This window comes from Chelon labrosus (assembly GCF_963514085.1).
Source record: "Chelon labrosus genome assembly, chromosome: 18".
NCBI lineage: Eukaryota > Metazoa > Chordata > Actinopteri > Mugiliformes > Mugilidae > Chelon > Chelon labrosus.
The window spans coordinates 23,238,496-23,308,887 of record NC_140351.1 but is presented as its reverse complement, the minus strand read 5'-3'; the positions used below and the strand labels follow the sequence as shown (position 1 = coordinate 23,308,887).

Genomic DNA, 70,392 nt, shown 5'->3' with positions numbered 1-70,392 from the left:
GAAGACAAATGAGCAGAAAAATCTGTCTGTGTGTGTGTCAGCCTCGCTCTAACCGCAGAAAAGTTTTAGCAGAAAAGGCTTTAATCTACTTCTTTGATGACTTTGTTCAGATCAAACAGAACAAGACCTCTATGGTGTGAATCACACTTTTACTAAGTGTGTGTGTGTTTACTGGTCTTAATGTAGATGTGAGGACTGATCCTTGACAGAACACCCACGCTGTGAGGACATTCTCATGTTTTTGGGTTCCGGCTTAGTTTTAGGGTAAAGGTTACAGTTAGTTTATCATTAGGCTTAGGGGCCATGGTCATGTATCTTGACCCACCAGTTGTGATCAAAGTACAGTTTCTCACTGGATCACTACTACTATCAACTACTGTTGTTTCAAAACCATGAACAGCTGTTTGTTGTGTGTGCATCATGACTTGGGGAGATGATACAAATTATGGAACATAATGGTAAATGGTAAATGGCGTTGTTTTTATATAGCACCTTTCTACCTATTGGTACTCAAATTGCTTTACAGTCACAGACGCATCTACCCACTCACTCACACAAGCACACACCAGTGGTTCAGTGTCTTGCTCAAGGACACTTCAGCATGTGGCACATTCTGCGGAGCTAACCCTCTGGTTCGTGGACAACCCGCTCTACCTACTGAGCCACAGCCGCCAGAGATCTCTCTTTGCCTCCAGTGTTTTGTTTGAGTCAGATACTTTGTCCTTCTGAGACAGTAAACACAGCAGCTAGTTATTTCTTAATCCTTTTTGTCTCTCTTCCATTTATTTATATATGACTAATTTTTTACTTATTTTTTCTCCCCATCTCTCCTTTTCCTCCTTTACATACGCACCCCAACACTATGCATGTTGTTTAAAAAAAGAAAGACTGAAGAAAGGAAGGATGGAAAATACAGGAAGAAAGAAGGAAAAAAGAAAAAGGGGAAAAACTGAAAGATGGAAGGAAGGAATAAAGAACATAAGAATGACAGAAAGAAAGAAAGAAAGAAAGAAAGAAAGAAAGAAAGAAAGAAAGAAAGGATAATTTGAAAGATGGAAAAAACGATAAAGAAGAGGGATGGCTGTAGAGTAGGTAGAGCGGGTTGTTCACGAACCAGAGGGCATATGGACCACATGCCAAAGTGTCCTTGAACAAGGCAAGGCAAGGCAAGTTTATTTATATAGCCCATTTCGTACACAGAAGGTAACCCAATGTGCTTAACAAATCATATAAAATCAACAAATATTAAAATATCAAAATAACTAAAACAATTAAAACAATCAAGGCAATAATAAAAAGATTAAAAAAAAAAGAATAATTTAAAAAGAATAAAAACAAACAAGAAAGAAGCATAGAGGTGAAGATTCTGGAGCACGCGTGCAAAATAGGTTAGTGAAAGGCATCAGCGAATAGTTTGGTTTTTAATCTAGATTTAAAAATGGAGATGGTGGGAGAGGTCTTAATGTCTAGTGGAAGGCGGTTCCATAGACGGACCGCATAGCAGCTGAAAGCAGCTTCCCCATGCTTTGTGCGAGCAGTGGGTTGAACAAGTTGGTGCTGTTCAGCCGATCTAAGAGCTCTAGCGGGGCTGTGCCTTTTGAGCATGTTAGCTAAATAGAGAGGTCCTTGACCATTTAGTGATTTAAAAACCAGTAAAAGAGCTTTGAAATCAATTCTGTGGGTCGCAGGAAGCCAGTGTAGTGATTTTAAAACTGGGGTAATATGATCTCTTTTCTTGGTTCTAGTCAACAACCTTGCAGCTGCATTTTGAATAATTTGAAGAGTTTTAACTGTTTTTTTAGAGAGACCCGTAAATAGACCATTACAATAGTCTACCCTGCTAGAAATGAATGCGTGAATGAGTTTTTCTTGGTCTCCTGGTGAAATAAAATTTTTGAGCTTTGCAATATTCTTTAAATGATAAAATGCAGATTTTGTAATTGACTTCATATGGCTATTAAAAGTTAGATCACTGTCAAAGATGACCCCAAGATTTTTCACTGTGTCTACTGCCTTAAAACCTTTTGTGTCCAATAGGGCAGCAATCTTTAGTCTTTGCTCCTTTTTTCCAAAAACTATTACTTCAGTCTTGTCTGTGTTTAATTTGAGGAGTTTCTGTGACATCCAGTTTGTAACATGACTAAGACATTGATAGAGAGATTCTAGGGGGGCAACGTCATTTGGAGACAGAGCTAAGTATATCTGCGTGTCGTCAGCATAGTTATGATAGCAGATAGAGTGGTTCTTTATGATTTGGCCAAGGGGGAGCATATACAGATTGAATAGGAGTGATCCAAGGATTGATCCTTGGGGGACACCGCAGGTTAGTGACATTGGTGTTGAGTTAAAATGGCCAATTGACACATAAAAGCTTCTATGCTCCAAGTAGGACCTCAGCCAGTCGATGACAGTGCCAGAGAGACCCACCCAGTGTTCAAGTCTATGTAGTAATATGCTATGGTCGACAGTGTCAAAGGCTGCGCTGAGATCCAAAAGCATCAGGACTGTAGTTTTTCCAGAGTCAGTGTTTAGCCGAATATCATTTACTACCTTTATAAGAGCTGTTTCGGTGCTATGATATTCTCTAAAACCTGATTGATAGAAGTCAAGGCAGCAAGTTGAGGTTAAAAAAGCAGAAATTTGATTAAAAACAATTCTTTCAATAATTTTTCCAATAAAAGGTAAATTAGAAATGGGCCTATAGTTGTTGAGGACTGATGCATCCAAGTTGTTCTTTTTGAGTAAAGGCTTTACAACAGCCACTTTTAGGGACTTGGGAAATATGCCGGTCTGCAGTGAGGTATTGATTATCTTAAGCACATCAGTTGTTAAAAGGTGGAAGACAGATTTGAAAAAGTTGGTGGGCAGAATGTCTAGTTCAGACGTAGAAGAGCTGAGGTGTCGTACAGTTTTTCCAAGAGTTTCAGAGTTGATGGAACTGAATTTGGACATACTGCGGAACTCATTGCTCCCAGTAATTGGTGGTTCAATGTGTATAGTCTGATGTGTTATTGAGGATATTTGTTGTCTAATATTCTCTACTTTGTTTATATAGAAAGATGCAAATTCATTGCATTTACTAACTGAGTGTGGCTCAGGTACCAGTTGAGGGGGGGGATTTGTTAGTTTCTCAATGGTGGAGAATAACACACGAGTATTGTTTGCTTTTCTATTGATGATATTGGAGAAATAAGATTGTCTTGCTTCACAGATTACTGAGTTATATTTGTGAAGTGTCTCTTTATGGATTAGATGGTCTGCGTTGAGTTTTGATTTGCGCCATTTTCTTTCTGTTCTTCTGTTCTGAACCACAAGTTGCTCCCGGCGCATGACACTGATGTGTGAATGTGTGCGTGCTTGTGTGAAAGAATGGGTAAATATGATATTATGACTATAAAGTGCATTGAGTACCAACAGAAAAATTGCTATAACAATACAAGCCATTCGCATCAAGTCATTAAAATACATTAGTAAGGATAAAAGAAATAAATTCTGGTCTGGCATCAACCTTCCCTGTGATGTTTCTTCACTTCTTTCACTTCCATTTTTCTTTCTGTCAGAGAAAACTATTAACATAAAACGACTACAAAACCAGAGGCATGGTGACGCACAACTTCAACAAGCTCTTCAGCCTAACACCTGGATTTACATCAGCCTAAAACCACAACAAGGCTTTACTCACTTTCTATAATGACTCTGCCGACATCAAACGCTCACACATCTGATGACACAAACACAGCGCTGACATCATTTCCTGTCTAGCTTCTGTAACTCAACACAACCTCTCATGAAAGGCTTTTTCCATTTCTGACAAAGAGAAGAGGTCAGGGGCCTTTTCAACTCTCCTCACGCACAAAATATCCATGGCTGTAAAAGACTTGTTCAGATTCTTTTGATCTATGAGGAAAACGTTTCAGTTAACATCACTGGAAAATGAAAAAAGGACCGTGTAGGAGGGGTTTCGTGTTTCATAAGCCATCAGTGTTTCAGGTTAGGTTTAGGGGATGAGGGTCCTAAAGGAGATGAATCAGCAGACACACACTCAGAATTGATGCACTCAGATAAACGTCACACACCCACACATGAAAACACACCTCAACGCACAAACACACACCTGTCCAGTCTATATGAGACTTTTTTTAAACAGAAATCCTGCTGCTGTGGGGACAGCTCGCTGCTGTAGCACTGAAGCACTCACAGCTGGTGGAGAGTAACCAGTCTGAAACTCCCTGTTTCCCCTAACCCAGCTGACTGCTGCGTGACTAAAACACACATTTTTCTTGACTGGTGTTGTGTCTGAGTAAGCAACACACCTGCTGTGAAATAGTTGATTCACCCAGCAAAACTGAGACCCAACTTCACTCAGACCCTCCTAACCATAATAACACTGCCTTAAAGAGAAGATCTCTCATTTTGATTTGTCCAGAGACCGAAAGAACCTTGTAAATTATCTATCTACCTATCTATCTATCTATCTATCTATGTAAAGTACTGTTTGTAATTCCTTACCAGTCATTTGTGACAGACCAGTTAAATTATCCCTAGCTTATTCTAACTAGTGACTGACCTCTAAACCTCACATAAACCTCTAATGGACTCCTAAACATCCCTTGAACCACCACAGTGACAATTATGCTCAACATAAGGGATACCTTATTCACCTCATTGACCAAAGAACCCATAAAAGTGTGCATGGCTGTGCATGTGTGTCGCTGAACTGAGGACATATTGCAAAAAAAAATTAAAAAACAAAAAAAAAGATAAATGTTTGTCTTGCTGTTTGTTTTGGAGGTGCATCTAAAACATCTAAAACATTTTTTTTTTCAAAGCCACGCAATCTAACTGCACTTTATTATGTACCCCTGCCTTAGAGAACTCTTGATACATTTGAACTTTTCCGTGAGCGAATACGTACGGAACGTTTTTGTACTCATGCAACCTTCGTACATGAGGCCCCTGGTCACTAGAACCTCCTATTCAAACATTAGGGGGGAGCTGTGGTTTAGTGGTTAGAGAAGTCTGGGACCAAATGGTCAAAGGTTTGGATAACCTTGTGTCCATGATGGAGATGCCTTGAATCAATTTGGAAATGAGAATTTCCTCATAAGTGATCAATAAAGGAATAGTTCTATTCTATAAGAACCTTAATGATACTTAATGAACTGGTTATGATCCCATAAAACCGTTGGAACACCCTTCATGGTTGACTAGAAACCATTAACTACTTCAAGAACCTTTCAAATGAACGGCACTTAAAAACCAGTAGAAGCCCCCTAAAATGAATGTAGAACCTCAACAGCCACTAAAACGTCCTTAATGACCACTAGAACCATTATAAAGACAACTGGACTCATTGAAGCCTCTAAACGGCTCTAGATCTGACAAATATACAACAAATGCCACGGAAAGGTGTACTAGAACCTTCTTCAAGACCAACAGAACCACACAAAGGACTTTTTGGACCTCTCCAAATTTTTAAAATCTTCTACACACAGTGGTATTTGTACATTAACAAATAAACTAATAAGAAAAATAGGCAGAAACTATGTTTATTTCGGTAACTATTGGTTGGCATCAAATCGCTGCAAGCGGTTTCTGGTTTTAGAAAGGCTGGATGGTTCGAAGGGCTGAGATCCTGCAGAGCAAAACCACAACACAGAAAGGGAGAGCGTGAGCAGGAAACTAATGAAGCTAATCAACTACCCCAAACCAGAACCCACACAATCAGGCCGTGTTTCCAGAACCAGACTGAAACCACACACTGAGGAAACATCAGGGAGAGTTTAACCGCAGGCTTGTGTATTTACTGTGGGAAGTCACTGCAGGTAACAAAAACACGTTCAGCATCACAGTCAGAAACTATTTAACCATTAACAGCCACAAAGTCTTCAGTTCACCAGGTTTGCCCTCGTTCCGCTCATAAATGCACCACAGTCTCTCAGAACACTTAAAGCTGAGGATGGTTAACTACCAGGTTATAAAGTCCACCACAAATATAAACGCCTGCTTTGCCTTGCGGTAAATACAATAAAGAAAAAAGAAAAGGAAAAGGACACAACTGTTTCATCCAACTTCATATCATCTCATCTCAACAAAATCTAATCTAACCTAATCAAAAAGCCACAAATGTCAACAAAAATAGAGAAAAACAACTGGAAATCACCAAAGTCATTAGGATGCACCCTCTCTGGGACATGAAACTTTAAACTAAAATTTATATTGTTGTATCGTATAGCTGATGAGATATTTTACAGGATAAAGTAAAACTTTGGCCTTTGACCAAAGTAAGTAGGCCTCATCTTCTGGACACCATGAATAACTCAAACTACTGGACCAATTTAGTGGTTGCGTACCATAAATAGTCTAAAGTAGAAAAAACAGAGAATCACCAAAGCCATTAAGATACATTATCTGGGGAATATGAATATCCAACATGTTATGATGTCATGTCATCTCATAGAGTATATGCTGCTGATAAATGAACCTCTGACCGGCTCATGATTAAATACGAAAAGATATGATGGAGCTTGGTTGTGAAGGACCTTGAAGGTAAGTAGCAGCATTCATTGTGGGATTTTATTGGAAGCCAGTGAAGCTGCTGAAGAACTGGGGTGATGTGGACCATGGAGGTAGTTCGTGTGATGATATGGGCTGCAGCATTTTGGACCAGGTGAAGTTTATAGAGACATTTGGAGGGTAGACCAAAAAGAAGAGAGTTGCAGTAGTAACAGTGAAGTGACGAGGACTAAGTAGATGGTTAACCATCTCTGTCTTCTTACATGACAACAGCAGAAACTTCATCTAGACCGAGACTTTTGTTCTGGTTCGACAGAGCTGATCCGTGGACAGTGAGTGGCTAGAGGCAGCGGGAGCTTCTGAGGACTCACAACAAGGATCTCTAGGGATAAGAGCAAATGTTCTGCTTCATAACTGGGAGCGCTGCCACAGCGGAAACAGCTCAACTGGATTTAAAACCTCAAACATTTTATGAGCCCACAAAGTTGGTCTCTATTTCACGCTCTGTGGTGGAGTTCAGAGTTTCAGCGTCTTCGTAAGGTCTCAACCTGGACAAAACCGCAAGCTCTCATTGGTACAGGAAGCGAACATGACCATTGTCACCTAGAGCCAGGGTTTGTTCTGCTTTTCAGGGTTTTATTCGAATGTTTCCATGTTGATGAGCTCTGCTGCCAAATACAAGGCCTCATAAAAACACCCAGTACCACGTCTCAGAGGCAGATTTTACAGCAGCAGCATCTGGAGGAAGTCTGACAACAGGAGCTGGGAGGATCTGAAACCAGCTGAAAGAACTATAAATAAAGAAGACAACTTCACACCCTCTCATGCAAACATGGAGATAGTTCATGCAGGGACAGTAATGTCCCCCACGTATCCATGTAGGGACAATGAAGTCTCTCAGGTGTCCATGCTGGGACAGTAAAGTCTCTGAGGTGTCCTTGAAGGGACAGAAATGTCTCTCAGGTGTCAATGGAGGGACAGTAAGGAGTCCATGTAGGGACAGTGACGTCTCCGAGGTGTCCTTGAAGGGACAGTAATGTCTCTCAGGTGTCAATGGAGGGACAGTAAGGAGTCCATGCAGGGACAGTAACATCTCCCAGGTGTCCATGGAAGAACAGTAACGTTTATCAAATGTCCATGTGAGGACAGTAATGTCTTCCAGGTGTCCATGTAGGGACAGTAACTTCTCTCAGGTGTCCAGGGAGGGCTAGTAATGTCTCCCAGGTGTCCATGCTGGAACAGTGATGTCTCTCAGGTGTCCTTGTAAGAACAGTTACATGTCTCAGCTGTCCATTTAAGGACAATAATGCTGCCCCGGTGTCCTTGTAAGGACAGTAACATCTCTGAAGTGATGCAGAACCCAAGCTGCTTGTTGTCTTTTTCCAGCCTGTCTGTCTTACTGGAGACCTTGGGTAAGGTAGGAATTTATCCAGGAAAAATCAGGTCAGGCCATCTTTTCAAAATTAAAAGCCATAATACCAGAAAATCTGAGGAAATATTTATGCACCGTCTCACATGTCTAATGAGAGAGCATGGAGATTTAGCTGGACAGGAGAGAGTTTGTCCTCGGCTGGAGTTCACTTTAGTTCATGGACGAATTTTATACAACTCAGTGTCTTCATATGGTTGACAAACGTCCTGCACCCATGTTCAGCCTGTATCACCTTGTCTTTTCATTACATGTCATTCTTCATATTTGTCTGTCCTCCATCCTCCCCTGCAGTCTCTTTGTTTCTAGGTCAAATAGCTGTATAATGTGAACATTACTCATGCATAGCAGAGCAGGGACTGAATGAGAAATGAAATGAAACACCTCCAGCCTCTTCAAATGTTCACCGGAGTCCATTGGTGTCCTCGAGTGACCCTGCTAGGGCTGCTGCCGCTGTTCACATGAACTCAAGGCAGTGATTCATCGGCTTTAATGATTAAGTGAGGGAGTGGGAGGACACCCGGGCTGGGTCACTCAGGTACGCTTAGACACAGGTGTGACAGCAGGAAAATGAAACAGCTGCAGCAAGAGACCAGGACGGGCTACAGAGTCTGATCATTAAAATACATTATTAGTCAATTAGTGTGTCCAATGTCCAGTTCGTGAGGTTTTTATTCTGAAGAAGAAGAACACAGAAAGCAGCTTTGCCTGACAGTAATGTCTCACAGGTGACCACCAAAAACAAAACATACAGCACAGAAACAAATTCAAGATGCCGGTGTCCAAACACCAGGGTGTGCTGCGTAGAAGATGTTAAGACCCAAAAATCGACATTAAAAAACGACTATCAACAAAGGCCGACTGTGACATCTCCTGTCTCTGGACAAAAAAGCTGCACTTGAATGCACCACAGAGATTACAGCCAATGACCAGCTTGTATTTTCTTACCTAAATAACTCTTTGCTAACTACTATTAACTAGGAGGCTAGGAAGAGCTACTATTAGCTTGGAGACCAGGAAACTAGGACAAGCTACTATTAGAGGGGAGGATTGGAAACTAGGAAGAGCTACTCGTAGCTAGGAGTCTAGGAAGCAAGGAGGAGCGTCTATTGGCAGTGAGGCTAGGAAGCAAGGAGGGGCTACTGTTAGCTAGGAGGCAATGATACTAGGAAGAGCTACTATTAGCTAGAAGGCTAGGAAGCTGTGAGGAGCTACTATTAGCTGGTAGGGTAGAAAGCTATTAGGAGCTACTGTGAGCTGGGAGGCTAGGAGGCAAGAAAGAGCTACTATTATGTGGGAGGGTAGGAAGCTAGGAGAAGCTAGTATTAGCTGGGAGGCTAGGAAGCTAGAAAAACCTACAAACCGTACTGAGCTGGCCTCGTCTGAATCATCCTGATCAGGTGGTCTGCTACACTTTATACATTCTAGATCATTATGTTGTTGTGGACATATTTGTGGTTCTGGCTGTGGTTCTCTGAACCAATCACACGGTACAGGAAACACACGAGAAATGCCACCAGAGTCACAGATGCTGACCTGAAGGGTTTCAGATGTAATTATTCATTGATTCAACACATACACTCGTGGAGCCTTGCTTACTCCAGGCGTAGCACATAGATTCATTCAAGACGTCACAAGCGACGCTGGTTTATTTTCAGTGCAAAACATTTGAAACCACTGACTCAAGTAAAATACACACTTTATGCAAACCAACTGAAAAGTGAGGCTGCCTGTAAAGGCAGCATGTTGCAGCAGCCAAGATGGAGTCTGCTTTCGTAGCTGAAAAGTAAAATTAGGACGCATTATGTGGAACCTGGACGAATCCAAAGAGTCTTTCGCATTAATAACTCATTAATCAGTCGGTTAAAATGACAGATGCATCAAACAATTAATATAATTACTTCTACATGAATCAGCTTAGAAATGATTAAATAATAACATCCCACATTAACCTGCCGCTTTCTGAACATGTGATATTTTAACCAGGGATCAACCTTATACCTTAAAATAACATCAGAATCAAATGAACTGAACAACCTCCAGCTCTAAGGAGCGGAAATGGTTAACGGGTTCATTACTATTTAAATACATACTAGTCATCTGAACAGCCTTCAGACTCCTCCAGTCTCAGGGTAACAGCAGAATTTCAATGATGTGTTTAACCTGAGGGTCAGAAACACCTCACTGATCTAACGACCAGACGAGCATCACACTTTTTTACTGTTTCATGTCCATCAAAGTGACAACAGGTGCATTTAAGGACAGCAATGTCTTTCTTGTGTCTATTTGGTTATTTGTTATGCTATGTGCCTCTTTACGGTGGTTTTGTGTCTCTTTGTGTTTCTTTATGTCTTGCAGTGTCTCTTTGTGGTTCCTTTGTTTTGTGTCTCTTCGTGATTCCTTTGTTTTACTTAACATCTTTGTGGTTATTTTGTGTCTTTGAGGATGTTCTGTGTCTCTTTGTGGTAGTTTTGAGTCTCTTTGTGGTCATTTTGTGTCTCCTTTTGGTTGTTTTTGTCAGAAGAGGCTGCCTCTTTTGTCTTTTTGAGGTTGTTTTGTGTGTCTTTGGTGTCTCTTTGAGGTTGTTGGTGGTTGTGGTGTTTGGTGTCTCTTTGTGGTGGTTTTGTGTTTCTTTTTGTCACTTTTGTTGTTTGGGGTCCTTTTTAGGTCGTTTGTGTCTCTTTATGGTTGTTTTGTGGTCATTTTATGCCTCCTTTTGGTCGTTTTGTGTCTCTATGGGTGTTGGGTGTCTCCTTGAGGTTGGTTTGGGTCTCTCTGGTGCTGTATTGTGTCTCTTTTTTTCTTCTACCTGTTTTTGAGTCCCGCCTTCATAGAAGATCAATTTGCTTCATTGAATCAGTGGTTGTGATCAGTCCCAGCTCTCTGTTGTGTAGCGACAGTTTCAAACAAAGCTTTTTCTGGCCTCGGGAAACAAACTGTGCACCTGCAGAAGAACTTCTCAGCTCCACTGACTATAACGTGAAGTTTAAAGGCCTGAAAATGAACTTGTCTCTGATTAAATCCTGAAGATTGGGATCTCATAAATGTCATGTGAGGACAGGTGTGATATTATCTTCGTCTTTCCCTTTAATCTGCTCCAGTCCCCAGCTGATCTCTGAATAAATTTACATTCCAGCGGCCAAGCAGGCTCAGTGCAGTCATCTGAATGTAAATTCTGAGCTGATTGCAAAGAGAGGCAGGTCTCGGGCGGCGTGTCCTCAGCGAGGTCACGAAAATCTGCCTTACACCGGCATCGCAATCACATCCTCGCAGGAATCATAAAGGGAAGGCGAATAATTAGAAAGAGGGTTTTATTTGATCAATGATGGGCTTGCATATATCTTTATAAACTTCAATACTTAACATTTTTATTATTGATTTGTGTATATCATTTTATGACTATACAAAGTAAATTCACAGATTATATTATCTAGATAGATGTGTCTTATTATATGTGTTATTCAAAGGGAATATATAATTTTATTTTTTGGGTCTAATTCTTTCTCTGTTTTATTTATATATATATATCTTTCATATCTAACATGTTGGATTTGTGTGTGTTTGGATGTTCAACCAAAGTGCTTCTATATTTATATAGGACACATGTCATATTTGACACATGTCAAAACATTTAAACCAATGATCTATATTTAACTGTTGTTCTTCTCCTCTTCATCTCATTGTGACTTCTTCCCTCCAGCAAAAGCTTTCCTGCGTTCTTCTCTCATTTCCTCAGTGAATCAATGACTTTCTGCCTGCCTTTTATTTCCTCCTCCTCCTCCTCCACCTCCTCTTCCTCTTCCTCGTGTCCTGATTTGATTTTCAGAGGCCGTTTCAGGTGAATCCAGCTGTTTTCTTTGTTTTCCTGCGGTGAAATTTCATCTGCCGTCTCCTTTAAACTTCGGAGGAACTCAACCTAGAAAGGAATCGATCTGATTGGTTCAGTGGCCAAGCCACCCTGATGCTCATCTCACAGAGTGCGAGGAAAACATTTCTGCCTGAGATAACCTCCATCCTCCAAGATTCAGCCGAGCTGGGAGTCACTTGAGGACAGACATGTGGAAAGTCGCCTTAAATCACCACAAACTTGAAGGCTTCCATTAACAGAAAGTTTATTTTCGTTTATTTCTGTTTTTCTCATTTAACTAACTACCACAAAATGACTCAAATAATCAAGAAGATGCTGGAACAAGCCTGATCCACAGAGACTCCTCCCCTCAACCCATAGGACCCAAAGGCCCCCACTATCAACATTCTGTTGCCAGACACCACAGAACACCCTCAGAAGGCCCATGTCCATTCTCTGATGAGTCACAACTGTGTTGGAAGCACAAGGGAGATCTACACAATATTAGGAAGGTGGTCATAATGTTACGCCTGATCGGTGTACATCAACATGATCACATCAGTAATTAACCTTTGTTATTTTTTGATTAGATTTACTTATTACTTAGTTGGTTATCAGTTACAAGCACATAATATTTTAAAAGGCTCTCAAAACTAATGAACAAACACCACTTACGGTGCTTTTTCCTTTTTAGGTGATCATTTTTAGGTGACTCTTCGCTGACGCAGGAGCACACCTGTTTCGTATAGGAGGTCTGTAATGTGACACAGGACACATCACATTCACACTGCCAAAGGAATGTGGACACATGCGAGTCACACCTGCGTAAAAGCTGGTCACTTGCGATCGGATTCCCCAGATCAGATCTTAATGCAAGGTCTGAACATAACCCAACATAACCTTAACCCATAGAATTTAATACAGGTTCAATTAATGACCATAGGTTTTTATGGGATGCCATAAAAGGCTCATTAAGCATGTTTTCATCCTATCTGAATAAAATGATGCTTAGCAAAAAAAAAAAAAAAACTAAGCTAGAAAATACTCTGTTTAGGCTTGGGGCTCGAAAACAAGTTAAATTTTCTGAGGTTTTACAAATGAAAACCGAAAATACACAGAACCAAATGAACAAATTACTTCAGTGGAGCTAGGCAAAGTAATCTCTTAGCTTTACGATTTAAGGCCCTCGGGATATCAATACATAATTTCTAACTTTCTATTCTAATCTTCACTTAATCTTCACTTAATACCCCTATTTCCCAAGAAGAATTAAAAAAGGCTCTCGTTAACATAAAGAAGTAAGTCCCCAGGCTGGAGTTCTACCAGAGCTGTATGTTTTCTGGGATGAATTGGGGCCACAATTGTTGAATTTGATAAATAAGGCTAATGACAATGATGCATTCAACCGAAGTGCACTGCCAAATTACATTACTACCCAAACAAAGATGCAACTTAATGTGACAATTCCAGACCTCTCTCAACAAATGAATACATAATGATCAAACTGGTTTAGCTTCTGATAATGTGCACCTGTTGCACATAACACATGCGTCAGGTAGTATTGACTCTCCCTGTTCCATTCTATCATTAGATGCTAGAATGGGAATATCTCTGGACTTTTTTGGCCAAATTTGGACTAGGGACACAACTCATTACCCTATAATGAATTAATACAAATCCCTCTGCAATGGTCTGTACAAGCAATTCTCTACCTGATTTTCTATGTTTAGGTGAACCCGTCAAGGCTGCTCCCATTCACCGCTACTATCTGTTCTATCCCTTGAACAATTAGCCCCGAAAATCAGACAACCTCCACCAGTAACCCCAATTACTTTGTGTAATACAAATCATTGGATATCATAATATGCTGATGATATTCTTCATTACGTAGATGAGGCTGCCTCTTCTGTCTACCTTTGAGCCATTTAGTTCATTATCCAGACATAAAATAAATTGGAATAAGCCAACGTTAATGCACTTAAACTCAGCTACATGTCACTGTCACTTGTCCTCCTGTATGTCAATCAAGTATCTTGGTATTGATTTCTTTCTATCTACCTCTGGCATAGGGATAAATGAGAATAGTCTTGAGAGCTGGATGAACCTTACACTATTGTTCCAAGTTTGTACATCAACAATAAAAATGGATGTTCTACCTCTGGGGAACTATTATTCTTTTATGATACCTCTTACCCCAACTATTGGCTTCTGGAAAAAATTGTACAAGCTAATTTCTAAGTTTGTATGGATAGGAAAAAGGCCTCGTTGAAAAGTCTTGCCTTGCCATATTTCACAATGTATTTCTGGTCATTTGCACTGCATCTTCTTCCACATGGCTTAATCCTAGCTCTTCTGTCACTTGTCACCAATTTGCAACACTTTTTCACTTCTTCTTCATGTTGGAGCCTATGGTGTTCCATAGGATGTACCTAACCCCTAGAAGGTGCTATTCTATGACAATGATTTCGTCGCCCAACTGTAAACTGTTCAGTAGGTGTCCTGAGGTCCTTTATGCATAGGTACTGGGAATGCCTCAGCGTTTTGTGTGTGTGCCTGTGTCAAGCTGCATCCTATTGGGTATATATAAAAGGTATAATATTGTGCATTGCACCTTCTCTGTCATTCCATGTTAATTTAAAAAAACAAAAATAAACCAACCTCAAACATGCCAAATAACCATAAGGAGACACTAAACAACCACAAAGAAATATAGAAAAAAAAAAAAAAAGACACTAAACAACCACAAAGAGACACAAAAACAACCACAAAGATTGGAGCTCAAATTGGATGTGTTGTACCTTTTTTTTAAAGAGGTACTTAGAAACTTAGAAATCAGCTTGGTTCATATCTGATCAGGCACCTGAAAGGAATCAGCAATTACACTGCGTTGTCTTCAACCAGATTTTAGCAGTTTAAGTTCTACATGTTAAATATTGGTGTGGGTTTGGCTGAAAACGCTGATGCTTACTGAATCTTGTTCTGCCAGGTTTTGATAAAACTAACAGAAATATCATCAGCAATTGCTTCTTTAGTAGAAGACACAAGGCAGGAAACCACTGGTGGCTAAGCAGGTTCACCGAGAGATAATTACAGCATGAAGGGAAATCTCCAGTCAAACGCTTCAAACAAGTTCAAACTTAAACACTCAACTCTCTTCTGACAGATATTCCCAGGGGACGTGAACGCAGCATTATCTCCATCTCAGTTGCTTTGCTTTAAACCTGTTCACCGTGTGCTCTCGCAGCAGCATCCCGCCTCTCCGAGGATCGCTCCAAGCCGATCTGAGAGGTCATGCGTGGACATTAAAGGGGAAGTTGTCCCGACAGCAAAACCACATCTCTCCTGTAAGCTCTCCTACATAAAGTCACTGACGAACTTCATCTGAACTCTGCTGGCGGGGAATGTTGAATGTTTACTTACCAGCAAAACCTACAAACTAGCAGAAAGAAGGCCCATGCTTATGCTCCAGTTTTGTTGTAAACAAACTCAACTCCACGGTGCTCAGATGGTGTGTAAGACCATGTCGCTGTTACTCTTCTGTCCAACACCACTTAAAGCCCACTCAAACGAGGTAATTGGCCTGTCAGTTCTTTGATGGAGGATAATCACTTCCCAATATAGAGACTCCACAGCAACATTGTTGGCGGGGAAGCTGATCGGGCTATTAGTTTAGTCAAAAACTCTATCATGACTAGGCAAAATCTGAAATATATCTGAAGGAACCAAATCGATTCAGGAGATCAGTAGCAAACAGTCAGCCCTATTCCAGACCATCTTTCCACTGCAAACATTTTGTGGGTGGAAGAAGTCAGGCTGGCGTCCAGGCTAACTAATGAAACCAGATGTTCCCAGAATCCCTCAGTGACAGCTGTCATCCTGTCGGTCGTCCTGTTTTTGTCCCAATCTCTTTTCAAATACAAAAAATTACAACGTCATCAGAATATTTCGTCTTGTGTGCATCAGCAACTCAGTGCTGTTGGATAAATAAAGGCTGCAGGAGAAGAAGAAAAGAAGAAGATGGAGGTGGAAGGAAAGACAGAAAAGATTTTTTTATACCATGGTGACCTCTGACCTCTGGAGGCCGCTGTCTTGCCTGGTGACAATCCATCAGCTGCTAATGTAGATCTCAGCTAATGGAGGATGAAGATGAATGATGCTCTTCCACTTACTCCTCTCTCCTTCACTGCTTTTTTCCTGGATTTTCTTTGTTTTTCTTTTCTTTCCTGTCTTTATCCATGTATGTTCTTCTCTCTCATCTCTCCATTATCCATTCTTCATAGTTCTCTTCGTCATTTGATTTATTTTTTCTTGTTAACAAATTAAATGCAGAAAATGATCACAGAAGAAGAATGAAAAGTAAAGGGAGGACTGCTTCACATCCTCCCTCCTCCCTCCCTCCTCTCTCTCTCTCTCTCTCTCTCTCTCTCTCTCTCTCTCTCTCTCTTTCTCGGACAGATGGCGGGTCATTGGGTCAATGTCATGGCGACTGATTGATGATTGGTCTCTTCAGGGAGCGGCTGTCATCTGACTTGTTTGATTGGCTCTCCGACAGTTTGAAGGAAACACCTCACCCCCATTCACCCATCTACAGTTACAAACCACGAGAGAGAGAGAGAGAGAGAGAGAGAGAGAGAGAGAGAGAGAGAGAGAGAGAGAGGGGATTATTGTATTTTTTTCCTGGTATATCTTCATCTGACATTGTCTTCTTCTTCGAATTTTTCTCCTTTTTCTGCTTCTTCTTCTCATTCTTCTTCTCCTCTTCCTTTGCTTTTTCAGTCCTATTCTTCTTCTTCATCGCCTTCTTTGTCTTCATTTCCATCTTCTTCATTGTCGTCTTCTTCTTCTCCTTCTACTTCGTTTGCTTCTTCTTCTTCATCTCCTTCTCCTTCTTGTCGGTTCCTTTGCAGCAGTTTGATTCCCTCAGTCTCCTCCAACAGTTGGACTCAGCTCTCTGATCTTGTTGGTTTCTAATGAACTTCTCCTCTTGGCCTTCCTTTCCTGGAACGATCCTCGTCATAGACATAGTAGAAGCTTTCTGGACATGTTCAGGATTGAGTTCAGACTCAGGACTCAGCTATCCGCCTAAACCTGAAGGCCAAAGGACATTGGACAACAATTTCTTCCAGAGAAGAAAGATGGTTTGAAAGAGATGTAAAGAAAGCCATCACTGTGGAAAACAGCTCTCTGAACAGGGCAGGTGGACTGACTGAGATATAACTGCCATCAATTTACATGCAGTTTCATTCAGTCCGTGAGGCTTTCTGTCCATTAAAGTCATCTTCATATGTTCACAGGGAGACTCCATATGAACGGTGACCGTTAGTGATGTTCACAGCCTCGCAATTGGATGCTATCATTGTCTAGACACAGAAGACAGGATAACCTGAGACAAGAACACCACCCGACTCCCACACCCGTTCTAATTGAGTATCTGGTCATTTCAGACCCCAGTCATGCGGGTTTCAGGTGGACTCCATCCAGAGAACTGAAGATTTGGATGAAATGTCTTCAAGAAACCCAACAAGTCCAGATGTCTTTGTTTTAGAGACACTGGAGAAGTCCTAATATTTGACTCCTGCTGGAGCCACAAACCTGAAAGATCCACATAGTTCCACATCTATTTTTATGCATTTGTGGTCGTTTTGTGCTTTGACAGTAGAAGATGGATTAAAGTCAAAGTGATTGACAGAGAAACCAGAGGGAAAAGTCTTCTGTTCATAGGCAGAGGGAGCCGAGAACAAGAGGAAGAGGAGGAAGAGGAGAGTGAAAGTGCAGACTCGGCAGCTTTATTCTTTCCAGACACCTGTCTAGTGTTTCATGTGACAGGCCACACACTGACTGACAGCACACATCCACATAGCTGTTCTTTCCATGTTTAGAGAAGCTGAAGGCGTACGAGATCAGATTCTGACTGATTATTCCCCAAACTGTCATCTCACCTATTGAGCAGGAACGTATCACTTTTCCTCCTCGGAGTCACTCTTGATCTGAGCGCATGGCTTTGATCCAGACTTCAGTAACGACATAAAGTGTAATTAATCACTTTGATTGCTCTTTTAGCAGTTTTAGACCTGTTTTCAAAATAAAATCCTCTGTCGGGGACCATAGAGGAGCTTTTGGGAGCTAAAGAGACTGTGGTGGAAACCAAACACAGAGCTAAAAGAAAATTGGACATTTTGGAAATGTGTTTATTGCTTTAGCATTGGTAAATGTATCATCCTGCTCTTTTGTGCAGCATTTCAATTTAATCTCATAATCAGTAATTAAAAATTTTAATTAGACTCATATTGTGTTTATTTATGAGCTGTTGTGGAGCATATCTTTGCAGGCTAGGGGTTCGTTCTTTTGAAACACTCAAGAAGAGCTGACTTTAACGTCATCTTTGTGGAATTCATTACCGATTTAATTACAAATGTTTATCTGATGATAGATCCAGGTCAGTGGTTTCCCGATAACCTCTGAGGAAATTTAATCACAGCTGCTGTGGACATTTATCTTTTCATTACATCCTTATGTAAAGGTTCCCTGGGTCTGTGCAGGTGAGCGTTTAGAAGTCTCCTTCTACAACACAAGCTCCACCTTCTAGAAGCCTCCATCCTGTTCCTGTTGGCCTGTTACACCACTAGCTTGGTGTTGTTTGTCAAAGCAGCGACAGGTACATTAACTGCCGCCTGCCTCTTATTTCCACATCCAGTCCAGCTCCAGGTGAAGGGAGTGTGCAGCTGAGATTTATACGTCAGGTGTTTGAGCTCCATGCTCCGGGGGAGGCTGCCGACTACGACATGCATCAGAGCGAAGAGAAAGAAAAGAGAAGCTCAGTGACATCCCTCATAAATAAATGAGAGGCTGAAGGCCTCTACAGAGTCTGCAGGATGTCCCAGAGCTCGGGGCGGCATTGTTGAAACTGACAACCTGACAAACCTGGCCCAACAAAAATGGAATTTAAGTGCATAGAGAAAGAGCGTTACACTTCCTGTTCAGGCTTCAAAGCAAAGCAGAGCCTGAGCCCAGATGTTACAAACAGCATCAGATCTCAATGAAACCCCTAAAATCTGGATTATAAAATACTTGAAATGTACTTTTCCTTCTTGTCTACAAGTGCCATAATTTGCGTGGATTATAGATCATTCAAAGCTGTAACAACCAAGCTTCTATGTGGTTTTATTGGAAGACAGTTCATCTTGCTTAACAATGTAAAACCCAGTAAAGAGTCAGTAGAAAACACGGTAGAGTCCAGTCCTGTATATCTGGGTTCCTGTAGGTCTGGGATCTTGTAAGTCTGGTTCCTGTAGGTCTTGGTTCCAGTAGGTCTGGGTTTCTGTAGGCCAGGTTACTGTAGGTCTGGTCCCATTAGGTATGGTTTCTGTAGATCAGGGTTCCTGTAGGTTTGGTTCCTGTAGGTCTTGGTTCTTGAAGGTCTCAGTTCCTATAGATCACCTGATCTACTTTTGGCCTCTATGGATCGCTCTTGTTCTCATCACTAGACCAGAGTGAAATTTGAAAAAAAAAAATAAATAATCCAAATTACATTTTAAAATCTAAGCAGAACTGTGAATTAAGTAAGTAAGTAATGATATTTCATGTAACAGAATCTGAGTTGGTGAAGTGACCTCCATGATGGAAAGAGTTCAAATCTGAACTGAATCCCTGTTCAGTTTAGCCGTTCAATAAGGGAGTGATGCCTCTAAATATGTTTTTGATGAAGTTTGTATCGAGAGGCAAATGTGCTATGTAAAATGATGCTGCTTAAGTACCATGAAAACACCATGGAGAAAGTCGGCCATCTTGTCTGCAGCAGGATCCTCATTTCCTGCACCCTGAAAACCTTTTCTGCACCTCTGTCAGACACTCATTCCAAATACCTTAGTATCTGGGGCCCTTTCATGTATCATATTAACGGCAAGAGTGAATAATGTCAACATATGAACTGTTTGTAACTGTAGCTATGTGGGGTTTGCATGTTGCCTTTACACTCATCTCAGGGACTTCGTCGTTGTAAGCTTCGTCTGGATACTTTCACTAATAACATGGTCTGGCATGTTAACGTACATGTAATCATTACTATTAACAATTTCTTTTTTCCCTTTCTTTTTTTTCTAGAGTTTTGTTTTATGTTTGTTGTGAAAAGATTTTTGTCAAAACTTTTTCTCTGCGTCTTCTTCAAAATGACAACGGAGGCCTCCATTCACTGAAGAATTCACAAGTTTTAGCATAGCCACAGAGCTAGTTAGCATAACATGCTAACGATTGCAGAGAATGTCAATGCTGCCTTCTTCCAACGTTCTTTCAGAAACCAAACAATTTGTAGTAGCGGTGGAAAAATATTGGGGATCCACCAAAGAAGACTCAAGAATCATGAATCTAGACATCTATTGAATCAGCTCAGTTGAGTCCTACCACATTGTAATCAATAAACGGCACCATTCAAACATCTTACATCTCACTTGGCAGAGAAACAAAATGTACTACCCAACTTGACCACTAGCAAGCAGCGCAAACTAAGGCCCTCAGCCACTCGAGAATCCGTTGCGGATTCGCTACTCATGAGTCCTTGCTTAACCGAGAGCAGGGAGTCAACAGCCACTCACTCGGTCGGCAGAGAAACGAAACTTAACCGACTCAGGGATCATTCTCATCTCAGAGAAAACACAAATGCTCTTAATCTGTTGCCGCCTATAGCCAGTCTAAAGATGAAAAAAACTGACCATACTTTAAAATTTAGACCACAGACAAGAATTTAAACACAGACAAGAATGTCTGTTTTCTTCTAGTAACGTTATGATACTGAATCTCACTGGAGCCTATGTTGTGAGTGAATTAATAGCCTACTCTGCATCCACTCCACGTACATTTTAGACCATATAAATAAAATATTCTTTCGTAGTAGTGACCCTGTCCTTATTCTTCTTCTTTTTTTTTTTGCACAGCCTAATTTTGAGCTTTAGGTTTAGGCTTATGTAAGATACTTGATATGATTTTCAGTGGCTATGTATCACAACTGATAAATGGCAATAACAGGTAACTGTAATACTCCTTTATTAGGTGTTTACTGTGCTTTATTATGTCTCGAGTGTGTGTACTGGAAACACTTTCTTTCGCAATCGGGCCATTTTGGGTCAAGTGACTCACAAAACCCGGCTCATATCAGTGAGGGACTCAGACTGATCCGAATCCCTCAAAAGATCCGGGTTTTATACTAATTTGAAGTGACCCAGAATGACTGACTGATCAGGTTATCGCTGGTTTTTCATGCTACTTCACGTTGAAGTCCAACTTCCAGTCCTCAGAGGCTGGTTAGGTCCTGCTTCGTCCCTCCGCAGGTCCAGGTACAAAAGGCTCCTTTAATGTTTTATCCCATAATGAGAACTTCTGTTCCATAAAAACACTTCAGTATTTTTATTCTGTTTTAAAGTTCTATTTTGAACATTATCTTTATTGGTGTTGGAATGTAATGTTGGAGCACTTCCAACAACTTGACAATGACCAGCTGCTTTAATTTGACTTTTCTCAGAATTTTGAAATAAAGTCAAATTCTGTTTAAAATTGAATAAATGACTGCAGCTGTTTCAACATTATTCCATTATCAGAGCACCTTCTGTTTATTTCCTGGTGAGTGCTGCCACCTGCTGGATTGGCAGAAAAACTACATGCACATGTTTGAATTATTTTTTATTTTTTTGTATCAATATATGGATGACATTGATTATTTATTAATATTTGATCACAGATCAGTGGGTAGTGTGTCCAGTTTATTAGGTACACCTATATGGTCAAATCCAACCCTGTGTGGCAAGAACAAAGCCACTGCTCCCCAAAAAGAATATTTCTATTCTGTCCATCCGCAGTTTGCCAGACATCATGTGGACAAGACAGAGGACTATTGGGGAAATGTTTTTTGGATTGATGAAAACAAAGTAAAATTATTTGGCTTAAATGAGAGACTCATGTCTGGAGACTATACAACACTGCATTCCAGCATCCGATCCTCATCCCATTCACGAAACATGGGGGTGATTATGTACTTGTGTGGGCCTGTTTGGCTGCATCTGGGCCAGGACAGCTTGCTATCATTGATGGACCAATGAATTCTGAATTATATGTCAGGATGTCAGGACATCTGTCCATGAGCTGAATCTAAAAAGAGAAACTGGGTCATGCAGCAAGACAACGACCCCAAGAAGACAAGTTGTTCTAGAAAAGAATGGTTAAAGAATTTGTTGTGGAAGGACCTGAAGCAAGCAGGTCATGTGAGGACACCCTACAAAATCTGATGCCGGTCAGCGCAGTTCGGATGCCATCAGAACTGAAACTGTTCTGTACTGAGGAATGGGGTGAAATCCGTCCAAGTTGCTCTGGGCTACTGATCAGAAGTTACCAGAAACATTTAGTTGCTGTTATTGCTGCACAATAATGAAAACAAGGGTTCACACACACACACACACACACATACAACTCACAGATATACACACATGGACAAAATTGTTGTCCTCTGTTAAAGAAAGAAAAATAAACAGTGGTCTAGGATTTACTGGAAATTAACTAATGAAAATCAGACATTTTGAATCAACAGAATACTTAAAAAAAAAAAAAAATAATAATAATAATAATAATAATACAAGGTGTGTCCTGTAATTAGCATCACAGACGTCTTCTGTCTTCAAACTTGTAATCAGTCAGTCTGCCTGTTTAAAGGGTGAGAAGTAGACACTGTGCTGTTTGGTATCATAGTGTACATGGACCACAGAAAGCTAAGAAGAGAGTTGTCTCTGGAGATTAGAAAGAAAATTATAGACAAGCATGTTAAAGGTAAAGGCTAGAACACCATCTCCAAGCAGCTAGATGTTCCTGTGCTTCACATATTATTCAGAAGTTTAAGGCCCGCGGTACTGTAGCCAACCTCACTGGACATGGCTGCAAGAGGAAAATGATGACGAGTTGAAGAGAAGGATAATAGGAATGGTAACCAAAGAGCCCAGAACAACTTCCAAAGAGGTTAGATGTGAACTCTAAGGTCCAAGTACATCAATGTCAGATCGCACAATGTGTCGCTGTTTGAACCAAAGTGGACTTAATGGAAGACGACTGAGGAGGACTACACTGTTGAGTTGGAATTTGCCTAAATGCATATTGACAAGCCACAAAGCTTCTGGGAGGAAGTCCTTTGGACAGATGAGACAAAACTGGAGCTTTTTGGGAAGTCACACCAGCTCTATGTGCACAGACGCAAAAAAAATGAAGCATCCAAAGAAAAGAACACTGTACCTACTGTGAAACATGTTCTGGGGCTGCTTTGCTGCACCTGGCACGGGGGGATTTGAATCTGTGCAGGGTACAGTGTAATCTCAAGACTATCAAGGCTTTCTGGAGCATAATGTGCTGCCCAGTGTCCAAAACTTGGTCTCAGTCGTAGGTCATTGGTCCTCCAAAAAGATAATGACCCAAAGCACACAGCCAAAAACACCCAAGAACGGCTGACAACAAAACATTATATTCATTATAACACTATATACCAACAAATTCATTCACGTGTGTACAAATGATTCACTTCCTTGAATAAACAAATACACAAGGATAATATTTCTGTTTTATTGTGTAAAAATCTTTAGATGTCTTCTACATAAAACAAAAGAAAGAATAGCTGGGAGACTACTGAACAATGAAAACACCTGAGGCCAGACAGGACATTATAATGAAGTGTAAAGTTTCAAAGATGGTAAAGGAAAAAGTAAGTACACATATTTTATTGAAGAGAGGGAAGAGAACAAAGATGACTTGACAAAGACTTTAAGGCACGTTAACCTTCACGTTTTTGAGCAGTCTTACTTGAAACATTAAAAACAGACAGAAGACGAATGAAGACAGGTTTGTTAGTGGTTCAGCCTCTGGAGAAGTGACCGAGCAGGCATGTTAAATCTGATCTGTTGAGGGACAAAGTCTCAAATGACTGAGTCAAGATCATCTCCACAGAACATAGAACAAAAATAAAATTCTACTAAATGCACTTAAAAGTGATTAAGAGCTGCTCTGACAGATACTATAACTCAGTGCTGTGTGTCTGCATCATGTAGAGATCCTCTGATCAGTGGAAGTACAGCTCAGGCTGATGGGAATGTCACTGGTTCTGCAGGTAACAGGCCAAAACCCAAAGATTTTCATCCTCTCTTATAAACATTTCTTCGGACTGAAAAAGCACCACGCTGTACAAAACATGATAGAGGACAAACATCCGTACTGTCCTCAGCAGAGTCTCTATCAGACACTTGTGTTACAGTCTACGTTTCAAATTAAAACCCATTATTTATCTTCAGTTGTTCAACAAACATCTCCTTCTTCTCCCTCCTTCTCCATCAGAGCTTGGCCTTGGCCTGGAAGAAGCTCATGACGGCGTTGAAACACTCGTCTGAGGTCCAACGCTCCACCAGACGCTCCACCTCGGCATCGTTCACCGCGTGCAGGCGCTCCTTCTCCGTCGACCGGATCAGCTGCTTGGAGAGAGCCAGAGACTGGTAGAGACAGAGAAAGAGAGAGGGGAAAAGAAAAGAATAAATTTCTGCACAAACTTAATAATGTCTCTGATGTTTCTGTAATATTTCTTGGGATGCAATCACAGTTCTGCTCTCTATAACATGTACCCAGGAAGTAGGAGAACATTGTAACAGCTGCTGTCTCTAATGGATCTCTACCTAGCACTGGATCAGAACCATGAACTGCTGTTTGTTGTTTGTGTGTCATGACATGGGGAGATGATCCATATTTTGGAACAAGCTGTAAAGTCTTTCTCTCTCACTGAAAGCACACAAGTTCTTACTCTTATTTCTTGATCTCTGCCCTGACGTTTGTCTTTTCAGGTGATCATTTATAATAGTGGTTGTGTGTGTATGGGTGTTTTTTTTTTTTAAATTACACTATGTTTGTGCTTACATTGCGAGGCAGCTTGGCGTAGGCCTTCAGTCTGGTCCAGACCTCCGACTGGAAGCTGCTGTCGGGGAAAACCTCTGTGACCAGGCCGAGTTCACAGGCCTGAACCGCGGTCAGCTTCTTATTAAACAGGAGCATCTCACTGGCCTGAAGAGAACCAGTGGAAATGAAAGACATTAAAAGAGCAACATTTACAGGAGAGGCAGGTATGGATGAGGCCACCATGGTGCATGGCTCACAAATAAATAGTTCTCACAACAGGAATAGAAATTTATATCAGAAAATTAGAGTACAATTCACAGTTGCTAATAAGAAGCTTAAGACACTAAAAGCACATGGAGTGCAGTGAAATCTGTTTTACATTACTGTGAATTCAATATCTGTATCATATCTCAATGAGTGTGATTTGTACCTTGGCGGTGCCCATGATTTTGGGGAAGGTGTAGGAGGAGCAGCCCTCAGCGCTCTGACCCAGCTGACTGAACGGAGTGTGGAAGGTGGCCTGAGACAAACAGAGTCACTGATCAGTGAAATCAACACATATATATATTTTATATTCTCTCTTAAAACTGACTGGGTTGCAAGCAAAGGCAGTGACCTGGATACACTGACCACTAGAATTGCATGCTGGTTGTGGGGACATGAAACGTCTCCACTCTGGCGAGGAAGGAACCTGAACTGGGTCAGGAGGTGGATCAGCACCAACTACAGAAGACTGGGCTCATCTATCTCCTTTTCTGGAGTTGCCCAAGGTGAGAAGTGCTGGGCAGTTCTTCCCACAGACCAAGAGGGTCCTCGCTTATCCAGGGTGGGGTTTCAGGAGATCGGAAACTCCACAGTTCTCCTCAGAGACTTCAGCGCTCCAAGAAAATGAGAGGGGCTGACTCTGAAGAAAAGCCAAATCTCAACTAGAGTAGTGTTATGGTCGTGGACTTCTGTAATAGCCTATGGATTGTCCACAACAAACACCATGTTCAAGCACTCTGTTCACTCAGGTGAAGAGAGGAGCAGAGCTGTTGACCGATCACCACCTGGTGTTGAGTTGGATCAGGTGGTGGGGAAAGCTGTTGGGCAGACCTGGTAAACCCAAACGTGTGGTGAGGGCGAACTGGGAAAATCTGGCAGAGGCGTACGTGATGTCTTCAACTTGGACATCCCTGGGGAGGTTGGGAACATGAGATCCATTAGGGCCAAGTTAAAATCCTCCATTGCAGAAATGACTTGAAGGAGCTGTGGTCAGAAGGTCGTCAGTGACTGTCGTGGTTCTCTTGTCCATATCCCAGATATGGATAGGATTTGTTTGTGATGCTGAGGGCTATGGATATCATTGACTGTCCTGGTTGAATTGCCTCTTCAGAGTTGCAGGGGAGGACTACGACAGTACTTGTGTCAGACCAGTTTTCAAAAAGTAAAAGTATGTAAGTTTATTCCAGGCTGCTGGAAGGGAAAGTCCGACCAACTTTGAAACTCAAAATTCCGTTTCAGGATGAGCAATGTGGCGTGGAACAATGGACCATCTCTTTACCCTCACATTTGCTAGGGGGATCATGGGAGTTTGACAATCCAGGCTGCATGCGTTTTGTGAATTTTAAGACTCAACATGTTGAATTTGCTGAAAAGCTGCCCAACAGAGGTCTGACTAGGATCACCTCCAGGGAGCAGACCGCAAAAACTAAGACCACAGACACTGGTCTGACCGCTAGCGTAGTTTGTCACAGCATTAATCAAACTCCTACTCGATGTGTGTGTTTTTATGCACCCTCTCTGTAGCGTAGACCAGGTCAAAGAGTCCCAAAACAGTGACGGAGACTCCCACAGCCGGTCCATTCACCACGGCAATCAGTGGCTTTGGGAAGTCGATGTAGGCCTTCACATACTTCCTGCAAAGACAAAATAAAATAATAAAATCCACAGTAGAAAATTAACTGTAAAGTCTCAAACACGGTTCAACATTTATAGTTTTTAATCTAAACATGTGACTGATCAGTCAAACATTTTACTCAACTACTTCTGATGAAATGACTTTGCTGAATCATTCAATCAGTTAATCACCTTAGCAGATCTCCTCCTTTTTTGGCCATCTCCTCCAGCCCTCCTTCAGGGATCTTGGTGAAGTTGGTGAGGTCGTTCCCACTGCAGTAGAAATCACCAGCACCTGCAGGGAAAACAAACTTCCTGTGTTCCTTTTTGTATTTAGTTAAGTTTACTTGTGTTGCTGTAGAGGACACTATACCTTCATCTACTGGCATCTATACCTTCAACTGATCTGCAGTATTTCGAACTAAACAAACACCAGCGGCAGTTTGATATACTAAAAGTACGACTAGATTCCTGAACAAACGTAGTCTGGAGTTAGGAAACTCTGTTCACCTGCAAACGTTTAACTTAAACTTAAAATATGTAAAGTACAAGTGACCCATTCATACTGACACTGATGATACAATCAGAGTTAAGTCTTCCAGTTGTGGTATTTTTGTGGTTTCCACTGAGAACGAAGTTTTCAGATTTGGTGGAAACATGTGGAAGTTTTCAGATTTAAGGCTCATTCAAAGTACTGCAGGACTTGGAAGCCGTAACTAATGCACATAGCCGACGCCGGTCAGTCATCAGTCAGTAGTTACACTCCTGGGGAGGTGCACATCAGCTACAGCACTAGGGTCTGCGCAGGGTCTGCGCATGCTCCTATTATCGCTGTAGCTATGCCGTGAAACTGACACAGAAGTCTAAACCGTCTATTTGGTACATCATCAGAACAGAGCTGGATCTGAGTTGGATCTAATGGAGACCTCTTACTGTAATAGTTTGTTCAATGTGTTTGAAGCAGGAATGCTAGTAAGTGTGTATACCAGTAAAAACAGTGAGGACGGAGTCGTCTTTTGCCGCCTGCTCTAGCGCTGCGATGATATCATTGTACATCTGAAAGAAAAAAAGTGTTTAAGAACAAACTGTCAGACTCAAACACCAACAACAGGCCTCGTGTGATGTTAGTGTAAAGAACTACATTCAAACGTTCCGATGTCCTGTTTGGTTTAAAGCTCTAATCCACACTGACCTCCGTCGTGATGGCGTTTTTCTTGGCAGGCCGGTTCAGTTTGATGGTGGTGATGTCATCCTCTGTGGTCACCAACAGCGTGTCATACGTTGCCCCGCTCGCAGCAGGCTTTGCAACCACCTGTGCGGAGCTTCCACCCTCTGCTACCACCAGGGACTCAATCAGGTCGTAGTACTGCTGTCTAGCTTCATCCTGATGAAAACAGATATAACTGTATGCATTAGTTTGTTTCTTTTTTTTTTTTGTAGTTTTCTTTTTGAGACTTTTGAGGCCAATTTTGAGCCTGTATTTAGTCAAATTGACACCATTTAAAAGAGGCAAAATGATCTACCCTATTATATATAACAAAGGAAATCATTGCCAATAAACTACAGACAGAATCGTCAGGATGAATGCTTCCTTCAAAGTTACGTGGTACCTTCCACTGTTGATCCTTGAGAGATCATACCTGTGATATGGAGCCCAGAGTCTTCCATGCGTCCCACTTGACCTTGTTGACAAAGTCCAGCATCCCTGGTTTGGGAGTGTTGCAGGGGCCCTGGGTGGCCTGGAGGAAGAAAGTAAAATTAGGGCACATGTCACTATGACATGATGAAATGATTAAAAAAAGAAAAACCTATCTTGCACTTATTTTTCTTTTTACTAGTGTTTTTCCAGAGTGATTTTTTTATGCGCAACTGAGCGACTGTGACCAAGCAATTTATCTTGTGGATCAATAAACTCTATCTAAGTCTAAATAAATAAAAATCAACAACATGCATTTGTGATTCTCTACAGGAATAGATATAGGAACAGGGCAGCAGGTGAAGGTGGAAACGGACTGGCCACAGGCATCCCAAGTTGGTTGTAGGGATGTGGAAAGGAACGTGGGCAGGTGCGGGAGGTGGGGCAGTACCAACTGAAGATAGTTGGGCTCAGTTCTACAAATAGCTTGGATTGTGGAAGCAAACTCTCGGGGAGGGGCTGGACTATCTCCTTTTCAAGCGTTGTACAGGGTGACGAGTACTAAGCCCCAGGGCCAGGGACTCCATAGTTCTTCTCATAAACATCTAGCCCACCAGAAATATCTCTCACCTGTTTGAAGAGAGCGTAGATCTTTAGTTTGACCTCGTTGCCTGGGTCTGTCTTCAGAGTTGACAGTTTGCTCTTTGCATGCTCAAACTGCTCCACCGTCACACCTGCAAACACACAGACATCATGGCGATTGAGTCAATCACCCGTCACACACAGAAATCACCACGTTTCATGAAGCTATTTGCGATCACAAATAATGCCAGCAAGCTGCTGATAGATTCAAGTTCTTCAGTTCTCTCTGGTGCTAAAGTATGACCTTCAATTGAGGCATTTCTAAGTTTAAATTTCATAAAACAGTTTGGTTTGGTCCAACAAGCAGCCTAAAGACATAAGCAACAAATCCTCACAGTGGAGACACAACTACCAGATGTCTTGGCAATGTTATCATAAATTGGTGCTAACAAAGTAAAGAATCATTTGTTTATCTCAATAGTGCCCTGTCATTTTAGTTCTAAAGTAAACATACTGTAGTGTAAACCCGACTGTTAATCAGGATCAGTGATTGTTTTTGATGTGACATCTGTCTCAATCACATTTTGGTTGAGGGAAGACCAAAGATGACTTTATTTAGCAGATGAGGATTAATGTCGTCTTCCTGCAGTACCTCCAAAAGGCACTGTACTTACACGTTAATCTTCATCTTCTGAATAAACAGGAGTTATGACTGTGCAGTTTCTTGATTCCTCATATAATGAGGCTCTATCATGCAGCAGATACTCACCCATCATAGGAGATGCTGTAGTGTGGATTGACAGACTGGGGATGGTGGACCTGACCAAACTAGTGACACAGAAGGAAACTTTCAGTACAATTACAGACAATAAAATAACCACCTGACCCCTGGCTTCCTGCTATTCTGATGTATTACATGTCATTATAATTAATGAAACATTCCCAGACATATTCAAGGGTTTACCCTAAATTTAATAATTGCGTATTTCCATTGTATCAAACTCACAGGGGTGTTAGCATTCCATCCTTTTATTTACAGATATATATAAACAAATGCTTAAATAACTCCTCTTAACACAAATGACCATGAAGCAAAAGAGGATGAATCAAGGACATAATTAAGAAATACTTATTGTCCTAAATCACTTCCCTGTGGTACCCCAGATGTTATATAAACTGTGTTTAAAGCTCAAACATGCATTATGAACAGTAAATGAGATGGAAACTTTGTTATAGTCACAGTCACAGGGTTTAATTCCATCACTGTCAACAGAATAAAAAGAAAATAATCTGCTGATTCTGCTGATGATTTTAAAACCTGTCAATAAACAAAGTCAGTAAAAGAATATTTACTGCATACTGCATCCATCCAGAGTGAAATCAACAGCCCCAAACCCATAGATTCTCAGTTTTCAACGTATTCCACAGTCCTGAAATACAGCCAAACCTTCACTGTAATTCCTGTTGGCCATTTTTCAGAGAATAAGAATGATAAGAGGAAAAGTTTTTTTCCCCTCATGGTTAGTGGTTGGGTGAAGCCATTTATTGTCAAACAACTGTGTTTACTCTTTTTAAATTATAATGACAACAGAAACTGCCCAAATGACCCTGACCAAAAGTTTACATACCCTGGTGATTTTGGCCTGATAACATGAGCACAAGTTGACACAAACAGGAATGGCTACTAAAGGTAACCATCCTCACCTCTGATCTGTTTGCTTGTAATTAGTGTGTGTGCATAAAAGGTCAGTGAGTTTCTGGGCTCCAAAGTCTATTTAAGAAGTGGAACATGAGGGATTCTGTTGAAACCAAACCACAGCCGGGTAGACCAACAAAGATTTCAGCCGCAACTGCCAGGAAAACTGTTCGGGTTGAACAACCCACAAATAACTGAAAAGTGGTGTGGCCGCTTCAAGACGCACAATAACGAGACAAGAAAAATGGACTGCATGGTCGAGTTGCCAGAAGAAAGCCATTACTACGCAAATGCCACAAAGCATCCCGCTTACAATACGCCAAACAGCACAGAGACAAGCCTCAAAACCTCTGGAACAAAGTCATTTAGACTGATGAGACCAAAATTGAACTTTTTGGCCACAACCATAAACATTACATTTGGAGAGGAGTCAACAAGGCCCATGATGGACGGTACACCATTCCTACTGTGAATAACGGAGGTGGATCGCTGATGTTCTGGGGATGTGTGAGCTACAAAGACACAGGAAACTCGGTCAAAATTGAATGCAGCATGTTATCAGAAAATACTGGAGGAAAATTTGCACTCATGGGACGTACTTGGATGTCCCAAGATGACAACAATGCAAAACACAAGGCCAAGTCGACCTGTCATTGGCTACAGCAGAATAAAGTGAAGGTCCTGGAGTGGCCATCCTGACCTCAATATCATGGAGCCACTCTGGGGAGATCTCAAACGTGCAGTTCGTGCAAGACAGCCCATGAATTTACAGGAACTGGAGGCTTTTTGCCATGAAGAATGGGCAGCTTCACCGTCTGAGGAAATAAAGAGCCTCATCCACAACTACCACCAAAGACTTCAAGCTGTCATTGATGTTAAAGGAGGCAATATGTCATTATGATTGAAAAAGAGTAAGCACAGTTGTTTGATATTAAATGGCTTAGAGTTTTTGTGTTATCATTCATATTCTCTGAAAAATGGCAAAGAAATCATAAATTCTGCCAGGGTGTGTAAACTTACGAGCACAACTGTGTGTATATAAACGCATATACTTTATCCCACAGATAAATAATCTATCTATCCATTTAGCTTCTGTCAGTCACTACTTTTGCTTCATTATCACTGTTTGTCTCAAATTCAAATGTCTAAAGCATCAAAGCATTGATTCCATTCAATGGCTCCAGTGGCTCATGAGTCAAATGAATGACAGAACTTATTCTCATGTCACATCAGCTGCTCCTTCAGCTCTGATGCTCCTGTAACAAACTGGAGCAAAGGTCGCAGCTAACTGTAGCTTAGCTTAGCTTAGCTATTTGGATAACTAATGCTCCACAGCCAGAGGTAAGAGGGACTGTTCTGTTTGGGACTCGGTTCTGTTTAAATAACCACCCGGAGACTGGCTGACTGATGCTAACTAGTTAGCTTATCTTAGGAGTCATTCATCTAACTGTTAACAGCTCAGTACCGACATTAGCCAAAGAGTTCATTTTCTGACCCAAGCTAATGCTTCACTGCCTTCAACCAGAGAGGCTGTTACCTCCACTCTGTCTGTGTAAATACCTGGAGGCTGACTAACTGGTTAGGAAGTATTTCGTTTAACTGCTAACACGTGAATAGCAGCCAAAGAGAATCTTTTGACAAACACCTGACGATGCTAACAGTCAAGCTAAGCAGCTGCTACATTGTAAACATTCTCTTCTAGCCTTCTAGTTTGACCTTAGTCAATTGAAACTTGGAATGTGTAAACTATCTCACCACCTCAAACACAGCGACAGCAACAGCTAACCCTTCCCAAATGTCACCTTCTTAATTTGACAAAACGCCAGGAAGCGAAGCACTTCAGAGCGACGCCGGCCATTTAAACCCAGATCCGGAGGTCCAAAGTGCAGAAGGACGGGGTGAGGTAGTGAAGACTCTGCACAGCGAAGCTAACAACTAGCATTGTGTCATTATTTGCGAACGACCCGGCTATAAGAGTCGACTCTTTGTAGAGAACGACAAGAGCCGATTCCCGTAGGCGAGAGCCGAAGAGCCGTGCCTCGTGGAGCCAATCACATGCGAGGACAGACTGGGATCATACCATTGTGATAAAAACAAATGAAGGTGGGGGGGGGCCTATACCACTACACTCTGTCCGAAGACAGAGTGTAGTGGTATAGGCCAGGTGCACACAGAGACACAGACAGAGAGTCGGGGGAGCCGGATTTTTAAGTGAAGAAATTAGCCTTTATTTATTTGATCTGTTTGATGTGTTTCAGTAACTGTATTTTAAAAAAATAAACTAAACCATTCCTGTTTTGGGGTTTGTCTCATTGCTACCCCTCAATACACCTGTTAACACCAAAGCAGCTGAAATTGACTAACAACCCCCTCTGCTATCTGACAAACCAGATTAATATCCCACAACTTGACTTGATGCTATGCTTTTTTGAAGTGTTCCTTTAATTGTTTTGTCTTTTAAGCGGCAGTGTATTTGCGTCAGAAAAAGAGTGCTATTGATCATCAGGCTGTAAAACATTACAAAACCATCTCTAAAGAGTCTGGAATCCACAAATCCACAGTCAGACAGATTGTGGACAAACGGAGGGGATTTAAAATTAACAGTCTTAAACCCCCTCCACAGGAGTGGTTGACCCACAAAGACCACTCCAAAATAGATTCTTTGAGGCAACGAAGCCGCACAATAGTCCGAGAGGTCACAAAGAAACCCAGGGTAACTTCTAAGCAACTAAAGGCCTCTCTCACATTGGCTAATGTTAAAGGTCTTTTATGCACCATCAGGAGAACACTGAACTACAATGGTGTGCATGGCAGAGTGACAAGGACAAAGACACCGCTCTCCAATATACCTGTGAGTTGTGGTGTTCTGGTGTGACCCCCTTGTGCATCAATAACAGCGACTAAATGTTTCCGGTAACCAGTGTCTGTGGATTTGTGGGTTCCAAACCTTTTAGAGATGGCTTTGTAAAGTTTTCCTGCCTGATGAGCAGCAACAGCTCTTCCTCAGAAAGCTCCTTTGTCTGTATCACACTTGAGTCTCTTTACATTGATTGGAAATACTTCTGAACAATGTGACCTTGGACTCAACCTCACACCGCACCTCACAGATACGTAACATTGGCTCATATTCCTGTATAAAATCTAACAGTGATTGATATACAGAAGTAACAGCTCCTGTTTCTGACAGTTGTCACTAATAATGTGTCATCTCATATCAGACTGAACTCCGGGATTAACAGACCCCCTCTCTGACTCTCTCTCCAGAGTACCAATTATTTTAGATGACAACAAGAAAGACTTGCACATGGAGATGTTAGACATTTATCTCAAACACCCGTCTGCAGCTGGGTTATAAATAACATGACTGGTAAAGATCACTCCAGTCAAAAGCAGCCTCACCTTTTATTCTGAAAGGTTTGTGTTACATGTTCTATAAAGCATATAGCGACTGGAAGGCCTGCAGGGAGCATTCAGTATACTCCAGGAACCTGATTATAAGACGTTGAGCCCTGTTCAGACATGGGGTTAACACCTGGGTGATCTGATCATAAAGCCAGCTTATGACATCATGACTGGAGGAGATGATGCAAATTTTGGAACGAGCTGTAAAGTCTCTCTATTTCAGTGAAAGCACACATGTTAAGTTCTTATTTATTTCTTGATTTCCGCCCTGACGTACTTTACATACATCGACATGATCACATCAACAATTAACCACATGATGATACGTTTTTTAGTTCACAAGTACAAGGAGAGAATCTTTTAAAAGGTTCTCATTACTAATGATGTTATTGTTGTCTAGGTAGAGGTGTTCAGGATCCTGGATGTGGAAAAGATGGAGGGCGGGGCAGCTGCAGGTTTGACCGCACTGCTTCCAGATGTAGTCTCCAGAACCCTGACCGCCACAGTCTGCTGCACAAGAATACAATTCTATTGGTGTGCATGTGAGTGTGAATGGTTGTCTGTCTCTCTGTGGTAGACTGGCGACCTGTCCAGGCTGGACAGGCTCCAGCCCTCCCCGCGACCCTTCAGAAAATGAATGAATGAATGAATGGTTGATTCTGAATCAGGGTGTCAGAGTGCTGTAAGACCAGTAGAGGGCAGCATCACTTTAAGAATTTGATAAATCAGCTTGTTTGTATTTGAATTTCTTTTCCCCATTTGACGTCATGATTCACTATTATTACAGTTTTATTTTGGTAAAACAAGAATTCTTTTATATTTTTTTTCATTTTATTGAACAGAAACACACAATCGGGACAAAGTAACTGCTAAAGAATATCTACAGCTACAAGTACTTAACAAACTAAATACAAAATAACTGGTTCATGAATCTCTGGTGGAGACGTTTTAACTAATTCATAAATAAGAAATTTATTTAACTAATAAATAAATAAGAAGTAAATGGATAAAATAATCAGTATGACTGACTGAATCATGTGATAAGCCTAGTATTCTTATTTTGCATATTTTATTTTATTTATATATTTAGATTTTTACATCAGGATTCATCATTATTCTATTTTTATTATTATTTTACATCATATTTTATTATTATTACTGATTTACTCTTATTTTACATTTTTTAAATCTCCTCATCTTAAAACAATAAAAAAGCTATTTTACATTATTATCATATTATTACAGTTTTATTCTTGTATAATAATAAGAATTCATCTTTTTTATTTTATTAAAGAGAAAGACGAGACAGGGACAGAACAACAGATACAGAAAATCAACTCTATTTGTGTTCAGATGAAAGTATTGTACTTTAGTAACTTTAAAAATCATATTTTTCAAACTTAAACATGAAATGATTAGTTAATGAATCTCTGGTGGTAACCTTTTATTTATCACTCTATTTATCAGTGACAGTAATCTACTGATCTAATGAATAATGAATCTAATGAAGTTAAACCATCACAGAGGACGTTTCTCTGCACTGAATACTTTATTTCTGGTTGTTGAAGAACATTGTTTTGGTTCTGTTTTCCTCACAGATCCTTTTCAGAGCAATCGAGCAGCATTGGTCCAGAGTGAAGGATGTGAGAACTTCCTCCTCAGCCCCTCTGTGAACTGTTTGCAGCCTTTCTGTTTGTCTCTGTAGAAATGTGACATGTGCATTATCATTGACTTGCAAAGCTGCGGCCAAGCACTTTTTATTGAGACCAACCAGAATCAGCAGACACATCAGGATGAAGGGAAAGCGTTGAGGCAGCAGAACGCTTTAAAGCTGCCCTTTTGTCCGAAAGGCCGGGACCTCGCCCCTCGCCCTCCCCCCGGCACTCCCCCCTGCCATATATATTGCGGGGTCCAACTTTTTCTCTGTTACACTGTGTGTGTGGTTGTGGGCTAGGTTGGACGACATCCAGTGGGCAAAAATGTCGCAGTACTCTGGAAAGGTGAGTAGCAGCAACAGCACTGGGGTTAAAGTTTGGACGAGAGTGGTTGAACAGATTTCAGATTAAAATGTGACTCTTTATGAGGAATCAAGGATTATGTGCTGAATCTGTTCTTAAAACATCAATTTTTTGAATGGAGTTTGGTGTGATGTTTGAGCCTTTCATAGCCAGGCACAGATCTTCTGGTGACGTCTGGATTTCATTACGGGGCATGTCTTTAACTAATACAGAAAAAGAAATACTTTTGCATCAATGGATAGTCCTCCAACCAATCAGAGCCATTTAGTTGGAAACAAATTCATTAAAGCTCGACCAAACGTTCCAAACTGCTGGAGCACAGCGAGTTCCTAAATGGACAGACTTCAGAGGCTTCCAGGCTAATTTTATTCCTGAATACTTTGAATCTGAAGGCGACACACAAAATAAAGTCAGTCTTCCATGAAGGTTTGTTCTCATCCTAAATTCTATTCATGCCCTTGGCGTGTTCATGTGAAGCTGCTGATTTTTCCTACAGTCGGAGCTTTTAGAAACTGTTAAGAAAAAAAAAACAAGGTTTTTACCATTAAATATTGAAATAGAAAGCACCTTTTGACTTCAGCATACAGTTTAGAGATATTTTATTAATGGATCTCAGTTTGAAGTACTTGGACTCTTTAAAAACGAATGAGTCTTTCATAACCTGGAGAAGTCCAACAGACTGATGATCTCTTTCCTTCTGAATGTGATTGGTTGAGTGTGAGAGAAACTGGGGTTTAAAATCTCCTTACCATGAAGAGATGCAATTAAAGCTCATGTTCATGCTTATGTCTGACGGATGCCTTACTGAAGCTCATGTCCTCCTGCAGATTACCTTCTATGAGGGGAAGTGCTTCACCGGCAGGAAGCTGGAGGTCAGAGGTGACTGTGATAACTTCCAGGACCGCGGCTTCATGAACAGGTCACAAAAATTTGCTTTCTTATCCGTAAAATCATGTCACCATAATGTCTCAAACAGAAAACTGAAATGAGAAACGTTACTGATTTTGCTAATCGTGTGTAGGGTGAACTCCATCCGTGTGGAGAGCGGAGCATGGATCTGCTACGACCACCCCGACTTCAAGGGCCAGCAGTACATCCTGGAGCACGGCGAGTACCCAGAATTCCAGAGGTGGAACTCCCACAATGACCACATGGGATCCTGCAAACCCATCCGCATGGTAAACATCTCCAATAGTCACTAAAACAACATGTGGTTTTCATCATATCCTCAGAGGAGGAACATGTCCTCTAGACTGTTAAAGTTAGTTGTACTGAACACATTTTTTAAATCTAAAAAGCTTTTTGTCATGGCTGTTGAGATGACCGGAGCTGGAAGTCATGCTCCTCAGAATATTTTGGTCCAAAGCAGAAGATTTCCCCAGAGGATTAATCAGGATTATTCTAGTTATATTACACTCTTTTCATTCAGACATGAATAAAAATCAGTGGTTTAACAGAGCTGACTGGAAGAACAAGCTTCTCTGATTTTGTTCAATTTAGTTTAGTTTACAACTTGACCAGTAGTTGAAGAACAACATCTCCTCTGTCGGCCTGTGTTTAGAAGCTAATGTTCTGTTTCTCCTGGTTTTCCGTCAGCACGGAGAGCACTACCGCATCGAGATGTTCGAGGGATGTAACTTCTCCGGTCAGTGCGTGGAGATCTGCGACGACTGTCCCTTCCTGCAGAGCCGTGGCTTCTCCAAGAACTGCATCAACTCCGTCAAGGTCTACGGAGACGGAGCGTGAGTTCAACACAACACACCCACAACTCACTGTATATTCTTGCTCCCCAGCGGATGAATCGGGATTATTCTGATGGCCCCTTAGCTTTTCTTTGAGGCCACAATCAGGATGATATTCCCATAGAGTAAACACAAAATATTTTAAACTAAAGGTTAAATTGTTCTGGGGTTTACTAAGCACGTTCATGCCCCCAGAGGATGAACCCATTAGACCCTACCGACCCTAATCAGCATGGCTGTATGGATAACCAAGATGTCAGTGCACTTTTGTTCACACTGAAATATATTATTATAAAATTTTACGTAGATGATAAATTGTATTTACTCAACATCTACAGATGGATTGGCAAATTGTTGTTGCTCTCCAGAGGATTAACCAGGATTACTCTGGTGGAGTATATTCATGCTCCCCTAAGGATGAACCCATCAGGATCTAGTCGATGGATTATTTAAAAATAATAATAAAGGATAAATCTGTTGAATTACATTAGGTTCAAATATTCATGCTCCCCACAGGATTAACTCTTTTGCACTGGAGCCACCACCTGGTCAACTTTTTATTTTGTCCAGTGCTTTATTTGAAATGTTGCTAATAGGCTTAGCTAAAATGTGTTAGAAGTTAGCTTTAATTTAATGTTTCACAGAGCTGCTAGCATGGCTTGATACATAATTATCAGAAATGTAATTGCCATTAAATGAAAAAGACCCAATCTCAGACACATGTTTGATTTGTTCAATGTTTTCCATCCTCAGCTGGGTGATGTATGAGGAGCCCAACTTCCGCGGACGCATGTACATCGTGGAGCGTGGAGACTACTGCAGCCATAACGAGTGGCAAGCCCAGAACCCCAACATCCAGTCCATCCGCAGAGTTGTCAACTACTTCTAAACCCTGACCTCTGAACTCTGACCCCGCATCAATGCCCCTCACCTGTGACTTCACGCTGTAATCATGTACGATAAATAAACCCAGACTTAAATAAGATAACTGGTTTTTATCAAACACTTTGTGTTGTTTTGTGTGAACAGAAAAAAACAATCTCACTTGTTTCCATTATTAGTCATGATAAAAAAATATTAATTAGTAAACTTGATTAGCTTTGTATTACTGTGACTCTAGTAAAAAAGCTTTAATTACAAGAAGAGGAAGTCTGAGGCTTTGGCCTCTGTCATATTTTAAGAAGATCAATAACACTTTTTTAACAGAAGGACCAACGCTACTCCCTTATTCCTTATAAAATAACAAATCTGCTCAATATTCATATATCTAAAAATAAAAACAAATAAAATAAGTTAAAGATTTCATAGAAATAATTATTATTTTAGGGTTAGATTGGGTTAAACATTAAAGAGTCAAAGTTTACACATGCATCAGTATCTAAAGCTGACGTAAAATGGTATCTGATTTTGGTAAATGTTTTGAATATGGATTAAATATCCAGGGAGATGATCTATATTTTGGAACAAGATGTAAAGCCTCTCTCTTGACCTTTGCCCTGAAGTTGGTTATTTTAGAGACAAAGCTCTCACTCTCAGCCGTTTGGGGCAGAGAAAAATTTATATATACTAATAAAGGGAAATAAAGACACCGGCCATTACCGGCCTGACGCTATTTTCCCGGGGATACGAATTTGGAGCCAGAGTCTGCGTAGTACGGCCTGAGAGTGGAGCCATGCGGATTCGGCTTCCGCCAGACTCACTCGCTTCACAGAGCAGTTGGCATGGTAAACAGAAAAATGGATACTTGAATATGTATCACTATTATATTAACTATCTAAAACTATCTAAAATAACAGAAACCATTAAAAAAAATATATTATTTGACATGTACTTTCATGTTTTAATTTTGCCCAAATTCCATCCACGCACAAGCGATGGAGCTTATGACCTATACTGCAGCCAGTCACCAGGGGGAGCTCTACTTGCTTTGGCATCACTTTTGAGGAGCTGTACCACCATCCATCTTTATTCAGACTATGGTTCACACAGATCTAACATAACCTCATTCTCTGGTTTAACTTCTATGGACACAGATCAATCTTACAGTGAACCTGGACTTCACACATGTATGGTTTCTCTATAATGTGCCCGGCACAGACTTACAGTTCAACAGCTGCTCATCAGTATGAATCGGCTGATGTGCTTTGTAACAACCGGGCCCGTCAGTTTTCACCTGCTTCTCCTGTTTAAAGGGTTTGGGTTTGTATGTTTGCAGCAGAGACACCCAACAGCTGCGTCTGTTGGTTTCACATCAACCACTGATGTCCTGCAGGACTCTTACTTCAAAGTGTTAAGACTCAACCAAACAAATGACGTGACAGAAAAGTATAATTTTTTTTAATTGTGACAGCTCAACAGGAAAATCAACAGGAAACCGGATTAAATAAAATTTCAAACGCAAAGTATATCGTCGTCAGAACAACGTCAGGAATCCTGTAATCAAGACCATCTTTGGTTTCTCATAGTGTTCCTTCAAAATGATCACAGATCCTTCCAGACATTTAAAATGAAAATGCTTAGTTGATTATTGCTGCTTCAGTTTGGCACTTTACTGCAGGAACAATTAATAGACACGTGGTGTGTTTCTATCTTCGTGAGAGCATCGTGTTAAGTGACAGTTTCAGGGGCCTGATGTCGTCACACGGTGTGTCCGGGCTCTCGGTTCAGGTAGGCCTTCATGGTCGCGATGAGCTCGCTCTCCTCCTCCAGCGTCAGGTCCAGGTAATCCTCCTCGTGATGGGAGATGTCCTCGAGGACCTCGTTCACCAGCTCGCTGTCCTCTGAGGACACATTCAGAAAGACAACCTGCTATTGTTTGTTTACTGGAAAAGTCTCCTCAGCTCCCTCTGACACAGTCTGTGAGTGTTTTACCTGGGCTGGCCGAGGAAGTACTGGGCTCCTCAAAGGATGGCGAGGAGGAGGAGGTGGACGGAGGGGACGTGGACAGGAGATCCGGGGACAGGACGCCCTGATTGTCCAGCAGCAGCTGAGTCGCTGACTGGACGTCTCCACCTGTCAGTCTGAGAGCCGCTTCGGACGAGTCCCTCTCGAAGCCCAAATACAGCAGCTGCAGAGACACAGAGACAACAACTGGAGGAAAACCGCTGGAGGAAAACAGCTGGACAACAACTGCTGGAAGAAAAAACGGCTAGGTGACAACAGCTGACTGGTCTGATTTACCTGCTGCACCTTGTCTGGACTGAGTGCCTCCTCCGTGTTGTTGTTGGTGGCCTGAGCAGCCTGACTGGAGCTCACCAGGATCTGAGGGAGACACAGTACAAGACATTTAGCTCCAAGTCAGAGCTTCACTCAGAGTTTCCTGTGTTAAAACCACATTTAAACAACAAGTCACTGACAGCGTAAGCTCTGTCCACGTCTCCTTCAGCGTGATGCAGAGCTCGGCCCGCATCTCTCTGGGAGAATCCCAGCTCTGCCAGGGTGGAGATGGCTTCCATCCTCCTCCTCCTCTTTTGCCTCTCCCTCTGATGCAGCTCCTCCCGCTCCTGATCCAGACACAGAAAACGTCCTCAACCAACCACAAATCATAAAGAAGGAGAAACAAGTGGACACCGGTCTGCTACAAGTCTGCTACCTGTCTGCGGTTGCTGATGTGGATGCAAGCCTCCTGCAGGTCTCCCTGACAGGCTCGGAGTCCCAGTCGAGCTTCTCTCTCGGTGAAACCCATAGCCATCAGCTGAGCCATTTTCTCAGAGTCCATACACAGGCGGCTGTACAGAGATTCCACCTGACAAATGACAACAACATCAGGCTCTGATGGGAAACAGCTACAGAAACAAAGAAGAGGAACACTGGTGATCCTTTAACTGCATTACACTGACTTTGGAAAGTTGCTGTCGGGCCTGATAGTCGTTTCCCTCAATGTACGAGAGGAGACTCTGGAGGAGGTACAGCCGGAGGAACAACACCTCCTCTCTGCCTGTGCTACCCTGGAAACACACACACACACACACACACACACACACACACACACACACACACACACACACAAGTCAGTCATGAACAGAATAAACTGGACAACAATCAGTGCTGTTGTGTTGTCTTATTGTGTGTTATGGTGGTCTGGGGTCTTGTTGTGTTATTGATAGCTGTGTTGGTCTGGTGTTACATTGTCTGGTTGTGTTGGTCTGGTGTCTCGTTGTGTTGTTGATAGTTGTGTTGGTCTGGTGTCTCGTTGTGTTGACCCGAAGCCATGTTGTGTTGGTCCGCTGTCACGTTGATAGTTGTGTGGGTCTGGTGTCTCGTTGTGTTGACCCGAAGCCATGTTGTGTTGGTCCGCTGTCACGTTGATAGTTGTGTGGGTCTGATGTCATGTTGTGTTGCTCTGGTGTCACGTTGTCTTGTTGGGTTGGTCTGGTGTCACGTTATGTTGCGTTGGTCTGGTGGCACGTGTTGGTCTGGTGTCATGTTGTGTTGGTCTGGTGTAACGTTGTCTTGTTGTGTTGTCTGGGCTCTTGTTGCGTTGTTGATAGTTGTGTTGGTCTGGTGTCTCGTGTTGACCTGAAGCCATGTTGTGTTGGTCCGCTGTCACGTTGATAGTTGTGTGGGTCTGGTGTCATGTTGTATTGGTCTGATGTCACATTGTCTTGTTGTGTTGCTCTGTTGTCATGTTGTGTTGCTCTGGTGTCACGTTGTCTTGTTGGGTTGGTCTGGTGTCACGCTGTGTTGTTGTGTTGCTCTGGTGTCACGTTGTCTTGTTGGGTTGGTCTGGTGTCACGTTGTCTTGCGTTGTCTGGTGGCACGTGTTGGTCTGGTGTCATGTTGTGTTGGTCTGGTGTTACGTTGTCTTGTTGTGTTGTTTTGTTGGGTTGGTCTGGTGTCACGTTGTGTTGCGTTGGTCTGGTGGCACGTGTTGGTCTGGTGTCATGTTGTGTTGGTCTGGTGTTACGTTGTCTTGTTGTGTTGTTTTGTTGTGTTGGTCTGGTGTCACGTTGTCTTGCGTTGGTCTGGTGTCATGTTGTGTTGGTCTGGTGTTACTTTGTGTTGTTTTGTTGGGTTGGTCTGGTGTCACGTTGTGTTGCGTTGGTCTGGCGGGACGTGTTGGTCTGGTGTCATGTTGTGTTGGTCTGGTGTCACGTTGTGTTGATCTGGTGTCACGTTGTGTTGATCTGGTAGGTGTCACGTTGTGTTGGTGTAGTGGAAAGTTTATAGACATCCATGTGCTATGAAGACGTTGTCTCTTCCCAGTATGTTTCTATTGTGCCACATTGACTGAAGTGATGCAGCTTTTTAATGAAATCCTCCCTCTAGCCTGTGATCTGAGAAGAACCTCTGCACACTGTGCTCTCTACACATCTGCTGAACTTCTCTCTTTTTTATAGAATTAAATTACATAAAGAGCACTCTTGTCAATATTTATTAGATCAAATATTTCCATAACAATTAGTCTGGTGTCATGTTGCGTTGGTCTGGTGTCATGTTGTGTTGTTGTATGTCCTACCTTGATCATAAGCAGCCTCTGCTGCTGCTCTCCGTAACACTGCAGGAAACAGTCCTCTGCTCTCTGCAGGCGGCTCTTGCCGTCATCCAGACAGGACAGCGCCTCCAGAGCTCTGTAACACCACACGATGTCCAGCTGCAGGACGGCGTAGTTGTCCACGGAGCCGAGCAGAGCCGACCGCAGCGTGCTGCTCACAGACACACAACAGTCAGACGAGACTCCCAGAGGAGGACGCGCTAATCGACAGGACGTAGCGAGCGTACCTGAACTGCTGGTCGGCCTGCAGCAGGTGACACAGAGCACTGTCGTACTGCTTCTTCTTCATCAGAGAGCGACCTTTCTCGTGGAAGCCCATGGCCAGGATCAGAGCCTGGACACACACAACACAGGGATCTGAAGCAGCAGCGCCCCCAGCTGGTTCAGCACTGACATCTCCGGTTAGATCAGATGTGAAAGCAGCTGCTCACTGACTAAATCTGAAGCCAGCTCTCTGAATTATTCATTTGTGTAAAGGTTTAGAGGAGCTTCTTTTGATTTGAACAAACTGAACAGAGCTCTGTGTGTGGTCATGTGACACGTGTTACCTTCCTCTCCTTGGGTGGGATCGTCAGGGGGTTTCCCTTCTGATCAGCGATCTCCAGGAAAGGCACTTTGTCTGGATCCTCGCTGCCGTCTGGCAAACACAAAGCAGGGACAAAGCTGAAGGATTCTTTAAAAGTGTTATGTTAACGAGCTCTCGCATAATATTTTAATATCTATATATTATAGTAAGTGCAGAACGGTCGGAAACATCTCTGACAGAGGGAGGAAAACCAGGAGTGCGGCCGCTCAGGAAAGATCCTGCTTCTACTTCCTTGTGGACATTTCTGAGGTTGGACAGATGAGGACACTGTCGATGTTACATGAAACCTGGATGAATACTGACGCCACAAGACTGACCTGAAAGTTCACCTCACTTCAGATAAATCCGTGCTTACTTCCTTCTTTTGACTGTTTGTTTTAATTAAAAACTCTCTGACTGAGTCTCCACCATCAGCTCTGTGGATTAAACACCCGACACATGTTCCCACCTCTCTCTGACAGGATCTGGAAGCCTTTCTTGGTCCTCTGAACGCTCTCGCTCTGGTTCATCCTCTTCTCCTCCTCCTCGGTCATCTGTCGCCTCAGCTCAGCATCGCTCACCCTCAGCACCATGACCTTGCTGTGATTCTTCACGCCCTGAACGTTTAGGCACTGGTCTGAGGGACAGACACACATGGCAGGGTCTGAGTAGGCTGGATTGACAGGTCAGTCTGATTGATTGACAGAAGGTCTGAGTGATTGACAGGTCGGTCTGATTGATTGACAGGTAGCTTTGATTGGTTGACAGGTAGCTTTGATTGATTGACAGGTAGCTTTGATTGACAAGAGAATCTGTCAATCAAACCTCAAATACTGAGGTCACATGACTGACTACTCACTAGGGTAGGTCTGACTGAGAAGTAGGTTTGACTGACAGGTAGGTAGGTTGGATTGACAGGTAGGTCTGATTGACAGGTAGGTCTGACTGATTGACAGGTAGGTCTGATTGATTGACAGGTAGGTCTGATTGATTGACAGGTAGGTCTGACTGATTGACAGGTAGGTCTGATTGACTGACAGGTAGGTCTGATTGACAGGTAGGTCTGATTGATTGACAGGTAGGTCTGACTGATTGACAGGTAGGTCTGACTGATTGACAGGTAGGTCTGACTGATTGACAGGTAGGTCTGATTGACTGACAGGTAGGTCTGATTGACAGGTAGGTCTGATTGATTGACAGGTAGGTCTGACTGATTGACAGGTAGGTCTGACTGATTGACAGGTAGGTCTGATTGATTGACAGGTAGGTCTGACCTGCTGCCAGCGTCTTCCCGTTCAGGATCAGCTTGATGTGTTTCAGGCCGTGCTCCTGTCCAATCCTGTCTATCACCTCCTGGACCAGCGTGTCCAGCCTCGTCTCCAGGTAAGTCTTCGCCTTTGGGTCCTGGAAACAAACACACCGTCCTGTCACACCACCATCCACAGACAAAATGAACGTCCTTCGAGGGTCAAACGTCCATCCACCTTCTTGCAGTCTCTGGGTAGCAGCAGCTCCAGCGTGGCCACGTTGGTCTCTTTGAATGTCTTGTTTCCCTTTCCTCTCTTCACGGCCTGAGCTCGGATCGACTCCAGAGCGCCACCAACCTCCGACACGGACAGACTGACCAGAGGGGCATAGCGCTCCGCCAGCTCCTGACCAGAGAGAAGGAGGATAAAAGGGTTTACCACACAATACTCAGCTCAAATAAACTGAAATAAAGCTTCTTGTGGTCCCGGTTTATCTGATGATGATAGAGGAGGTGCAGACCTTCATTGGCTGTTCCCCCGGCCGGTTGTCATCAGTGTACGGAGGGATCCACAGTTGGATCTTCTCCTGCTTCAGGAGGTTCTTCAGTTTGGACTCCAGGTTCTGCTCCGCCATCTTCTCTGAGAAGAAGAGGAGGAGGAAGAGGAGGAGGAGTAGAACGAAAGGGAGGGTCTAGAGAAGCTGATGAGTAAAGAGGACTACAAAAAGGAGGAAGATAAGGACGATGAAGAGATGATGATGAGGAAGAGGAGTTTCTGGGTCAGAACAGCTGGATCAAACATTGTGTATCCAGTCTTTGAATGTATCTGGACAAAATGAATGGTTATAGTTCTCAAAACTGTGGGTCAGGACCCTCTCAGTGGGCACAGGTGACATCTGAAAGCATCCTGACTCGTTAGTCTTGTTTATTATTAAAATGATCTGCTCATCAGTGACTTCTTAGGTGAAGATTTACTTCCTGATAATCTTCTGGTGATCTGACAGATAACTGAAACACACAGCATGCTGACTGATATTACAGTGGCAAAGCTAAGTCAGAAAGTCGAAAAAGTTAAAAGTTATCTGAATTTAAAAAAGAATGACGACGACATTTAGCGTCTTTAGCACTTTGGGTCACACTGCTAAAGCTAACGTACATTAACCCAGTTAGCTGCTACATACTTAAGATTAAAAAGCTGTCATCAGTCGGCGTCGGTGTTAAATGTGACCGTGAGTCACCTTGGTGTTAGAGGACACGATGACAAACAGCTCCTCGACGGAAAATATCAGCGTTACCTCCGACAATGCTCTACTTTATGCTCGATGGTGTTGTTTTTATGAATTTGTTGTTTCCGAGAAGGATGTGATGAGGTAAAGTTGGGGGCTCACTCTGAGCCCTTTCCACGGGACGGTTGGCGCATTTTACGTCTGCTGCGACCAATGCAAACACTCGACGTAAGAGCTCAGCCAGGAGACTCAGCTTCACATAAATAGACGATCTTTGGTGCTCTATGGTGGCGTAAGAGGGCCAAACGTCATTGTGTTTTGGTTTTTTATAGAAAGCGAACAACGTAAATAAAACAAAAATATAAAATCCCAATGTGAAAAAATAAAAATAAAAAATACAATACAATAACAAAAATGAAAGACAAAATAAAATTTAGAATAAAATAAAATAAGACATGAAAAATGCAAACATGATAAAATAAAATTTAACATATGAAATGGCACTAAACTAAATGAAAAATAAAATAAAATGGCATAAATAATGAGAAGAATACAGTCAGTTGTGATATAGCCATGAATTCATTTAAATAAAATTTTATTTGTATAGCATCAATAACAATACCAATTGTCTCAAGACACTTTACAGAACCCAGCCCCAGCGTTCGTAAGCACTAAAGCAATGGTGGCAAGGAAAAACTCTCTTTAAACAGGAAGAAACATTGAACACAACCCAGCTCATGTGGAGGGATCCATCGGCTTGAGGCCAAATCTGACAAACAATCCAATAATTGTGTAAAACTCATATTCTGCTTCTTTCCGCACTAACACATTGTAACTCCAGGTCACTTTATTATATTTAAATTCATATTGAGTAAGTACTATTTTGTATTTATAACAAAGCTGAATGTTTTCAGAAACATTAAATGAAAGTTAGAAACAAAGACATGACCTGAAGAATCCTGAAGAACATTATTGGTCCCTGTAAGATTGATTGACGGAGCAGAAACTTAAACAAGGAATGAGACTCCATTGCTCGAAATCTAAAAAGATGTACCCAACCACCTCTCAGGCTTTCTGCCAAGAACTGAATAGAAGAATTCATGATCAAAAGAAATACAATTCTAACATTCAAAAAGAAGCTTGGCCCTCACTGATTTCTTTAGTCTTTGATATGTGTCTCTGTGTTTGTTTAGTTTTATTTGTGCTTAATCTCCAGACTTTACATTTGATTTGTTTCATGTTTGCATTCTCTGGTGGTGTGACATTCTCAGAAGGACGAGTACATCCCCAGCCTCTTGGCGGCCTCAGAGATCCTTGGGTTCCTCCTGCTGGGGAACGGGTAATGACTCGAGGTGTATGGACCCACCCCACCGACACTCAGCTGCCTGGTGAACCTGAGGGCCGGGGCTGAGAACTTCCTGCTGCTCTGCAGGACGTCAATGGTTTTTTTAGACTCCTCCAGGTCCTGGTGTGGGTTTTTGGTGGAGGGAATGGGAGATGAGGCGATGGAGGCGACAGGGGTGGAGCTTTCATCAGAAGGTTCCTGAGAATCACTGAAGGAGCTGCAGGCTGAACCCTTCCCGGACGCCCTGAAGGAGCTGTCAGGAGAAGAAACCTGGATCACATCCACTGTGGGGCTCCCAGCGGAGTCTCTGTCAGACGATCCGGGGTCTGAATCTCCTGCGGAACTGAAGACATGATCTTCTTCTTTGGTGCCGCTTAAGGAGCTGCAGGGTGAGGTTTCTTTGGAGCTGCTCAGAGAAACTGACAGTGAGTCCTCACATTGTTTTCCAGCCCCATCCTCAGAGGATGAAGACCAAGAACACCTGTTGGAAACAACGACAGATAAACAAAAATAAAAAAGACGCTACAGTTAGAAACACGAGCATAACGGTTCAGACAGGAAGTGAACAAAACTTACTCTTCAGACCCGCTGTTTGTTGTGCCTGAGGAGAACGAGGGCAGCTGGATGCCGACAGCGGGACAGGAGCGCCTATGGAGATCCAGGTGGACGTGCCAGGGGTCGTAGGTCATCAAGTTGGATTCAAAGGTTGTAGCCGGTGGCGATGTCAAACCCTGAGCCACGGGCACAACGTTGACAGCGTCCGACAACTCCACAGAGACTACAGACAGTTTAAAAAAGTAGTTTAGGAACAGTTCTCTGACAGCAGCTCAGAGTGAGTTGTAGCTGTTGAAAGCTCATTGATCTGAACTTCAGAAGAGAATGACTTTTTCAGACATGATAACCAATCAGGTATTTAAACACTGGTCAGATTGATTATTAAAATAATTGTAGGTTGCAGTATCCTGGTTGAATACCTGAGAATTGTGAACACTGACACTTATAAAACTGTTTGATTAAAGTCCTTCTATGAGCTTGAGGCCTCCTGACACCTGCATCAGAAGGACGTGGCACAGTTTAAGCAGGAAAACTTCATTTGGGGCTATAAATTCAAAGGGCTGTACAAACAAAGGGAGGCAGACAGTAAATAAAACGCAAAAAGGTTAAAGATTTGTCAACTTTAGAGGCTACACAAACTGCAGTTACTGCTGTTCTGCTAAGCTAAGCTAAGCTAAGCTAGTTAGCTTTTAGCCCAAGAAGCTCATCTAGTTGTAGGCTTGTGTATCCATTTTCATTATTTGTATGATTGAACCTTAATTTTTTTTTAAATATAAAGCACCATAAACAGTGTAACAGTAAACTGGTTATAGCTAGGCTAACTCTGCAGCTAGCTGTAACCAGCCAGAGTGAGGCCACTGCTCTATAGTTCATGTGGTACAGTAATTACTATATTATGACTGACATTTATTACTACGTAGTACTAGAAGTTGGGTTTGTTTTTCTTGTTTTTGATAAAAAAAAATAACTTATTTTAGAGGCAACATAACAATTTTATTGGCAACAATTTACAAAGTTTGACCACTTACATTTTTTTGTTTCTTAATATTTACATTATTTAAGCATTTTTATGTAGTGCTTTTATCTTGAAATCTGGAACAGACAGTCTCTTTATATATATATATATATATATATATAGATATATAGATAGAAAGATAGATAGATAGATATAGATATATATAGATATATATATAGATATATGTTTTATCTGGAAAACCTCCACACACAAACTGTTCCTGTCTTCCCTCCTGAAACAAATCAGATAATTCTCCTTCGCAGCCCTTCTCCCCTGGTAAACAAACCAGGAGTTCCCACTCACCTTGCCTGAACAGCAGCACCTGAGTGTGTGTCCTCTGCCTCTCTCTGGAGCTCCTGTACTGCTCTCTGAGAACCGAAATGTCCATGTTCCTCCTGCTCTCCTCCTCCTCCTCCTCCTCCTTTCCGACCAGACGCTCCTTCTTCCGGATCCCTGCAGGAGGAGACAGACGGTGACCTTTGACCCACACCTAAACGAACTCCGATTCAGTTTTATCTGCTCAGAATAAACCACCTGCTCAATAAATATCCATTCATTAGTCTAAGTTCAGTTTTAATTACTGAATTTGACCTCCTGCCCAGACTCAGACATCCTGTGATTAAAATCAAAAGACTCAGCAAGTCGTCATGTTTTGTTCGATCTGTGAGAAGCTTGAGGATTAACAAAAACCTTTTTGTTTGTGTTCACATTATTTCCACAGTGGCCTTTGAAAGGGTGGAAACTGAAGAGATTCACAAAGAAAACTGTTCCTTTTCAGTCCAACCTGACAGTTTATCACTTTTCAGTTTCATTTCATCTACATTGATGAATAAAAATCTCCTTCTTCATCAACTGCCACACTAATGACTCTTTTCAGTTCATTAGAGGTAGAGGATTATTCACTGTCCTCAGACAAAACAAAATCCTCAAATCAGATGCAAATATTTCAAATTATTTCTTTATACTGACTGAAATGCTTTACTTGCTACAGCTTTTTAAGACTTATAAGATACAACCTTTTACTATTATCTAAGATTTAGGATTCAAGCACACACTGTATGTGTTAGTACAATGGTATAATATAATCTATATGATATTAAAATATGAAGTGGAAAACATCAGCATGGTGAGAAACATAACATATGGAGTAAAACCACAAAAAACATAAATGTGCCATGTGATGGTTTTACCGTGCAGCAGCTCTTTACTGGGAGTCATACAGCAGCAGGAGCAAGAGCAGGACATCCTGTTGGCAGCAGCAGTAGCAGCAACACACCTACTGCAGGTGTTTTATTCCTCATCAGTGCAGTGCCGTGCAGCGTCTTTGAAACCTTCTGCTAACTCCGACAAGCCCCCATCTGCTGCCTCATCTATCATGTGGCTCCAGAAAGATACAAATCACCACACCTGGAGTAAAATGATCAGAGAAGAGACGCAGACATGTTCCAGCTGCGTTACCTCGCCAGGCAGGAAGCCGGAGTGAGAAAGCCAAACACGCACAGCGCTGAGTTATTCTGTGACTTTAATCGGTGTGTAAACAGAGGAGGACAAAGCTGCGACCTTTCCCGTCCACATAATCACATCCCTTTGTTTGACAAGAGAGAGAAAAAAAAAATATTCACGAAGCCAGACTTTACTCAGAACGAAATGAGACGTGATTATATAATAATGATTGTGGAAAATAATGAACTAAAGCCCTGTTCAGATGTTGCATTCACATTCATCCAGGGGAGTTGCAAGAGACCAGCGTGAAGTACAGGTGCGAAGACACACTGAGGACACATTTGAGAGATTCAGATTCAGTCTCTGACCGCATCTGGAGGTGGTCTGGGTCCCATTTGTCAACATTCCTTTGGTAATGTGAACGCACAATGCGTACTGAGTCTCATTAAAGACCTCCTACTCAACAGGGGTGCTCTTGCGTCAGTGGAGCTGTGCCAAACACTGTAATAAATGATTACCACTGTAAGTGAAGTCTATTCGTGAGCAATAAAAATATTTTAAAATGTTCTGTCCCCATAACTGTTTATTAACTAAATAATAAATAGGCTAGATCTAAACAAGAATGAACTTATGAATTGTCAGGACTGTGTGTGATTCAGTCATTAAGCTTTTAATTTACTTTCCAGCTTCCAGGGTTGGAGTTATACTCTGGGTTTTGGTCAATTTCATACCAGTTTATACCAGTTTACACTATTTTGTTCCCGTTTATATCAGTTTACACCTGTTTATCAGTTTACAGTGTCACCATGGAAACACAGGTCGGAGGGTCGGAGGTTAAAGATGTGACGTCTGATCTGTGCGGCAGTCTCTCTGGAGAGGTGGGCACTGGCACTGTCTCTTTAAAAGTTTAACCCCTGCGGTGTTCTCCTCCCGTTCGGTTGTTTTCTCTCGTCATGGCCGCCGCTCCGGACTCTCCTCTCTACCTGGGCCTGGATTTCAGCACGCAGCAGGTAAACGCGCGACCTCACCTGTCCGTCGCTCACCTGCGCCGCGTCCGCTGGCTGCGTGACACGTTTTTACGTCGTCACGTCCGAATGAGATTTGAGAACGAGACGCGCGGAAGCGGAAGACGCGGGCAGCGGAGTTTTTGTAGTTTTATTTGCTGCAGAGTTTGAATGTGAAATGTTTGTTTGCGTAGTTTGTTTGTTAAATTGGAGTCGCGCGAAGGTTACAGCCTCACTATGAGGCGGAAGTGACCAGAGGGACTTTAACCCGCGTGCACTCTCTGAATCCCTCTGATCGATCAACTTAGTGATCGGTTCCGATGGAAATAAAGCCGAGAGTTATTTTATTGAGGGAAAGGAACTAAATAAAACCCACATTCAGTAATTCAGCAAGAAATACCGCTTTTATCTTATCTCTACAGAAGTACCTGTTAATAATTAATTAACACACCAGAAAGAGAGACTGTAGACGAGCTGTGTTAAATGTTTGAATGAAAGTGGAATGACTTAGAATTTTAAAAATGAAGCATACTGAACGTAGAAATATCCTTAAACACCTAGTTAGGAGTAAAACCTGAGATTCAAAGATGCTTCTATTCACTTTGTGTTTCCTGACACAAACCGTTGTTGTACATTTTAGATATTAAATGTGTAATGTCGCCGCCGTTGCTGCTGTGAACTCTCAGAGGTTTTGTGTCTTTAATCGGTGTTTGTCGTGTCTTCCTGAAGCTGAAGGTGGTGGCCATCGATGGAAGCCTCACCGTAGTTTACCAGAACAGCGTTCACTTTGACTCCGAGCTGCCTGAGTTCAGGTAAAGTTCTACAGTATTAACAGTCCTGGTAGTCGAGGCTAGACCAGACTTCCTCATCTGGTCTGGCTTCGGGACCCACCACCACCCCTTAATGGCAAGCCCCGAATTTTTATTTCTCAAATTTATTCAATAAAAACGTGAGATATCACAGTATGCCAACATAAAAAAAAAAACAATAAAGCAAAACGACCAGCAGGTGGCGATGCTGGAGAGGGACATGTTCCCGTTTACACTCAAATAGCTGTTAATTAAAACCAAAAAAGTGTATCTTAGGGACACAAGATTTCAAGAATATAAATGTAACTGTAGCTGTGATAACCCTCTTGGATACATACTGAACGGTGACTGAATGGTTTCTATAGCACAGTGTGTGTTGTAAATTGAATAAGTGGGTACTCAGATAAAGCTTTTTTTATTTTATGTTTACAATCAGAACCTTTCAAAAACATTTTTAACTGACTCGGTTGCTGTTTCTGTGCAAAATACATGAAGTAAACAAGTGCAACTACTGAGAAGTATTTTCAAAAAGACTCAAATTATGTAGCTTTAGCTGAGAATAATTACTCAGTGAATCCGTGACAGTCAACATTGCACTACTGGGATAAAAAATCTGTAGTTTCTTTAGAAGCAGGTTTTGTCCATTTTTATCCAACAGACTGCTTAAAAGGTTGATGCTGGTTCTGATAGAAAGGAGTCAGAAGGCACAGTTTGTTTTGTATGGGACTGTGTAGCTGCAGACCAGCCAGGGCGTCCATGCTGAGCCCCGTCCACTGATGAAAGGTCACACAATGGACACGGGAGGATCAGAACTGCACTTGGGACCTAGGGAACACTTGGTACCAGGATACATCATGGGAAGAAGACAAGCTGTTGGAGGCAGTGCTATGCTTTGGTTAATGTTCTGCTGGGAGGCATTGCTGCAGACCATGTCCACCCTTTTGTGGAAACAGTATTCCCTGATGGCCTGATTCAGATGGATAATGCTCCCTGGTTCAGGAATGGTTTACGGAACACGACAACGAGTTCAAGGTGTTCAATTGGTCTCCAGATCTCAATCCCAATCCCATCTAGCATCTGTAACATGTTCTGGACAAACAAGTCCAATCTATGGAGACACCATCTCTCAACCTGCAGGATTTAAAGGATCTGCTGATAATGTCTTGGGGCCAGATACCACAGCACACCTGCAGAGCTCTAATGTTATGGCTGATTGGTGTGTGTTCAGGTGTCTTAATGACAACACCACATAATTTGTTTTTCTGTCTAGGACTCAGGGAGGTGTTCATATTCATGCTGACAGACTGACAGTCACCTCACCTGTACTGATGTGGGTCAAGGTAGGACACACACATAAACCTTCCAAATCTCAAAATGTTGTGGGGCCCAGAAAAATGGCCCCACAGGGTCAGTATTACTTGAAAATTTGGCCACCACCACTTAATAAATACCAGAACACTTAAGAGTCACGGTGATGCAGCTGTTTTTGCTTATCTGTTGCTCAAGTATTAACCGACTCTGCTGACGTTTGACCTGGCCTCACGTCCGTGTCCTCGTGCTGTCATGTGATTTGTTGTCCTTCGTCCTCAGGCTCTGGACATACTACTGGACAAAATGAAGACGGAGGGGTTTGACTTCTCCCGTGTCAGAGCGCTGTCAGGCAGCGGTCAGGTGAGACGGGAACAGGTTTTTCTCTTTAACTAAAACTAGAACATGAATAGACACCTAAGTAGAACTGGGTGTCAAATTGGAATGTGGCCAAGGATTTGTGGACACTGTTCCGCTGTTCCTAACCGCAAATTGTATCACCCAGACTGAGTTTGATGTGTTCAGGTCTATAGGAAACTTCAAAAGCTTTCCTTATAGAGCTGGTTTAGTTCATTGGGCCGCAAGAAAGAGACAAACACGCACTTGTTAAGATTTAATTACATGGGGCCAAAAAGAACACACTGGTGTCCACATACTTTTGTGCATTTTTCAGCTATGATATTAAACATTCCTGTATTTCTATTTGTGGCAGGAAACTTTAAAAAATGTGTTGTCACATTTTACTAAAATTTGCTGAAAAGTGAATGAAGTTTGTAGGAGTTTTGTGTTATTACTAGTTCCCACTGGTCCACACAGGTCCACATTGTTCCACATTAGTTTAAACTGGTCCACATTGTTCCACACTGACTTAACTGGTCCACATTGTTTCACATTGGTTCACACTGGTTCACTTCACACAGCTCCACACTGGTGTGTGAGTGCTTGTTTGAGCGAATGGGTAGATGCGTCACAGAGACTATAAAACGCTTTGAGTACCAATAGTTGGAAAAGCACTTTAAAAACCAGATAATGACCATTTACCAATACACTGGTACACACAGGTTCCACACTTGTCTACACTGGTCCTTCCCATGGCAGGAAAATACTAAATTTTACAAAAAATTGTAAAAAAAAAAAAAAGTGAATGGAGTTTAGTGAACCTTTGTGTGTTATTCTTTGTGTTTCTCAGCAACATGGCAGTGTGTTTTGGAAGAGAGGGGCATCTCAGACTCTGAAGCAACTGAACCCAGACCAGACCTTGCACCAGCTGCTGCAGGTGTGTGCATGCAGCAGTGTGTTGTGTGACCAAACACACATGTGTGTGGTTACGTGTACCTGCTGACTCAGGTGTGCTGATGTCTCCAGGACAGCTTCTCTGTGACAGACAGTCCAGTGTGGATGGACTCCAGCAGCACTCAACAATGTCAGGCCCTGGAGGCAGCAATAGGGGGCGCCGTGAGACTGGCAGAGATCACCGGATCCAGAGCCTACGAGGTCCACTTGTCTCCGCGCACTCTGTCCACCTGTCTGTCCGTATATGCTGAGACGTGATATTTAAGTGTTGGGCCTGTGTGTTCGTTTGCAGCGTTTCACAGGAAATCAGATCTCCAAGCTACGCCAGAGCCGAGCGCAGGAGTTCCAGGACACTGAGGTCAGAGCTTCACTGAGCGTCATCCAGTGTTGTGTCTCACCTGCTGTCTCACATCAGTGTGTGTTTGCTTTCAGAGGATCTCACTGGTCAGCAGCTTTGCTGCATCTCTTTTTCTCGGTGGTTGCGCTGCCATCGACTACAGTGATGGTACAGTTTGTCTCACTGGTCACTGACCGATCATTTAATCAGTTAAGTGACTGATTGAACGCCTTTTACAGGTTCAGGGATGAATCTGTTGGACATCAGGACCAGGAACTGGTCGGAGATCTGTTTGGAAGCCACTGCTCCTCATCTGGACAGACTGCTGGGAGTTCCTCTGCCCTCAACATCTGTACTGGTAAGACTGGTTTATACTGGTTTACACTAATCTATACTGATCTCTACTGGACTCTACAGTTTAGACTGGTCCACAGTGGTCCACAGTGGTCCACATTGGTCCATACTGGTCCATACGGTTCTATACTGGTTTGTATTGGTCTAGGCTGGTCTGTACTGGTTTATACTACTCTGTACTGGTCTACACTGGTCAGTACTAGTCTAAAATGGTCCACGCTGTTTTATACTGGTCTATACTGGTCTGTACAGGTCCATACTGGTTTATCCTTGTCTGTGCTGGTCCACACTGGTCTGTACTGTGGACCAAACCAGTGGACCAAAGCCATCTCTGCTGGCCTTAACTTTATCAAAATCACTGACTTACATTTTAATTTTTTTCCCCGTTAATATTATCAAATTATTCCCAATAGCCTATTATTTTCATTTTTCATATTTTCATATTGTCCGTCTCTCAACTATGGTGCTTCTGGCAGTGTAACTTTGCATTAGAGCTTTTATCCAGTCATATTTCAGCCACCATGTGTTGCCGGAGTCAAAGAAATCTGCAGGCGGCTGAAGCTTGAAACACATTGTAATGAAGATAGTGGCTCATGTTCACCTGTTGCGAGCTGCACAAGCAAATCGTCACTGTTAACGTTTTGATAGCCACTTGTGAAACTCGCGATGGCGGAAGGAGGAGAGGCTATCGATTTGGTTGGAGATCTTCTTAGAAAGCCATTTTCATGGCGGACCTTGAAAGAAAGGCTTGATATTGTGAGGAAAGGCCGCGCAACCCCGGAGCTAGCTAGCCTGACCCAGCCGGGAAAAGGGTGTGTCTACCACTTTCAGGTCAGCAACTATGAGCACTACCCTAGGCTGACAGGCTCCGAGGGGAACTCTAAATTGTTTCTTAAGATCTGTTGAGTAAAATGAATTATTTTTACATCTTTTATGTATATTTTTGCCGTTTTTTTGGGTCGACATTGGTGCTTCTGCTGCATTTGATGTATGTGGCACTGCAGCTGTGGGTGCAGTGAGTGAGAGGAGACTTTATGAATTGTTCTAAGTGAGTTTCTTGCTTTAGTAATGGCATTCATCAACGTCCTGTTTTATTGCGTATCCATATGAAGTTGAAGGTTGTACAGCAGTAGCGTCATAAAGCTCGTAATAAGAGGTGTTCTGAATCATTTGACTTTCCTGTCGTTGCAGGGTCCTATCTCCACCTACTTCGTGCACCGATACGGTTTCTCAGAAAGCTGCCAAGTGGTGGCTTTCACTGGAGACAATCCAGGTAGAAAACATCCATCATTATTTTTATAGAAATGGGTCCAGAAAATGAAACTCTTGTTTTATTTCCTTTCCATCAGTCGTTCCTTTACCACACTGTCTGTCCTGAAACCAGGAAGTTAAATTTGGCCACATTTGGTGTTGTTGTTGACATGAATAATAACATTACAAGGCGCTGCTGCTTCACTTCTTTCTCATTTTTAATTACTGCGGACAGTTTTTTCAGTGTTTTTTCTTTTCCTTCATCTCACTGTAAAATGTCAACGCATCACATCACCTGGAGGTCTAAATACCAACCTGAAAGGCTCCTCTTATCTCCTCAGAAGCCAGCCTTTCCACACACTACACCTAAACACCAAGAAAAACTCCTGATCTTCAAAAGACTCATTGATCTGTTTCCTCTTTCCTCCATAGACTTGTGTGTTTTAATCAAACAAAGGGCATCATCCTGTTTGCTCCTTTCTTTGCGCTCCTAGGAGTATTGTGCTTCAATTTGAAATATTTCACATATTTTTGACAGATAAATAAAATAAAATAAATAAAAAATATAATCTTTAAATATGTGATATACAGTATATATTCTTTCTTTCTTTTACAGGTACTGATATTAGTGATACTAATACTGTGACCCCACAGACACAAAGACTGAACTTATTAATTCCCAATGATTCTAAGTTTCTCTGTCTTTTGCAGCATCTCTTGCAGGAATGAGGCTCCATCAAGGAGACATCGCTGTGAGTCCTGTCTGTTTCTCTGAAGCTCATTCGTGTTGTCTTTTTGTTGCTGTTGCGGGTGTGTGTTTGACAGTGTGTCTGTCTCCAGGTGAGTCTGGGCACCAGTGATACAGTATTTCTGTGGCTCCAGCAGCCCCGCCCGGCTCTGGAGGGACACGTCTTCTGTAACCCCGTGGACCGGGAAGCGTACATGGCTCTGCTCTGGTACGAACACACCACGCTTCAGAGGACAATACACCAATGACCGAGATGAGGTTTTGGGCAGCTGCTCAATTTAACTGCTCTGTGCAGCAGCGCCCCCTGCTGTTTGTCCTTTTACAGTTTGTTTCCATGTTCTAATGTCCCTTATGGACATTAAAGAGCATTATAAACTCAGTTCCGCGAGGAAACTCTTCATTTAAATTTACACATGTAGAAGGTATTTTCAGTAAATGTGTTTCGATGACGTACAGAAACAGCCTCTGCCTTCCTCAGGACTTATTCAGCAACAAAAGACAAGAAGAAAAACAAAGCTGTAGCCTCTTCATCTCTCACCTGCTCACACCTCCAGCTCTGCAATGACCTGGCTGTAGTTATTCATGAAGCTCCTATTAAAATAAAAGTGATTTTATATCATCCACAGCTTTAAGAACGGATCTCTGACCAGAGAACGAGTCAGGAACCAGTGTGCTGGAGGATCATGGGAATTGTTTTCTGCTGCTCTGAAAGACACGCCGCTTGGAAACAACGGAAACATCGGTGAAGCTTTCTTTGGTTTTCTGTCACATCTTTCTCTCTCTCTCTTTTCCTTGTTTGATCATATTGCTATTGCGCTCGCTTTGTCTGGTAACATCTGGATTTCACCATGAAGACCTCTGCATCAACTGGATAGTCTTCCAACCAATCAGAGCCAATAAGTTGAACAGTAATTCAACTTCACGGTGCTCAGGTTACATGTATGACTATGTTGCTTTTGCTCTTCTGCCCATCACCACATAAAGCCTGTCCACATTATTCGAATGGCCTGGCAGATCTTTGCTGGATAATTGGTTCCCAATGGAGGGACTCAGACCAACTTTAAACTACTAAAAGTTTATGGGCAAACCGTGTTTGTGACCACAGGCGATTTGACTTCAGGTTGTTCAAACAAATGCTGACTCAAGGCTGAAGCGATTCTGTGACCCTGTGGTCTATACTATTTGATCTGTCCACCTGCACTTGTCTGGGCTCAGTCTGCAGAGCTCTGCATGGTACCTCTCCAAATACAGATATTACATATACTGATTCTACCAATACTCATACCACAGATATTTATACTAACAACATTGATCTGAACTGAAACTAACACTACCAATACTGATGTTATTTACTACTTCTGAAACGATACTTGCACTACTGTACAGTACCACACAAAACACAGATACTACTGATACCGGCACATCTGAACCATAGAAAAATGTCTGTAGAAAAATGTACGCCATGACTGCTCCTCAAAAGTGAAGCCAAAGCAAGTAGAGCTCCCCCTGGTGTCTGGCTGCAGTATAGGTCATAAGCTCCACCTCCTTCATGTTAGTGGATGGGACTTGGAACAAACTAAAACACTAAAGTTGTTTTAAGGAGGGTTTTAGTCATTAGTAGGTAGTAACATAATGCTGATGTATGTTCAAGAGTCAATTTTTCTTTTAGTTATTTGACGATATAAAAAGTCAGCTGCCATTGACAATCCATAGGTTCCGTAGGATCATGAGAGTGGACAACTTGTAGTGATCATGATGTCACATCCTATTTATATAGTGTCAAATAACTAAAACAAAACTTCTCAGAAAAATTGACACTGGAATATGCATCAGTATTATATTAATTAACTAAAATGACAGAAATCATCCTTGAAAAAAAATGTATTTGACGTACTTTGTACTTTAGTGTTTTAGTTTGGCCCAAGTCACATCCACTAACATGGAGGAGGTGGAGCTTATGATCTATACTGCAGCCAGTCACCAGGGGGAGCTCTACTTGCTTTGGCGTCACTTTTGAGGAGCTGTTCCGCCGTCAAGCTTTATACAGTCTATGCTGCAAACTCGCAAGATGCCGCTGCCCGTATCCCTGGGATATTAATGTCAGTGTGGCCAATGGGACGGAGTAGAGACGCAAAGTCCAATTCTTTCTACAGCTTATGCTCCGTACAGGTCATGATCAGAGGCCGGTCAAAACTGAAATTTCTCATTTACTTAGGAACAACTACTCCCTGCCACCACTCCCAAAAAATCTTTTTTTCAAATGATCTTGACAGACTGAAAGTGCAATATGCAAAAAATGTGATGAACATCTGAAATTCTACAGAAACCTTAGTTAGCTAAGTTAAGCTAAGTTAACCTTGGCTTCAGAAACAATACTGATACAACTGCACACTAGCACACCAACACCGATACTACCTATACTGACTACAGATATGGATACTGACACTACTGATTCTGACATTGACATTACCGATACTGATAATGATACTAATGATACTGATACTACCAGTACTGATGTTGAATTTCTTTCATGCCTTGCATCCTTCTTCCTTTTGTCTGGGGGTATAATGTGTGTCCAGGCTTTTATTTTGACACCATGGAGATTACCCCCTCTGCCGTGGGCGTTCATCGCTTTGACTCAAACAACAGTGAGGTCAGTTAGACATTTTCCCTTCGGACTTGTTCCAGTTAAGTTGACGATCATGTCTCACCTGTCTCCCCTCTGTCACGGCAGGTGTCTTCCCTGAGTCCGGAGGTGGAGGTCCGTGCTCTGGTGGAGGGTCAGTTTCTGTCCAGGAGGCTTCATGCTGAGAGACTGGGATACTCCATCAGTAAGACTTCCTGGTTATCTTTTAAGATTCATTGCAGTTGTCCAGCTGTGACTCTAACAGATCAGAATCCTCCTGAAATCAAGTCAGACAAGTTCCTCAGCCTTTTATCTCGTTTTTAGTTCCAGGAACCCGGGTTTTGGCGACAGGAGGAGCTTCATCCAATAAAGAGATTCTGCAGGTCTGTTTAGATCACACAGCAATTACTATTACTTTATTGTTATTTCTGTAGCGTGTACCATGAGAAGTTAAAATCAGATCACCTGCTTCATCTGAGTGTTTAACGTATTAATAATCAAGTTCTTCATCAGTGTTTGTTTGTTGTCTCTAGGTTCTGTCTGATGTGTTCAATGCGCCGGTCTACACCATCGATCTGTCCAATTCCGCCTGTCTGGGTTCAGCATACAGAGCTCTGCATGGTACCACATCAAACAACGATATCAGTATCAGTATTAGTTGTATCAGTATTGATGAGATCAGTATCAGGATCTGTATTATCAGTATCAGGATCAAGAGTATTAGTATCAGTAGACTGATAATGCCAATAGTGATACAGATACTACAGATACTGATAGTCATGATTCTGATGTTATTGATACTACTGTTACTGATACTGATATTACTGTTACTGATACTACTGATACTGATATTACATATACTACTGATACTGTTCCTACTGTTACTGCTCATAATGATACTCCTAATACTATTGATACTGATATCACCAAAACTCGAACTACCAATACTGACACCCCCAGTACTGATAGTATATCTGTGCTGTGGACGCTGTCATCGCTTAGAGAAACTTTCTTTAAATCAGTGATCTTTACTGTTAAACATCTTTTTGTTGGACAGGCTAGCTTGTGTTGCCTGGGAGTTAAGGGTTAATTGTTAGTCATTTGTTAATGGCGCCGTAACATGAACGCCGGCAGATTACTGATGCTAGCTAAATGGCTGCACCTGAGAACTAGAGAAAATAGAGTACAAGGAATGAAAACTCGTTAGTGCAAGCATTCCAGGAACCAGAACTCCGGTAGTTCTCCGTTGAACATGGCTTGATGCTGATTGGATGATATTCAGGGTCACTGACAACTAGACAGACACTGGTTGAAGTAGAACTTTCTCTTTATTGGTCTTTTTTTCTTTATTGTGGTTTCGCCTGCATCATTTGCAATGCAATAACTAAATCTGTGATTGGTTAGTGGTGTAGAGACCTCATTCTGTGATTGTTTTTTTTTTTCAGGTCTGGTAGCAGAGTCTGGAGTCTCCTTCTTTGACGTGGTGAAGAAAGCGCCAGAGCCCCAACTGGTTGCCACTCCACATCCGACAGCAAAGCAGGTATCACTGTGATGATTTAACAGTAATATTGAAACACACACACTCAGTTCCTCAGCAGTGTAATTAGTATTTATTGAATTAGTCACATTGTGTGTGTTGGTGCTTTATGGAGCCTCAAATTTGTTTCGGCATTTCGGCTCGGCTCATCACTCCTGAGATTGTGAAGCGTTGTGTGTGGGTGGAACATTGTGCAGGCATCTTAGCCTCAGTAAGTGTGTTCGTGAAAGAGACTTTATTTAAACCATCCTTTCCTGCTCTACTGTTTCCTTTAAAAATAATATCAGTGAGTTTCTATGAGTCAAGGATGGCGAGGATCAGAGTAAACATGTCTGAAGATGACACAGTGCCTAATTGTAAGCTGTTCCAGAGCTTTTATAACATCTTCTTTACAGACAATGTAGAGAATGTAGAAAGATGTAAATATGAAATCTGCAATTCTATAGCCACAAATTGCTGAGTCTGCTAAGTAAGATCATGTTGCGCTATATTTGAAAGTGACAGGAAATGCAAATTAACCTGAGCTTAAACTACAGGAGTTTTTAAATCAAACATGACTTTAAAATAAGGTTGCAACACACACTTGAGAAGAATACTCACAGAAAGTCCTCTCTCTAATCTCAAACATGCACACTCTATGTTCTATACTCTTATTCGTGCACGTCTTCTAACGTGACTCTGAGTTCACATGACAGCATGTTTCTAAACGATTCATGTTATGGGTACAGAACGTCATCAGATTTGGAAAAGACAGAACATTAAGGTTCATAGTTAAATGAATGTGAGGTTCATTGAGTCAAATCAAAATGTACCAGCAGAAGAACAAAAAGCTGCACAGTTACAACAATAACCTGAATTAATATGATTTCCGTCTCTGCTGCAGGTTCCACCGAGTCTGAGGATGCTTTTAGGAAATTATTAAGAAAAACAGATAAAAAAAAAAAAAGGTTCTCTATAAAGTTAATTCAATCTTTTCCCATTTACAAGCAGCAGTAAATCGGTGTTTGTCATTGTTTACCTCACTCCTGTTCAGATTCCTGTCACGCTTGTTTCTTCACACTTCAAACTCAAAGCGCCATTTTGGTTTCATCTCATTTGAACTTTTTCACAGTTTCACATCAGTATGCGTCTGAGTAAAAAGCACTGAAGATAAGAAATACTATTCCACAGAAAACACAACTGATAATAAATAAAAAACAAGAAGGGAGGAAAGGTGGTTAAAAGCTGTCCTTTAAAAAAGAAAAAACAGAAAGCAGAGGGGTGATGAAGAAAGAGGAGGAGATGAAGGAGGGTCACAGAAGCAGGGATGGGGTTTTACTTTATAGTTTATGTTTGATCAGTCCGTCACTTTTTGGAAAGAAGAGGGAGAGGGGCAGCGCAGGTAAAAGACAACTATTCCAATTAATTATTTTTAAAATGTGTGACATTTGATTCATCTGCTCTGCTTGACCTCTTGAACTCCACTGTCTGTGCTGATTCATCTGAATGAACCAAAGGGAAAGCTGGTTTTGAGCCTTTCTGATGGGAAGTGATTGTACTCCCGCAAAGATCTGCCTGGTCAGTCAAATCGTTTGGGATTGCTTTATGTGGGGATGGACAAAAGAGTATTGGTTTGCAAATATTTCCACAACAACATGATGATCTAGAATGAATATAGTGTGGACCAACTGGTTAGCAGGATTCAGGAGACGGTAGCTATGCTTTGTAGCTCTTCCCAGCTAAAAGTAGCTCATTCTTGCTTCCTTGCTTTACAGCTAGCAGTAGCTCTTCCTAGCTTCCTAGCCTCCCAGCTAGTTGTACATCTTTCTAGCCTCCCGTCTTAGAGTAGCTCTTCCTAGCTTCCTTGCCTGCCTGCTAATAGTAACGCTTTCTAGCTTCTTAGCCTCCCAGCTAGTAGTAGATGTTCCCAGCCTCCCACCTAAGGGTAGCTCTCCGTAGCTTCCTTGCCTGCCTACTAATAGTTACGCTTTTGCACTTCTTAGCCTCCCAGCTAGTAGCAGATATTCCCATCCTCTCACCTAAGGGTAGCTCTTCCTTGCGTCTTTGCCTTCCAGCTAACAGTAGCTCTTCCCAACCTCCCAGCTAAGAGTAGCTCTTCCAAGATTCCTAACTTCCCAGCTAATAGTAGCTCTTTCTAGCTTAGTAGCCTCCCAGCTAATAGTAACTTCTTCTCGCTTTCTTGCCTACCAGCTAACAGTAGCTATTCCTAGCTGAATAGTCTCCCAGCTAAGCTCTTCCTAGTTTAATAGTCTCCCAGCTAATAGTAGCGCTTCGTAGCTTAATAGTCGCCCAGCTAATAGTAGCTCTTCCTAACTTAATAGTCGCCCAGCTAATAGGAGCTCTTCCTAGCTTAATAGTCGCCCAGCTAATAGTAGCTCTTCCTAACTTAATAGTCGCCCAGCTAATAGGAGCTCTTCCTAGCTTAATAGTCGCCCAGCTAATAGGAGCTCTTCCTAGCTTAATAGTCACCCAGCTAATAGGAGCTCTTCCTAGCTTAATAGTCACCCAGCTAATAGGAGCTCTTCCTAGCTTAATAGTCACCCAGCTAATAGGAGCTCTTCCTAGCGAGCAATCAATGAATTTAAAGAACAAGGACTGACTGTGTTGGATAAAAGGAACACTGGTTGAGATTTGAGGCACTAAAACTGAGAATGAAGTGATTTGAACTGTGTGGGAATGCGATGAAGAGGAGCAGCAGTCTAAGCCGTACAGAAGCAGAAACAGCTACTCACCGAAACAGATCCTCTCTCTCTCATCCTGTGTTGCTCTAATTGAGTTGTATGTTTACTGAAGTGATATTCTCCAGTGCTGGTCCTCCATAATTAAACAGCACAGCTCATGAATAAATAATAAGCTCTGCTAAAACACCTAGTCTGTGAAAACACACTGAAGGTGCAGTGCATGCTGGGAGGCAGTGTTCATTAAATTCAGTTCAATTTAATTTTATTCATATAGCGTCAGTAACGTAACAAACTGTCTCAAGACGCTTTACAAAACCCAGCCAGGGCCCCCAGAGCAAGCCTGAAGGTGAAGGTTGCAAGGAATAACTCAATTTTAACAGGAAGAAACCTTGAGCAGAACCCAGCTCATATGGAGGGACCCATCTGCCTAAGGCCAGAAAAGAGAGAACAGCAGGACAAACGAGATAAACATACATCCGTCATAGATACATACGTTTGACTAAAGCGTACATGTAGAATCTGATGATGATACAAATACAAGATGTAACTGATGATGTTACATGACAGTTTGATAATGAATATAAATAAAACTGTTAGTGACAGCTGTAGTTCAATTACAGGGGATAATGATTGAATATAAGAGGAATCATAGGCAGGTTGGACAATTGTTCATTCAGGCAGGAGTGGATAACTGCAGGAGGCCATGAAGAGTGGGTTGACAAGACCACGACAACAGATGTAGTTCATCAGAAGAATATTCTGTCAGTGCTTACTGAGCAGGACATTAAAAATGCGGCAGCAACAAAACATGACAGGGAGCGTTCAGGAAACACTCGACTGTACATTTAAAAGGCCAAAAAAAGGTTCTGTTTTATCCTCTTCCAGCTTCTTATTTTGACCCAGAGGAGCGGTTTTCTCTGGTTTGTTCTCATCTCCTGCAGCTCAGTGTGACATCTTCACGGTTTCTTTGTTTGCTCAGAGAACGATTGATTGATTGTCCGTTGCAAATAAATCACTGAACCATGCAGTTCTACTGATCTTCTTCAGATTCATTCTGAAGGAGAACTCGTTTGTGACCAAGTTATAACTTCCAGACTGATGTCTTGAGATGTTGCTTCAACACAATTATTTGTTTTCTGATGTGCACCAGTCACCTCCTGTAGCAAATCCCCCCACAACGCGATGCTTCCTCCTTTTTTTGGAGTATCAGCCTATCCCAGCTGTCATCGGGTGAGAGGCAGGGTACATCCTGGACAGGTTGCCAGTCTGTCGCAGGTCTCATACACATAAGTCTGTGGAAAAAAATACAATTTGAAACTGGGATATAAAGAAAATGACATTTCAGAGTTAAATGGATGTGATGCTAGTTAAGAGTCAAATCCAAATGTATCAGCAGCAGAAGAAGAAGAAGCTGCAGAAAAACATCAGAAACCTGAATTAAATTATAAAATTTTCATCCCTGCTGCAGGTTCCACAGAGTCTGAAGATGCTTTTAGAAAAACAAGATTGAGTCCTTTTTTATTTCCACTATTTTGGAAAGAATTGTCTTTTTGCTGAGCAGTCTTTCAGGTTTTGTCGATGACAATAGATATTTTTGTACCTGTTTCCTCCAGTGTCTTTACAAGGTCCTTTGCTTTTGTTCTGGGATTGGTTTGTTCTTTTCATGTGGATTCAATCGATTCATCTGTAGGAGACTGAAGGCATGGAGTGGATAGATGTCTCACGTGACTGTAAAACACTAAGCACAAAGTATCAATAGTATCAATAAGTAGAAAAGTGCTATAAAAATACAAGACCATTTACCATTTAGAATTGTTTGAACAAATGATCGAGGCTCCCAAGGATGAACCTGTGAAAAAAATGAGGGTTCAAATGCAAGACAAGGTCTTGATGGGGTGTTGGGTGAACAACAAAGTGCAATTAATGAGGAGTGAAAAAAGCACAAAAAGCGCTGCCGTGAAAAAAATTCTTAGTCACTTCTACTTAAAAGCAATTGTGCCCTTCTAAATTTTCCACGTCTCCATATAAATGATTAAAAACATCAGCGGAAATTCCTGAAAGTAGAAAAAGAGAACCCAGTCAAACAGAAATATTATACTTGTGTATAGCCCATTCCTCAGTACCGAACTGTTTCATTTCTGAGATGTTGGTTTGTTTCCTCACATTCCTCCACATTTCCTCACACTACCACACACTAAGGGTTGAACGACTTCCGATTTTTTAAAGTCCACTAATATGTGGTGAAAGTCAAGTCGACACAGTAGAAAGTAATGCATTACAACAATGAAATCTAGGTTCTTGACCTGAATACATATTGTTGCATCTCACACAAAAGACGCTACGGAGGCTTTTCTGCGAGGTAACTTAAGTTTGAACACACCAAGTTTGAGCACACCAACACCATAGACACTGTCACTGACACTTATGCAGCTCTCACTCTGTAAACTCTCAGCTCTACCATAACTGCTGTCTCTCGCATTGTGCATACACTGACGTTGAGGCCAAAAAACATGCTCTACAACCACAGCAACATGACCCACTGGGCTCCTCGTCTGTCTTCTAGGGAGGGGTCCGTGTTGTTATTGTCACGTGATCTGCGACTAGTCGACTTCCTGCTAAAAGTGTCGTGTCTACTACTCAACTATTCGCTCACCTCTACCATACACACTGTGGTTGTTCAGTGTTCTCCTGATTGTGGATTCATGAACTTTACTATTAGGCAACGTGAGAGAGGCCTTTAGCTGCTTAGAAGTTACCCTGGGTTTCTTTTTAACCTCTCAGATTATCATGTGTCTTGGTTTTGGAGCGATTGTTTTTGCTCAGCCACTCCTGTGGAAGGTAACAGTTGTCTTAAATCTCCTCCATTTGTCCACAATGGTAAATGGTAAATGGCCTTGCTTTTATATAGCGCTTTTCTACCTATTGATACTCAAAGCGCTTTACAGTCACAGACACATCTACCCATTCGCTCACACAAGCACACACACACATTCACACACCAGTGCCACGCACTGGGAGCAACTGGGGGTTCAGTGTCTTGCTCAAGGACACTTCGGCATGTGGCACATTCCGGGGATCGGACCATCTTTAGAGATGATTTTGCGACCTTTTCCGGTGAGCAACAACAACTCTTTAGCTCCCCAGAAAGCTCCTTTGCCATCATACACTTTCACGGACATGTATTGTAAAGATCAGACTATGACAAATCCCCAGTTTTATTTAGACTAAATGGGGCACTGAATGACATCTGAGTCACATTGAGTTTGATTGGAAACACTTCTGAACAGATGGATTCTAATTTGGTCTCGAAATTAACTTGTTAACGTGTTTTTCCAGGTGTACGACCAGATGCTGACGCGCTACGCTCAGCTGGAGCAGAGAGTTCTGCAGGAAACCAACACCAGAGTAACTGCCGATCAGCTGCTGATGAAATGACAAAATCAGAAAGTGTGAAATAAGCTTTAGCTAAAAGAGTAAGATCTAAATCCTAAACGGAGTCCTTAAATGATCCCTGAAACTAATCACAGACCTGAAGATTTATATGTGAGGCTGTTTGAAGACTGGAAGTTCAAAGACCACATGTTCCCGAGCTCTTGGGCATTTTTAATAAAAGATGATGAAGTGAAATCAATTAAACGCAAGTTCATGTTTAAGGATTCCCGACCTCCGGTGATGAAAGTCCAGCTTCACTTAAGTGTTACAAGCTGATCCAGAGTGACGGACAGAAGAAGTCTGCAGTGACCTCTTTCGGCATGATAATGCCCCCTGGGTCAGGAATAGTTTGAGGAACACAACAACGAGTTCAAGAAGTTGACTTGATCTCAGTCCAATCCTGCATCTATGGGATGCTCTGGACAAATGAGTCCAATCCATGGACATCTTGGTTCCATATACCACGGCGCACCTTCAGAGCTCTAGAGGAGTCCATGCCTCATTGAGTCAGGGCCTACACAATGTTAGGCAGGTGGTTGTAACGTTATGGCTGATGGGTGTATTGACAGACATGACCAGGGTCCACCTCTTTGGTCTTTATCTTCTCAACAAGTCAAGTTTGTATCACATTGTCTCAGATGTAATTAAATGAATAATCTCAATAAATTCAGTTCTTGTGCCTGAGCTTCTCCTGCAGATATTTGACTAAACTGTAACAATTGAGGCTAAATCAGTTGGATTCACTCATTCCAGCTTTCTGGTTGTAATTTTATCTTACAAAATGAGGGCTTCCTGCAGCCTTGAGGCTCGTTCCACTAATTAATTTGACCAAAAAAAAAAAACTGCTTTAAGAATTCATTCAAGCAACAGACCTCCTTAGAGATGAAAATATCCTTTCTTGATTCTAAATCTGTAATATTTATTAAACACCAAAGACTCAGGTGAGACTAAAGTTACAGTTACGAGCCTTCATTTAAAAAGCAACATTTCTGAAGGTCTGAACACACAGGCCTAAAGCTGGTCACTTGCGATCGGATAGCCCCGATCGGATCTTAATGCAAGGTCTGAACAGGCCCATAGCTGTTATGACGTGGGACGTGCAGGGGGTTTATGAGGAGCTGTTTGAGGACAGCTCCGCCCCCTCACGCTCGCACAGAAACACACAGACAAGCTCGTCTGGGTGTGTCATCTGAGGACAGCCGCGAGCCCCGTCCTCCCCGAAAGAGTGTGTGCACTCGACATGCATACAGACGCTCACACATGTGGCCTGGTCTCTGCAGCAGCTGTCTCCTCATGTGAACCTATTCTTCTCTGCCGCATTACACACACACACACATACACACGCGCACACACACACACACTGTAAAGACCTTCTCAATCGAACTCAGTCTCTCGTGGCTGAGGCATTAGTCACAGAGAAAATGGTTTGCACGTGATCACACACACAGACAGACACACACTCTGTAACGTCTATCAGCCTCTGGTCTGTAATTTCACAACACCCCCGAGTGTAAAGATAGAAGTGAAAGAAGGTAGGAAGGAAAGAAAGGAAGGTGATGTTTGTCATTAGACGATGAACAAGGAGGAGATAATGGTAAAGATGAAGATGCAGGAAAAGGAAGAAGATGCGAACGAAGAAGAAGGAGGGGGATGATGAAGAAGAAGAAGAAGGAAGTGTCTGTCTGACTCTTGTACACCTATCTTTCTGAGAAGTAGTTTGAGTTTTAGACTAAAGATTACAATTAGGTTACGGTTAGGATTAGGGTGAGGGTTGGGGTTAGGCACTTAGTTGAGATGGTTAGGGTAAGGGGCCAGGGAATGCATTATGTCAATGAAAGCCCTCACAAAGGTAGCCCTACATCCGTCTGTGTGTGTGAGCCTGTGACCTAGTGTGTTTAATGCAGCACAAACAGAAGTAGTTCATCAGTTCATACGAGGTGAGCGGCTTTAGCGAGTGTGTTTAACAACAGTGGGAATGTTTCCAGAATGTTTCCAGAATAATTCCGTCCTGTGGATTCGAAGAGCGAACCTGAGCTGAGGGAGAAACGTAAAGGTAGAAACACACAGTGAACACATCAGCTGATCGAAGCCATGAGGAAACTGAGACCTTCATCACGTCTGCAGGAAGATGATGACGAGAGGTTGGTGAAGGGCAGAGCAAGCCCTTCAAAGAATAAAGAAAGAGAATGAGAGGGAGGACGGAAGGAAGAAAGGATGAAGGAAGGAAGGAAGGAAGAATGAACAACAAAGGAATGAAGGAAGGAACAAATAAAGAACGGTAGATGAGAAAAAAGAATCCGATGGAAGGATGAAAGGAAGGAAGGAGGAGGGAACTAACCACAGACTGTATATAAATATGGACAATGTGTCCCCACTTCCTTGCACTGGCCAAACTGCCGCTATTTTCCCGGGGATATGGGCAGCGCCATCTTGCAAGTTTGGAGCCAGAGTCTGATCAGTACAGTCTGAGAGTGGAG

The 70,392-nt window shown here is 42.1% G+C and overlaps 4 protein-coding genes across 8 annotated transcripts; 2 read left to right on the top strand and 2 right to left on the bottom strand.

Moving 5' to 3' along the window:
• Positions 1 to 23,330: 23,330 nt before the first annotated feature.
• On the bottom strand, positions 23,331 to 32,469 carry eci2 (enoyl-CoA delta isomerase 2). Its single transcript, XM_084565890.1, has 11 exons — positions 32,287 to 32,469; positions 29,558 to 29,616; positions 28,837 to 28,940; positions 28,211 to 28,309; positions 27,763 to 27,954; positions 27,557 to 27,626; positions 26,763 to 26,865; positions 26,470 to 26,590; positions 25,123 to 25,212; positions 24,714 to 24,857; positions 23,331 to 24,295 (listed from the first exon to the last, which is right to left on the bottom strand). Exons 1-11 carry the CDS (start codon positions 32,340 to 32,342, stop codon positions 24,140 to 24,142), a joined length of 1,194 nt encoding a protein of 397 aa, XP_084422016.1. The 5' UTR covers positions 32,343 to 32,469; the 3' UTR covers positions 23,331 to 24,139.
• A 3,322-nt stretch (positions 32,470 to 35,791) lies between these two features.
• crygn2 (crystallin, gamma N2) lies at positions 35,792 to 38,611 on the top strand. Of its 2 annotated transcripts, XM_084565669.1 has the most exons (5): positions 35,792 to 35,886; positions 36,732 to 36,823; positions 36,926 to 37,082; positions 37,501 to 37,646; positions 38,400 to 38,611. In XM_084565669.1, the coding sequence occupies exons 1-5, from the start codon at positions 35,866 to 35,868 to the stop codon at positions 38,533 to 38,535; spliced, it is 552 nt and encodes a 183-aa protein (XP_084421795.1). In that variant the 5' UTR covers positions 35,792 to 35,865; the 3' UTR covers positions 38,536 to 38,611. The 2 variants fall into 2 exon arrangements, with proteins under 2 accessions (XP_084421795.1, XP_084421794.1); XM_084565668.1 differs by lacking the exon at positions 35,792 to 35,886 and having other exon boundaries at positions 36,602 to 36,823.
• A 1,350-nt stretch (positions 38,612 to 39,961) lies between these two features.
• On the bottom strand, positions 39,962 to 46,297 carry nub1 (negative regulator of ubiquitin-like proteins 1). 3 transcript variants are annotated; one of them, XM_084566075.1, is made up of 14 exons: positions 46,133 to 46,297; positions 45,473 to 45,669; positions 45,190 to 45,357; positions 44,980 to 45,109; positions 44,175 to 44,342; positions 43,689 to 43,777; positions 43,368 to 43,474; positions 43,105 to 43,291; positions 41,486 to 41,593; positions 41,239 to 41,391; positions 41,003 to 41,149; positions 40,827 to 40,907; positions 40,518 to 40,713; positions 39,962 to 40,426 (listed from the first exon to the last, which is right to left on the bottom strand). In XM_084566075.1, the coding sequence occupies exons 2-14, from the start codon at positions 45,584 to 45,586 to the stop codon at positions 40,284 to 40,286; spliced, it is 1,791 nt and encodes a 596-aa protein (XP_084422201.1). In that variant the 5' UTR covers positions 45,587 to 45,669; positions 46,133 to 46,297; the 3' UTR covers positions 39,962 to 40,283. The 3 variants fall into 3 exon arrangements, with proteins under 3 accessions (XP_084422201.1, XP_084422202.1, XP_084422203.1); XM_084566076.1 differs by having other exon boundaries at positions 46,190 to 46,296; XM_084566077.1 differs by having other exon boundaries at positions 46,247 to 46,263.
• Positions 46,298 to 51,476: 5,179 nt separating this feature from the next.
• xylb (xylulokinase homolog (H. influenzae)) lies at positions 51,477 to 68,912 on the top strand. 2 transcript variants are annotated; one of them, XM_084566074.1, is made up of 19 exons: positions 51,477 to 51,545; positions 52,269 to 52,351; positions 53,619 to 53,688; positions 53,939 to 54,019; positions 54,846 to 54,932; positions 55,022 to 55,150; positions 55,242 to 55,307; positions 55,382 to 55,454; positions 55,526 to 55,644; positions 56,832 to 56,913; positions 57,603 to 57,643; positions 57,732 to 57,847; positions 58,266 to 58,381; positions 60,219 to 60,292; positions 60,374 to 60,470; positions 60,590 to 60,648; positions 60,799 to 60,886; positions 61,711 to 61,805; positions 67,820 to 68,912. In XM_084566074.1, the coding sequence occupies exons 1-19, from the start codon at positions 51,489 to 51,491 to the stop codon at positions 67,916 to 67,918; spliced, it is 1,632 nt and encodes a 543-aa protein (XP_084422200.1). In that variant the 5' UTR covers positions 51,477 to 51,488; the 3' UTR covers positions 67,919 to 68,912. The 2 variants fall into 2 exon arrangements, with proteins under 2 accessions (XP_084422200.1, XP_084422199.1); XM_084566073.1 differs by lacking the exons at positions 61,711 to 61,805; positions 67,820 to 68,912 and having other exon boundaries at positions 60,799 to 61,458.
• The last annotated feature ends 1,480 nt before the right edge of the window (positions 68,913 to 70,392 follow it).

Excerpts from the sequence above, each read along its gene's own strand:
- eci2 (XM_084565890.1), bottom strand. The coding sequence starts at position 32,342 with ATGGCCGGCGTCGCTCTGAAGTGCTTCGCTTCCTGGCGTTTTGTCAAA. Across the intron at positions 27,627-27,762 it reads AAAACGCCATCACGACGGAG|ATGTACAATGATATCATCGC; the intron begins GTCAGTGTGGAT and ends TTTTTCTTTCAG. Across the intron at positions 24,296-24,713 it reads ACGCCAAGCTGCCTCGCAAT|TCTCTGGCTCTCTCCAAGCA; the intron begins GTAAGCACAAAC and ends TGTCTCTACCAG.
- crygn2 (XM_084565668.1), top strand. The coding sequence starts at position 36,663 with ATGCAATTAAAGCTCATGTTCATGCTTATGTCTGACGGATGCCTTACT. Across the intron at positions 37,083-37,500 it reads CCTGCAAACCCATCCGCATG|CACGGAGAGCACTACCGCAT; the intron begins GTAAACATCTCC and ends GTTTTCCGTCAG. Across the intron at positions 37,647-38,399 it reads AAGGTCTACGGAGACGGAGC|CTGGGTGATGTATGAGGAGC; the intron begins GTGAGTTCAACA and ends TTCCATCCTCAG.
- nub1 (XM_084566075.1), bottom strand. The coding sequence starts at position 45,586 with ATGGCGGAGCAGAACCTGGAGTCCAAACTGAAGAACCTCCTGAAGCAG. Across the intron at positions 45,110-45,189 it reads TACCCAGAGACTGCAAGAAG|GACCCAAAGGCGAAGACTTA; the intron begins GTGGATGGACGT and ends GTTTGTTTCCAG. Across the intron at positions 43,778-44,174 it reads CCAGATCCTGTCAGAGAGAG|ACGGCAGCGAGGATCCAGAC; the intron begins GTGGGAACATGT and ends TGTGTTTGCCAG.
- xylb (XM_084566073.1), top strand. The coding sequence starts at position 51,489 with ATGGCCGCCGCTCCGGACTCTCCTCTCTACCTGGGCCTGGATTTCAGC. Across the intron at positions 55,308-55,381 it reads AGGAGTTCCAGGACACTGAG|AGGATCTCACTGGTCAGCAG; the intron begins GTCAGAGCTTCA and ends GTTTGCTTTCAG. Across the intron at positions 57,644-57,731 it reads TCCATCAAGGAGACATCGCT|GTGAGTCTGGGCACCAGTGA; the intron begins GTGAGTCCTGTC and ends GTCTGTCTCCAG.